The sequence below is a fragment of the Amaranthus tricolor genome, chromosome 9 (genome assembly GCF_026212465.1).
Source record: "Amaranthus tricolor cultivar Red isolate AtriRed21 chromosome 9, ASM2621246v1, whole genome shotgun sequence".
Classification (NCBI taxonomy): domain Eukaryota; kingdom Viridiplantae; phylum Streptophyta; class Magnoliopsida; order Caryophyllales; family Amaranthaceae; genus Amaranthus; species Amaranthus tricolor.
The window spans coordinates 9,353,956-9,425,770 of record NC_080055.1 but is presented as its reverse complement, the minus strand read 5'-3'; the positions used below and the strand labels follow the sequence as shown (position 1 = coordinate 9,425,770).

Below are 71,815 nucleotides of genomic sequence, written 5' to 3'. Positions count from 1 at the left end.
ACAAGTTTACCTTTGAGCAAGCTAGAGTATCCCAGACTAATTTTGAAGTGCCAAATTGAATGAGGAAAGCAAGAATTGATAGATTGAATCTATGATTTTAGAGGGAGAATGTCAAGTATGAAGGTTGGTTTTTGAGAATTGGGGAAAATGGGAAAAAAAGAAGCTGATCTGTGTATTTGTGCAGCATAGCTGTTCGCAATTAGTAACTGCGAAGAGCTCCAAACTTCTGGTTTGGGATTTTCACGCTTACTTTTGGAATAATTATGAAAGTGGTATTATTTTGTTCATTTTTTTGATTTTTTGACTTAATGATTTCAATTTTTCATTTTTTGTGACCTAATGGGTTTGGGTCCAAATTTGAGTTCAAAAAAGTTTTGGGTCTTAATATATGATCCTTAGACCCAAACCTGACCCAGACCTCACTGAGTGGGCCTGTTTACAACCCAGACCCTACCTAGACCTACTAGACCTATTAAAGACTCATTCTTGACCCACCAAATATGTTCTAAATACGACTTGTTGCACAACAAATAATTAATTTTAAACTCATTACAAAATCTATTTTATATATTCATTTTGACTTAATTTAGATTTATATACAACTTATAGACTTATTCAAGTACTAATAAAACCATTTTAAATGTTAAAAACGTTAATTATGAATAATTATATTAGGAATCAATTTCGTCTCAACATCAACATCTTAGACAACTATTTTTTTTAATTGAGGGGAGAATGAGAGAATTAATATAGTTTGTATAAGAATTGAACTTCAAGTTAAAAGAGTGAAAGAAAAAAATTCCTTACCATCAAACAAATTGTATATTTTTCTATTACACTGTATACTGAAAGTAGGATAGTGTTAGGTGAGGATTGAACCTAAGACTTTTCCGAAAATTTAATAGACTGGATTCTCATGATTTGTATATCTCTAATGATAAATACTCCTAGCAATTATTGAATGCATTCCTTAAGACCCTTTTAGTGTTGTCTTGTTGGTGGTATCCTACTTTAGCTAATAAAACTCCTTGACAAGACTATGGTGATGTTTGTTCTATTTTAATTCAATTTTTCACAAAATTCATTATAATCAACTGAAAAATAATGCAGAAAAACACATATTTAAGATTGAAAGTTTCCTTACCATGAGAATAATATATTGTCAAAATTTAAACTAAAACTTAATTTTATTATAAGTACAATTTAATACCAATAATTAAATGCGTTTGTTAACACAATAATCTAAATGCAAAATATGTCTAAAATTTCCAAGAAGATTAGGCTTGTATTGATTAGTAATCAATGTCTTATAGAAGTACTTTACAAGCCAATTCAATAACCAACTTTCCTAAAAAGACAAGAAATATAGTGACCTTTTGATCATAGATTCATTCACCATCTAGTGTACCCCATGTGCTTTTGCCTTCATATATTACAAATCATCCAAAATCAATGGGGTCTTATTCCTCGGATAAACAATTATATCTTTAATTACATTTAATGGTGCTTAAAACGGCTAATAAATTGGAATCAAAAGTGGGCAATAATTCATAGGTGTCTCGTATCTCATGCACAACCCATTAAACATTAATATCCACTTACTGTATTTTTAATATGTACTTATATTATCTTAATGCCTACTTACAATATACTTAATGCCACCGAAAAAGTATTTAAAATGCTTACTTACAATATTATGAATGTCTATCGAGAAACTTAGCCTACTAGCCCACTTACCATATCCGTAATGCCTACTTACAATATCTCTAATGCCTACTTATAATATACTTAATGCCCACTGAATAAGTACTGAAGTACTTGCAATATTCTAAATGCCTATTTACAATATTCTTAATACCTACCGAGAAACTTACTATATATTGTCCTTTTTAGGCCAGCCCAATTTGAAACGGTCTCTCAAAGAGATCGTCTCTTATAAGAATTTGCCTAATTCATATAGGTACTAAATAGATATAGGATTTGTGTTGGTTTAGTCCAACACTAAAGTTATATTAGACCAAAAATTTCAATTTGAAAATTTTTCAGACCTGATCAGGCGATTTAAACAGTCAAAATAGACCATTCTACAATGGTCTTATCTTTGATTTTTAGCTTTTAATTTTTTGCTAAATTAATATATTTGTTTACGCAAAAATATTTCACATCTATGATCATAATATATAATTTGTAATTAGTTTATTGGCCTAAATTATGATTTTGCCGCAAGAAGTATGACTATCATTAGATTCCCTCTCTCAACAAGGCCCTCTTCTCCTTGTGCCAAATCATCATTCATAGTTAATTGTTTCTCAATTAACTCCCTTTGTACCAAAATACACTCACCTCTTTAAGAGTATTGACCTCTTTACCAAACAACAAATCCTTTGGCAAAGACACAAAAATTTAATACCAAGATCCTCATTATCCAAACTAACATCAAGACTAGTTAATCCATACTAATATATAAAATCAAATTTATCAAAGTGAGATTAGGAGAATTACCTTTTTCAAGTCGTAGATCATAGAGTTTGCTCTTTAACAACAATCGATTTGTATCGCTCTTATCATGTACAAGAACTTTAACTTCAACCATAATTTCTCTGATGTCTCCTCTTTGGCCACTTCATTCAGCTTTTCATTGGCTAAACTAAGTTGTATCAAGGTAATAGTCTTTTTTCCATGGACAAGAATAAAGGTTTTTTAAACTTTTCCAACATGGTCTCAATTAACTCAATTTGCAGCAAGATTACTCTCATCTTGAGTTTTCATGACCCAAAATGCACATTCATTATCAAACTTCTTTATTTTAAACATAGTAAAACTCATTGCTATTAAGAACCAATCCAAGAATCCTAAAAAATTTCCTATTCAATGGAGCCATAACTTTCCTAATGATTTTCAACCCAAGCTCTTGATACCAAGTTGTTAGAGCAATTGCACAATTATAAAGAATCTATATAAAAGATGAATATAGAATTTTCAAAACAAATGTACAAGTTGGAAGGTAAGAATAATTATAATACCAATGTAATATTTTATTTGATTCGTCTTGACGTGTATTATTAATATAATTATAGTTAGTCTTGACGTGAATTATTAATATAATTACAGCTATTCTTGTGAGAGATCGTTTTTCAAAGAGACGATTTAAAAAGAGGCAATCTTAAAACAGGAAACCCACATTCTTATTTTCTATTTAATTTATATTAATTAGACTATTTATCCTCATAAATCTAATACACTTTTCGAAAAGACCGTCTCTCAGCAGAATATATGATATACCTATTTTGTAACTTTTCCCCTTCTCCCATCCTTTTTCTGTCATATCTGCCATCTCTATTCTTCATTTTCTCTCCTCTATTTTATCTTAAAAACTAAACGAAAGATTTCATCACTCTCATACACTAATGGAATGGAAGTAATGGATCTTCACAATCAACTTCATCTTCTTCAATGTAACAAAAATTAGATTTTTTTTTCATTTCTTCTCCTTTCTCAGATCTTGAAAAAATTTGAAAATATTTTGCTTATAAAATTACTAAACCCCATTGATTTTTACTCCCATTACTAAACCCAGAATTAGTGTTTGGATTCCAGGTGGACCCTAAAGAGTAAAAAACAGAAACTGAGTCTGCTAGCTATATCTGGGCTAATAGTACATTTTTTCCCCTTAATTTGTCTGTTAAGACACAAATTTTCCATTCATGGAAGCAAAGGGTACAGTTGTTTGACTGAAGAATAGAGCTATTTCAATGGAGTATTGAGAGATTGAAAACTTTCATTGAAAATGGAGTATGAAAGGATTGAAAGACCTCAGGTTAATTCCTTTTTTTTCTTTTTTTTTTTTTGAATTTTTAATGTAAAGTTGGAATCTTTTTTATGTTTTCTTTGTGGGTTTCAAGTTTAATTTATGATTTTAATTTTTGGGGTGTAGAAAAATGGAGGGTTGTCACCTGCAAAGTTGAGGAGTATGTTAATGGGAGTGGAGAAGAAAAGGAGGGAGCTTCTTGGAAAAGAGGATTCATCTTGTTCTTTAAGATCTCAACATTCTGGTATAGATGATCCAGGTAACTGTGTTTCTTTGTTTTGTGAGTTTGTTCAAATTTCATGCTTTATTTAAGGGATTTGTTTTGTTATCTATGTATTTGGATTAAATGGTTTGACTGTAAGCTAAAATTTACAAGTTTAAGTTTATTTGTTCAATTGAAACCCTACAATGTTTTACAAATTCTCAAATGACACAGTTTTATGGTGAAACATATCTATTGGGCTAACCCAATGCACTTTTACAACCTTATAATGATCACTTCTAACTTTAAAGTGACCAATTATAACCTTAAAGTAGTCGGTTAAAGCGATCATTTTAAAAAGTGGAAGGGAACTCTTAAGGAGGGGTAACGGAAATGATAAGGCTTATTGTTATTAGTTGTTTGGTATAATTATGTAATGGAAACGCTTTTTTACATAAAGTGTTACCGGAGCTTTGAGAGTGAAAATGAATTGGAGGAATCAATTACCAAAAGAAAATGAAAATGGTTACCTAATTATCTTAACAAACGCAAAGTAATGGATTTGCTTATCCGTTTCCCTTAATTGATCCAAAAAAATGCATGCCAAACACACCCATAATTAGAGATCGCTAATAACTTTAAAGTGGTCACTTGTAATAATCGACCAATCATAACTTTAAACCTTAAAGTGATTGTTTACAATTTTGAAGTAACTTAAAGTGATCACATATAACCTTAGTGATCACTTACAATCTTAAAGGGATCAATTATAATCTTCAAAAGTGGTGATTGTTTACTCATAATTTTAAAGTGACCAATCATAACCTTAAAGTGATCATTTATTAGAAAATGAGCTAATGAGCTGATTGTATGGGTCCGTCTCACTATGAGACGGTCTCATATAAGACTTGTTGTTAATGTTTAAATTGTGTAACCTATAAGACATAGAAGAATGACGATTTAGTTGGTTCAACACACTTAGAGACGAGTGTTCGGCCACCTTGTACTAATATCCTAAATTCGCCACTGGTTGTGCCATTGACAATGGAATAGTGCATGTGCAATCACGACAATACTTTGGTTGTTCTCAACATGTAATTATTTTTTCAAAGAAACTACAAGAAATTCATGTAGTTGATTTAAAGGAGGCTGTTTTTTGTACTAGTATCTAGTTTGGTGTTTGGATTAGGAGTATTAGTGTAATATTCATGAGTAGTTGCTATGATGGCATTACCTACATTTCATGACTTAACCTATTCATCAGTAAGAAATTTAACTCTTGAAGGTAATTTTTAAAAGTTTTCAATATTCTTATTTTGCTTAAGGGTGAGGTTTAGACTATGAAATCAACAGACCCGATGACCCGATATTTACCTGACCTTGTAACTCAATTCGATTTGACCCGAGTTCAAAAATGAATTTACAATTATGTAAAAACCAACATGGACACAAGACCCGATTTAAAACCAACCTGAAACACCTAACTCGAAATCGACTCGATCGCCTCAATGAACACTCTAGTTATTGTTAATGCAAAGGTGCATCTTGTCACTTAATATATTTATATTATAGATTATAGACACTTTTTCGATGTGAATCAATTACTTTGTGCATAAGAAGCTCTCAAAATCGTATGCTATAAATGTGAAAATTCATGCTTAGGTTGCGATTACTCCGAAAGCTGCAAAGATGTGGATGTCATGCGTGAATTTGTTGAATGCTCAACTTCAACAACTGCAGATTCAAACTTGATAACAGATCGCAAGTCAAAAGATCAAACCCTAGTCAAGTTAAATGAAGAATTTGAGGATGACTATGAAAATGGACATGGCAATGTGGGTTTATCATCATCATCAGCCTTTGAGTTCCAGAAGACCGAGTGTGGATCAGCAAGGGTGCCAGCTGTACCGTTCTCCAAGCCAGCACCATCAAAATGGGATGATGCACAAAAGTGGATAGCGAGCCCCACTTCAAACAGACCAAAGGCTGGACAGTCACATGGTTCTCATGGGGCAAGGAAATCAAACATTTTCGGCCATGGAAGTAGGAAGCCTGCAACAAAAGTAGTTGTTGAAGTTCCAGAAGAAAAGGTAGTTGCATTTGAAGAGCCTGAAATGAAGAGGATGGATACTAGGCTTGCTAAGAAAGCAAATGGCACACAGAAAATGTTGAATTGGGAGTCAGATCCTTATAATCCACATGGAAAATCAGTGCATACGACTGAAAATTTTGTTGGTGAATCTACAAGTAAGTGTTTCAAGTTTCAACTATTTTTCTCCTTGTTATGATCCTTGCTTCTTTTGATACGAATTACGGAATTCCTGTCTTATTCCCTCTGTACCATGGACTTTGCAACAAGTACAATTGGAGTGTTTTTAAGGGTTAGCTTTGCCCCTCTGAGTTTGGCTAGATTTTACAACTTTTTTAAGGAATTGTTGCTTTTTTCGTCAATAAAATCAAGCCTAGGGTATACTAGTATGGAGTCGTTGAGTGGGCTTGCTATAAATTTAATTTTTATCAGTACTATTGCATTCTTAATCTAATTTGATAGTTACCAATTTAACAACTGAATAAATTCATGATTGGTAGTTTTGATAATGTTTTTCTTCATAAACAAACGTTACTATTTAAGACAGTCTCATCGTGAGACAATCCTAAATTGGACCACATAGTCCAACTTAATTAATTAAATTATCCACTTCGATACTCAAAATATCCACTCTAATTATTTAATGTTTAACATGTCATTTTGGATGTTAAAATTGACACTGTGGATATTAAAATACTCATGTTTTGAATTTGGGCTTCTTGTATGGATCCGTCTCGCTGTGAGATTGTCTCATACAAAAATTGACTGATACAAATATTCTAATCTATAAACTTGTTTCAGTTGATGGCTTGATACTATTAGTGTCTTCATTTTCAAGTTGAATTTGATTTCAAGTATAAACTTATGTATATGCATTATGATTTTTTTTTTTATTTATTGATTAAATATTTGTATGAATAAAAGAATATTAGTAAATTTTGCCCCTTTCAAAATTTTAGCCAAGTTTTGCCACCCGAAAAAAGATATACTTTATTGGTAGTTGGGAGAAATGCGTGGTTAAGATGAAACGATAAGTTAAATGTGGATGAAAATTAAAAAGAAAATGTGAGCTATAACCAAAAATAACATTGCGGCAAATTCCATGGGATGGACTAAAAAAGAAAATTGTAGCCAATTCCATGAGACGGACCAAAAATGAAATTGTAGCAAATTTCATTGGACAAAGGAAATATTACCTTAACCATTATCAAGTTCAGGTGTACCAAATTTATGACCACTTTTTCTTAGGATATTATGTTAATTATTTGCAACAAATGTATTATTGAACACATTAACTTTTGTAGTTCATCTCAGTCAACACGATTCATCTATATCAGTCCAAACGTCGACAACTTTGATTCCTCCTACAGTATTTGCGAGGTCTGTATCCATGAGGGATATGGGAACGGAGATGACTCCTATAGCAAGCCAGGAACCCTCACGGACTGGGACTCCTGTCAAGGTGAAATCACCAATGCACAGTCCGAATTCCTCAAGGTCATCTACTCCTAAAAGAGCCCACCTATCAGCATCTCAGACAAACATGATCAGCGACAGCTTAAACCCGCAAAGGAATCATCTGTCCGAAAAGGAGATGCAAATGAAAACAAGAAAGGAAATCGTGGAACTTGGGATGCAGCTCGGCAAAGTGAACATAGCTGCATGGGCTAGTAAAGATGATGACGAGAGGGCAACCTCATCTTCGGTGAACAACATGGATGGAGAGCGGGTGTCTAAGAGTGTTGTTGAGACACGAGCGGAAGCTTGGGAGGACGCTGAGAAAGCAAAGTATAAGGCTAGGTACTGTTTTTCTGAGATTTCAACTATTTTTCTCTGTTCTTTGTGGCATGTAGATTAGTAGTAACTCAATTAGAGATTGTTCAGGTTTGAGCGGGAAGAAATGAAGATTCAAGCATGGGAAAATCATCAAAAAGCCCAAAGTGAGGCCGAGATGAGAAAGATTGAGGTACACAAACGTGTTATGATGTTCTACAATTTATTTATTGTTACTGAATTGATTTTTTCTTTATTCATGGCATTGCTTGAAAAAATTTTCCCAGAGTTAAATGGCTTTAATTTGAGCTTTCTAACATCAAATTAACATCGAGAAGCATAAATTTTCTCGTGAAAAGTGTATGAGGGAATAGAAGAATTCATAGTTACTACTGTCTCTGTTGCTTCACTAAAAATGCCCAAGGATGGAAAAGCATCAACAAATTCACAGTTATTGCCCGAGCAGTTGAATAGGGGTGTTCAAGGGGCCGGGTCCCCATTTCATCTCATATCCGGCCCATTTTTAGGAGGGTTATGGGAGGGTTGGGTCGATATAGAGTTACATGATGACTAGGCCTTTTATGTCTCTTTTTCTTTTGGTCTTTGGCGTGGCCACGTGGGGGATTTGAGTCTTTCGAGCAGAGTAGGAAATGATGCTCTTAATGCAGGAAATGTGGGATTAAACTCTAAAAATTTATCCGATGGCAGTAGTAAGTCATGTTTCATACGTCTTTCGGTTACAGTCCGTTGCTATGTATGCATAGTAGTCACTACTCATCAAACGATCTTGTCTTATTACATATTGTTCCTTATGTATAAAAGAAAAAGTTGAGTGAGATCGTGTTTGATTTGTTTCATAAAGAGTATAAATTGTAATTTACAGTTATACACAGCTAAAGAGATTAGGAGTCAGAATAAAAAGGCCAAAATAATGCATTGGATAGCGTGAAAACAAGAAGTGTAACGGCTATTAAAAACCATGTGAATTACTTCATAAGGCTTCTGCTATTGATGTACACCAACTTTAATCATTAATGTTTTTGCGGTAGAAAAAATACTTCTAGGATGCTATATGTGGTAGACTTGAAGAGAATAAAGTTTACTCTTTGTAAGCGGTGATCTCTCATGTTTTAGTTGGCTCGTATGGCCGACCCATATAGTTGTGGTTACGGCTTCAACATTGTTGCGTGTGTGTTGTTGTATATCCAGAAAGTGAAAGATAGCCTTGTCATTGATTCTGAATCGGAGTTTATTGTCGAAACTTAATACTTTCGCTGGTTTTTTAGTTGCTACACTTCTGATTTTCATGTTATTCAATGCCCAATTTTGGCCTTTCATATCTTTGATTACGTATAACCAAAAATTCTAAAAAGTTGATATAATGAAAATATTGTATTAAAACGAATTAAACAAGATTTCACTGGACTATATTTTACACTGTACATAAAGGAGTATATGCAAAACAAGATCCATTGATACAGTGGTTGCTACAGTAACTGTAGCAACTAAAAAATTCCAGAGGTAGTATATATGTTTATTATTGGAGCATGATTGTTCAGGTTAAGGTGGAAAGAATGAGGGCAAAAGCACAGGATAAGTTCATGAGCAAGTTAGCTGCTACGAAACACAAAGCCGAAGAGAAGCGCGCAGCAGCTGAAGTGAAGATGAATAAGCAAGCAGCAAAGACCGAGCAGCAGGCTGAGTACATCCGAAAAACTGGCCAAATACCGTCCAAGTTTTCGGGCCGGAGCTGCTGCTGCTAATGCTATGTGTTTCCCATCATTTCCTTTATGATTCCTTGTGATTATTTATTTTGTAACTAGTATATCCTCAATCCTTATAGGGTTTTCTCCTTCTCTAGGAATTTATAAGTGTTGTAACCTTTCTTGGAAGTCAAAGGTTGTAATCACTTTCCTCTGTTATACAAGAACATAGACGTAGTACATTTCAAGAAAATTAAGTCCTTTTTTATTTTGACGTAATGATAATTCGTAAAAGTGAGAATTGATCATTTTGTAAGTGATTAGTATTAAACTTGATCACAAGTTTAAAAGAAGAGTCTTAAACCGCTGAATCAACTCATAATGACTTTAATGAAGAGGTTTACATGAAAATGCTTGAAGGGCAACCTAATCCTCACAATATTGTGCGTTTGTTAATAACAATTCTTATATGGATTAAACTTAGCTTTAAGGCAATGACATGCTAAGCTTGTCACATAGTTAAAGAATCTAGCGTAACTATTCTTTGTTATGGTAACTAAGTATGTTTACTTGATAGAGATTTTTTCACAGCAAGAGCACGATGTACGTGTAGCTGATAAGTCTATCACTGGTAGGCTAGTTTGATTATTTTGCTTAGTTCTTATAATCATGCAATAGGGTATACAATATATAAGGAATTTATATCTTAACACTATCAAAATTATTGAAATGAACTACTAAAAGTGCTATTGAAATAAACTGAACAAAAAATTTCGATTCTAAATAATAATAGGAGTATGAAAATCAATTATTTTCTAACTTATATAAAAATAGAATTTTCATATGACTAAAAGCGATTTTATTAATATCAAACTTCCGTTGTATTGATTGACATCTTTTCAGAGCCATATTAGTTTAATTCTCAAAATTCTATTCTATTGGCTAAACTAATAGGAATTTAACCTAAATATACCTTAAACTTGAGTTTCTCCAAACTTCAATCTTTTGTTTTATTAACTAAGTTTACAAAGATATTTAATTCAAGCTTCATTTAGGCTAGATTTCATATAAATTTATTTTCATATAATTTATCCAACAATATTATTTCATATCAAAATTAGAATCAATCCCTCCAGCCTAGATTATAAAATAACTCATTATGCATCTTAATTGATAAGAAAGATGAAATAAATAAATACATAATGAATCTCGACATCACGAACAAATTAAATAACATAATATAAAGAAATATAAAGCTAGAATAAAAAAATACATTAAAATTACTTAAGATTTAATGATAAAAACCGAATCAAAATAAACAGAACGAAGAGTAAAGAATGCGAAAAGAAAGGAAATTGAATTTGACTGAGAATCACACTTGTAAATTCAAGATTAAGGCTAAGAATAAGATTAGATATCTGAGGTATTAAAATTACATAAAAACTAAAAATTGAGAATAAAATCAAAAAAAAAAAAAACTAATCTAAAAATTATCATTTTTATAAGAGTTTTCTAGGGAAAAAATTTTCCCAAAATCTTTTTTTTTAAATATTAACTTAGAAACTAAACAAAAATAAATGAAATAAATGACAAAATTCAACCGCCAAGACGTGGAAAAAGACGTGCGGGAACATTTAGAACAAAAGCAGTGAATTGTCACCTGAAAAGCGGCAACTTGTCGCTTTCTCGCTGACTCAAAGTACACCTTTTAGAGGCCAGGTTAGAATCGTAGAATTTGATCTACTGTTGAAGAACTTTAAATGACTATCATTTCTTGGTTAGGTGTTGGAATTGGGTATACAATATATCGTTATAAAGCTCTTAACGCCTATTTTGCAACGTATAATCTTGCAATACGATCTTCCTATCAAAAGTTATGGTCAAAAGAGTGAATATGTATCAAATTTCAACTCAAAATTATTATGAACACTTTTCAACTCTTTTATTTCTGTTTTTTGTCAAACTTTTTCAATGAATGCAAAATTTCCTTTGTAAACTCCATCATCATTAAAACCATAAGAATTATGTTTAAAACGATCAAAATCACTCACAATATAACCAATCTTAGTAAAGTAACACATATCTTCCAAAATAAGCACAAAATTACTAACAACAATCATCATAAAAGAGTATAAATCATATAAATAACTTCAAAATTTTGTAATTATCACTATTTCAGCATCAATTATGTCTCAACATATCAACAACATATCAGTTCCAACTTATTCTGTTACAAGTTGTTACAAGTTGCTATGATTACATTTAGTTAGTTAGAAATTGTTAGGTGTTTTCCCTCTATTTTAGGCTAAGACTAGTCTTCTCAATTGTATATATTTTCCTATATATGAAAAATTGATATTAATAATCTAATATTTTATGTATTTTCGGTAAATAATCTCATTTTTGAATTGTTTTTTAATAATCTAACTTTTACCCTTAGTTTGCTATTATTATAATCTTTTATTTTATAATAATAAAACATTTGTCCTTAGTTTGCTATCATCATACGCTATTAGTATGTTGACAACAAACTAAGGATAAATGTTGGTTTATTAAAAAATAATCCAAAGTTTAAATTCTTTATAATAAATAAGTAAAATGTTAAATTATTAATATTAAATTTTCCTTATATTCTCTCCTTATAATTAACTTTTTCCTATTAAAGGGAATACATTCTTTAGCTACAATTTTCTTAGTTTTACCCAAAAAATTAAGTTAGGTAAGTAAGTTGACAACATATTGACCTTACTCCATATGACCAAATGTCCAAATCTATCCAATTTTGGTCAATTTGTTTTGCACTATAATTAATGGTAATGATTAGTGACAAACTCATAATTGAAGGATATATATTTGTGTAGCTTGAATTATGTTTCATGCTTCTTTTATAGGAAAGTAAGCAACTTTCATTCATGTAAGATGATGACATCAAGTCCTCAAAAGAGCATTTATAAAAATTAAATAATTATTTTTATAGCGTATAAATTCTAGGGAAATTTGCAAAGAAACACCTTTTAAAACCCTTTTTTTTTTGTAAAGAAACACCTTTTATAATTTTTTTTGTAAAAAAACACCTTTTAATAGACTTTTTATTAAAAAAAACACCTTAAATCAGTTTCCGGTATGTCAACTTTCCGGCGTTGACTATGCCATTTGTCAACGCCGGAAAGTTGACAAAAGTCACCGGAAACTGATTTAAGGTGTTTTTTAAAAAAAAGTCTCAAGGTGTTTTTTTACAAAAAAAATTATAAAAGGTGTTTCTTTACAAAAGAGGAGTTTTAAAAGGTGTTTTTTTTACAAATTTCCCTAAATTTTATTAACCTAAATAATTTAAAATATGTTGTTACTTTTATCCTTTAATAACATATACTAAATGTAATAATTCATCAGTATCTAAACTTCTATATACAAAATATTACAATTTTATTTTCTTAATTACTCCTATGGCTATTTGGATATTCAATATACTTATTATTTAATTATTAAATTAGATTTTATTTTTCAACCAAATAGCCAAACTTGACTTCAAACACACCACAAGTACATAACCTTTTCTCCTTTTCAGATATATCCAAACTAAAGTTAGTCATAATAAAGAAAAAGAAAAGAAAACACGAAACATGACAAATATTATTATATGCTTATTTGGCACCTTATCTAACTCCAGCTCTTTGCCACCAGGAAAATATATGAAGTATTAAAATTAAATATATTAACCACATAAAACTATGTACTCTTTTATACCACTCATATTTAAATGAACAAACACAAATTATTATGAGAGATGATTTTTAGGGAGATATATGGACTAAATAGTTCAATTAATATAAATTAAAGAGAAAAAAAAAATGTAAGCCTTTTTTTTTAGATCGTCTCTTTGAAAGTCGGTCTCTCACAAGATTAGCTGATAAACAATCTCTCACATTGTAATTTAAAATGATATAAATGAATGAAACAAAAAAAATACATGATTTATGATACTAATAAATAGTAATAAAAAATAATAGGGTTGTGTGGTAAATGACTTATATGTTATTTTTTTGGTTGATTTTCGACTTTCAGCTTTTTATTTAGTTAAAAAATCAAAAAAATATTTGATAAATGATTTTCTAACTGGCTGAAAGCCTTTTTTTTTTTTAGGCATATGAAAAAAGAAGTTTTATTAGCTTTATTTCAATGACTTTTTCTTTATTAAACGGTCAATAATCAACATCTAAATTAACCAAACATATTCCTAAACAAGCGAGTTTCTCACAATTTTAAAAGACAACAAAAACAAATAACATTTGGTCAAATAAGCCAACTACCTAAATAACTCGTCTTGTATAAGATTGTCTTACCATCAGACGAGTCCATGTAATTAACTTATTTCTCTAATTAATTATCCCGATCCTTAAATTTCGCCACCCTTTTCATTTTATCGCCACCCCCTCCAAATGAAATTACGAATTTGCCCCTGATTTTTAAAAAATTACAATTTTGCCACTCATTTCAAATTTCTTATTTATAATAATAATAATAATAATAATAATAATAATAATTAACTTTTTATATTCTTAAAAAAAATATAAATAAAATTAATAATAATAACAGTAGAAGTAGTAATAATAATAATAATAATAATAATAATAATAATAATAATAATAATAATAATAATAATAATAATAATAATAATAATAAAATTAAAATTAATAATTATTATTATTATTTTCCAAAAAGCAAAAAAAAAAAAAAAAAAAATTGAGTCCCCCAAAATTGGGCGCCTGAACCGGGGTCCAGTTGCCCGGTTCTGGGCGGCTGAACCATGGTTCAGGTGCCCAATTCTGGGCGACTCAATTTTTTTTTTTAATTATTAATTTTAATTTTATTATTATTGTTATTATTTTTATTATTATTATTATTATTATTATTATTATTATTATTACTGTTATTATTATTAATTTTATTTATATTTTTTTTAAGAATATAAAAAGTTAATAATTATTATTATTATTATAAATAAGAAATTTGTAAGGAGTGGCAATTTTGTAATTTTTTAAACTTCAGGGGCAAATACGTAATTTAGTGGGAAGGGGTGTGGCGATAAAATGAAAAGGGTGGCGAAATTTAGTAACTCCCATTAATTATTTTAAAATTGTAAGTAATCGCTTTAACCTACTAAATATACATGTCATGATTTTGTGCTAAAAAAACGCCAATAGTCTCTCAAACAATCCTATGGGGTATTTGGCAAACAACTGATATCTAATAGCTGATTACAGTGGCTAATTTGACTAGCTGACTTTATTAACGAGTTTGACCAGCTAATTCAAATTATGAGCAACTTATTTGAAAACAACTTATTCATATCCATAAATTATTTCAACCAACTAATTTATCAAAAATTCCAATTAATTTATCAAATGCCTATTACTCCGTAATGAAACGGAAGCCAAACTAAACGGTGTTCCTTCTCTCTTTCACGAAATTTCCTTTTTTTTTTGTCCTTAAATTAATAACAACATAAATCATGCTCCATATGTTAGATCAAAATCACATTATTCTTTTGCCCACATTAATAATTATTATTTTTTTATCTGGGAAAAAAATTAAGTTTTTAGGGTCAAAAATCTAAAAGGGGAGTTTCAAGTTTCAATTTGTAGCTGAAAGTTTGAAGCTTCCAATAATGGCGGAAACACTAGACCCTTCATTGGCTGTAACAGCTTTTCTTTTAAAGGATGCTTCCAGTTGGTGGAATGATATCAATGATTCTCATCTTTATCAAGATCGAATTTTTCATATCCTTGCAATTTTATATGGAATTGTTTCTGCTGTGGCCTTGGTAATACTTTTATTCCCTTAAATTTATGGGTTTGTTTTAATAATATTGTTTGCTTTGATATATTTTTTTCATTTAGAATGATTGATAGCATTTCAAAACAAAAATAATTAGAAAGATTGATAGGTTTAATTGGGTTTTTGGGTAATTTTAGTTGCTTTTGATCTTTCAATTGGTATTTGATGATTGGACTATGATCTGATTTGGTACTCTTTATGTATGGAAAATTGAAAGTACTAAAGGAAACAAAAAGGGTTTTTTTAATCTTTTTAGGTATTAGGGTAGGTATAGAGGAGGGGAGGGGCTAACTTTTGTTCCTGGGAAAGCCATACATGCTCCAACAGATACAAAACCCGATTCTCCTTATCTTTGGTTAGATATTGTGTTAAAAGTTGTGTTCTTGGAGGCATTTAAATACACGGGTCATCTAATTGGCAAGATGAAAACAACAAAAAACAATAAGGAAAGATGAACACAAGATATATGAGGTATCTTGATACCTCCCCTCAACAAATGTTTATTTATATTTGGATTTAACAATACCAATATAAATAACCCTCTATAATTTCGAACAATTTCTCAAGATCACAAATACTAACATAAAAGGAACAAATTCTTTTGGTAAACACCTTAAATCCTCACCTGTGTATTAGCCCTCACTACAATATTGTGTGTTGTGTGTTTTTATGAATGTGTATGCCCTTTATAGAGGTTATACTACATTCTAGAACCACACAATAACTCTACATCAATGCATGACAATAAACTCAGAAATAAAGCCCCCTTCAATGCCCCAAATGTATGAAAACTAACCGTTGGAAGCATCCTAGGCTGCTGCTCGAACGAGGCACCCAAGTGCTCGAACGACCTGCAGGTTTTCTCACCTTCTGTCTGCTGCCTGTACTTCTGCGTGGACGAGCATAGGCCAGCTCGAACAAGCGGCTTCTTCTAACAGCTTCTGGTTTGTCTTTTCGTGTTGCCTTGTTCGAGCGGCCCACATACCCATGCCTTGCCTCGTTCAAGGCATGGTCTAACCTCCTTAGTGAAGCCTTATACGCCCCACGTTGATCACCTCATGTATCGTTCCAAACCTTAAAACATCACAACTTGACACATCTCCGTCTTCCTTTTCCAAAGTACGTGATAAAGCATGTTCAATTATATGTTCAGAGTCATCGTCATTTTTAGGAGTTTTGGCACTTGCATTAGCAATATGAGTTTTTGATATTGTAGAGTTTTTGATGTGGGTTTGATGGGATTGGTGATGTAGGTACAATTAATAAGAATACAATCGAGAGTTCCAGAGTACGGATGGACCACGCAGAAAGTCTTTCATTTTCTGAATTTCTTTGTTAATGGAGGTATGATAACTGATGCTTGACACCATTGGTTGAAATACTGTTTATGGATTTGAACTTTGATGACATTCTTTCATGGGTAGTTTATAATTATAGTTAACTAAATCTGAATGTTTGTGCAGTTAGATGTCTAGTGTTCTTGTTCCGTCGGGATGTTCAACTATTGCAGCCGGAGGTTTGGCATCATTTTGATTTACATGGGTTCCTTTGTGTTTTTTGGTTATTTATGTTGGTCTGAGATTGTAGCTTATGGTACGTTTTACGTGTAAACTTTAGATTGTGCAACACATCATGCTTGATTTGCCAAGTCTTGCATTCTTCACTACCTATGCACTTTTGGTCTTGTTCTGGGCAGAGATATACTATCAGGTTTGACGATTATATGATGCTTCCATTTGCCTTTCAATTTTGTGTTTGAATGCCGAGTTTCGTAATGTTTTTCTTGTCTCTAATTGATGTTTGTGCAGGCGCGTGCGGTATCTACTGATGGACTCAGACCTAGTTTTTTCACTATTAATGCTGTGGTGTATGCCATCCAGGTGATTTTCTTTTGGATATGAATCCATTATTAGCATCAACTTTTCGAAATGATGTTAATTTCTTTTAATCTCCATAATTCGACTCATTTCTCATGATAGTCCTTCCCTTTATATCTTTTTGGGAGAGGGAGGGGTGGGATGGCGGATGAGTGATTTGCTTGATTGATTTGTCCTAGTCAAAGATATTTTCAAGAAAATGGCATGGACCACTGACATGGTGGATTGATTTGGTGATAAAGTCTATTATATTCGAGCTTTGCTTAAATGATCAAGAAATCTTTCAACTATGATGTTGTAATAGGTGTAAGCAAACTTTGATGTTAGTATTATATACATTTAACTGCTATCTTAAGTATCTTTTAGTCTAACCTCTTTTGGCTTCAACAATATGTAAAGAATAATACTACTATCTCAAGATACTCAATCGATGAAGTATCTCAATCAATGATTTTATTCTATCTATATTAGTATAGAATATTGTATTGTATATTCTCATAAAATGTAATCATGTATGTTAGAATATAATTTTCTACTTGAAATATTCTTATTATGTATATAAAAGTTTAAAAGAGAGATGAAAAGTAGATGAATTGTGTATTTACCATTAAGCATTATACTAATATATATATATATATATATATATATATATATATATATATATATATATATATATATATATATATATATATATATAGATAGATAGATAGATAGATAGATAGATAGATAGATAGGGAGGGAGGGAGGGAGGGAGATAGAGAGAGTGGTAAATACACAATTCTTCTACTTTTCATCTCTGTTTTAAGCTTTTATATGGTATCAGAGCATTTTGATCCTACTACTCCATGCTTTCCTTTGGCCCACCACTCTTCCATGGCTTCCAACACCGTACCCAATGAACTTGAACCTTCTCGACCTCTCATCATTGTTTCTCTCCTTAATATCACGAAGCTTACCTCCAAAAATTACCTATCTTGGAAGTTACATCTTTACCACTTATGCTAAGCCTTCACGCTGACATAAAAAATAGGTGAAAGCAAAATTGCGTGTCATTGTTAAAGGACCTCTATTAATCTCTTAATATATGAACGCTATTAACGCGTGCACCGATGAACTAGCCTTACTAGGGGATCCTATGATACCAGAGGATATCACTAATAAAGTCCTTGATAGCCTTAGCAATGTTTCTTATCAATGTTGATTCAAGATCGAGTGTTCATAAGCCCGTTGCTTTAATTCTTGAGAAACTCGGGTTTAATTCTTTTTTTTCGCAAACCAGAATTTGTCACATGCTTAGTATGGGATAACAAATAAATGGTACAAAAGAGCAAGGGTGGCATCAATATGCAATGTTGGTCCAGAATATTAATTTTTATTTTTACTTATGAATTTTTGGGGCTGATTTTCTTTACTATAAAGGGGGATGAATTTAGTCTTTATTATAAAGGGGGATGAATTTAGTCTTTATTAAGGGGGATGAATTTAGTTTCTAGAAATTAACAAGTTCATTGTATTTAGAAGAATTTTTGGTACATGAACTCTAATTAATTCATGAATGTGTTGACCAACAAAGGGAGATGTATTGACCGAAATAGGGGATGTATTTGAAAGCTTCTAGAATCTTGTATTCACCCTATATAAAGGAATTTTTGTAATAAAAAAAAATTCAGATTTTGTTTCATAATATAAACCTTGTGTTTTATGCATTGCTTTTCTTCTTGTGTTTGTCCAAAGAAATAGTAATTTCAATTATCACTTTGAGTTTGTCTTGAGTGTTAATTCTTAGGGGAGATTGAGTGTGTCTTGTCTCTAGCCTAAAACCCCAAATCATTGAGTTTGTTCTTGTGATTTGGCTCTTATCAATATTCTTCTACTATTCTTTCTTATCTACTTCTATTCTTTTAAATCAGAAACTTTTAAATCTTTCCTAATCACACTTACATCAAATGTGTTATAGATGGAATAAACGTTCGTGATGATCCTATATCATTTGAAGAATTACATGAAAAATTGATAATAGTGATTATCCGATAGTTGAAAAATGTAAAAGAACAAAAAGAACATATATAATAGTAATATGTTTTTATAATCTAACAGTAACTTAAAAATTATTAAATAATTTAACTGTTTTCAAAATAAATTAATTTATTATTTTTTGATTTAAAAATTGAATAATAACCTGGTTATATATATGATTAGTAAGTAGTATTAAGTAACATTTATAAATCGTGCGTGGCGCGAGAATCCATCTAGTTTGGAACTAAGGAAGTATATTCAAAAGTGAAGTATGTAAGATTTTTCGATTTTGTGGATGGAGAAAGCCGAAGTTCTTTTTCAAGATATGTGTAATATTAAGTGATATTCTATTGTGACTTTGTTAGGTATTACCTTCTTTGGTCGTTGATCCTTCATGGATCTCTTTTAGTTTATTGTTTGCGTCTTACATAGATTTATACAAGGAGACTCACGTGAAGCAACTTTGGACCGAACGTTTTGCGCTTTAATTATTATTATCTTAGTTCTTTAGTTAAATGTTAACAACCATTATTGTTTTTGTTCTCTTTTGTGCGCATATATGGCTCCAAGGAGTTGCATTACTCATTGATGGAAGTAAAGAATGGAGAAAAAACCTAATTTGATGTCCTTGAATTATAAATTTTTTTTAAATTAGTTGAATTGAATGGCATACACATAATTTGAGTCTGTATGCTGGATTTTGTAGAATGTACCGAGATTAATTACAATATAACAATCCTGAACGACTTTCCCTTTGGTTTCTTTAGTTTAGTTCCTCCTTTTGATCTCACATTCAAATTTATATCTTCTATTTTTGTTTCTAGGTGGGTCAGTGGGTGTGTAAGGAAATTTAGGTAGTACCATGTGGAAATCCAGGCTCTAGAGTTTTTCGAACCTACACCAATACAAGAAACAATGAAATTATGCTCCAAAATAAGAGAACAGCCACAAGAGGTCTCTCTTATAAAGATGAACGAAAGAAAGAGAGAGAAAATCTATATTAGTATTACCAGCTTCCAAATCAACCATCCAAATTAGTTGCGTTGCTTTGGACCTTTACGTGGTGCTAATGTTGCTGTTTAATTGCTAAACCCAATGGAACCATCGGATTAAAACAAAGTAATAGGTTTGAGATTGCTATGTGACAAAAACAAATTTAGACGGTTTGAGGTTAGGATATTGGTGCATCCGATCTTAAGTTTAAGAGTAGTCCTCACTCCTCAGTATGTCTAATGATTGGAGTGTCCGACAATTCAATTGTCAAATCTGCACTCCAATCACTTGCAAAAACACTTTAAGAGAGAAAAGTACAAATACGGAAAATAAACCGTCATGTCTTATGTGCTCACTAATGGGTGTTATGTAGAAATTTGATAACTAGCAAACTGGTTAAGCTGAAATGTGTAGCAACTATTTGCATTTGAAGATCTCATAACAAGTCTTTTAGTCAGGAATCTGTTTTGTGTATTCCGTCCATGCCATTCACCTGTGTCCAATTTTAAGATAAATATTTCCATGTCTAAAGTTTTGAGCTTGGACATGTCTAACACTTGGGTATGTACCCATACCCGACACTTGCACCGTTGTCCGAGTAACATAGATTGTACACAATGGACCTATAAAATTAATTAAAGAAATAAGTTACTAATAGTTATCCAACTAAAAGACTTTTAGGCAATTTGAGTACATTGTTGGGATTTAGGCTTTGTAATTGTTGAGTACAATGGTTTGTCTGATCCATTGATTTTTAGAGAGTCCTATCTCTTGAGGATGTCAATTTGTTTGGTTCATGGTCGTTTGCAGCAAAGCCTCTTTTCTTTATTTGCTAGTGAAGTTCTCATGTTTACTTTCGATAGATTTGAGGTACATTTTATTTTGTATCATTTAAATGTGTCCTTTGTCTAACTACTCGCTTTGCTCATTTTTTATTAGAGGGCATCACTTTGCTGCATACTGCCCCTCTATCAGCTTACTTTACTTGCAGTGAGATTTTTTTGATGGATGACTGACAGTAATAATTCTGCTAAATGTATCTTTTGTTATTTCAGTTCACTTTGTGGTTGATCTTGTGGTGGAAACCAACCCCTGCTCTGGTAATTTTGTCTAAGATGTTTTTTGCAGGTTTGTTTTTGACTTATAGTTGGTTAGTTCAAAGTTGAGTATTTTAATTACCTACAAGTCAATTTGACCTCTTATTTATGTATATGCAGGGGTGTCGTTGTTTGCAGCTCTTGGCTTTCTTCTTTATGGAGGAAGGTAACTAGCTACCTCTAAACTTGGTTTTCATCTGTCATTGCTTTCTGTCAATGGAGATTGTAAGGGATTATATTGGTTTTCTCATTGACCTTTATTATGCCTTTATATCTTCACTATAAGCTGTTGGGGTATGTGGGTGTGATCTGTGTCAACTTTTAAGCCCGTACCACGTTATGACCTCAATCAGAATTCATAACTAGAATTTGCATTCCATGTCTAATCTCTTGTTTGGTATGACTTCATTGCTTACTTCAACCATGGGCGAAGCTACATGGGGGCCAGGGGAGGCCCGTCCTTTCTTGCTGAAAATGCGATCCTTTGTATTTTTGGCTTTGGCCTCTCTTGGAGATTTACTAGGCATATATATGGAGTAATAAACGCTTAGTTTTTTTCAAAAGGGATAATTATAGGGAGGCTTAAACTCCATTTGCCAAATATAATTTTTGTTATGATTCAAATTCATTTCATAGTTTTTACTAGCTTTTATATAGTACTCCCTCCAATTCAGTACTAACATCCCATTTGCTTTTTGGACACTATTCATCTCTTACTCTTAATTTGTATTTTATTATTAATCTATAAGTTAAAACATAGTCAAGTGGGATTTTGTTTGAGTCTTCTCAATACAAGGATTATTCATATCAACTTTTCATAATTTTTTATTATGCACAATTAGAGATATTAATGATTGAATAAGTGCATTGGATAGAGTGCATAAAACAAATGGGACATTAATAGTGAATTGGAGGGAGTAAATAATTTGCTAGTATATCAACAATTTGGCCTCCCTTAATTCAAAATCCTGGCTTCGCCCCTGACTTCAACTGGTCTTTGATAGAAATGCTGGCTGAGTTTAGTTGGACATTGAATGATTGAGCCTAGTTCAGAATTTTCTAGACGTCAATTTGCCAAAATTGAGCTCAATCTTGATCTTTGTGGGTGATAGAGGTAAGAGGAATCTCTTAAGTTTAGGAAATCTGCCGAAATTTTTATCTTGATCTTTGAGGATGACTCCTGGATTGATAAAGCTGGATTGTTTCTTGGTATTACAAAGTGGAATTGATACAAGCTGTTTTGGTAGGTTTTGGTTTATTTTTGGCTCATTTTGGGTGAGGTGTGAATTCAGAGAACAAAATAAATTATGAATTAGGTAACACTGTTAGAATAGGAGTTTTATGAACCTGGCTCCGAGAGAATGTTTCGGCTGTGATTAGATCATGATATTGTCCTTGCTGGTCCTTTTCATCCAAAAGAGGGCTCTATAGTCTATGGCCTCTGCCCATTTGCCCATAGCTATCCACGACTAGTACTGTGTCTTGTGAGCATGTGAGTGTTAGATAGCTTAAGTTGAGATATTTCCCAAATGAAAAATTCCCACGCCTGTGTTGAGCTCTATGATAAACTCCCGTGCTAGGGATGAGCTCCATGACGTTGTAGTGTCTCTCCTGACATACAACGTTCATTAGGAGTGCTCTATTATGTGGAACTTTGATTACTTTTCAAGGGCAATAGTTTATGTAGCAAAATACTTGTTTTGACATTCTTCTTTTCTTTTCTGGGCAGACTTTTCTTGATGTTACAGCGCTTCCCAGTAGAATCAAAAGGGAGACGTAAGAAGCTTCAGGAGGTGCATTACTCTGTTCTCTCCCCCACCTTCCAATTCCATGCTCCGTGCCAAAGCTTCTTAGCGTGATTTATATAGAAGTATAGTTTTTTACCATTGTGTGTGTTTGCAGGTTGGCTATGTGACCACGATATGTTTCTCATGCTTCCTTGTAAGATGTATCATGGTAAGTCCAGTTGCATCTTTGCTACACCTTGGTTTGATTTTCACAGATAACATATGTGTTATTACTTATATTGAGGATTCTGGCTCGGAAAGCTTAAATGCTCTTGGGATTCAAATATGAAAAGAAGAAAAGAGAACTTACGGCCCGTTTGGTTTTCGGTACAAATTGGTGGTAATGAGAATGATTTGTAGTGTTAATTTTCATGATATGTATTATGTCATGTCATTCACATGATAATGAAGTTTGATCATAAAAAAGTTTTGTTCATAATTTTCCATTACCACCTAATATTAGATTTTTCTAATGATAATGTACTGGAATGAATGTTGTGAAGAAAATGAGATTGTTGAAGGAGAATAAGCATGACCACTAAATTTGTCAAGAGATATTCCTACCAAAATTACACTAATTTTTCATTGTCATTCCTCCATTTAGTACTAATTACCAAACGGGCCGTTAGTGCTTAGTTTCTTCGAGCCTCGAAGATTAGCGTTTCTTGGGTATTATTTGTCTTATTTACTCCATAGATGCAACATTCGACTTTGTGTTTTCTTGATTCAAGTATATGCTCCTGCAACGTATTAATAGGATCTGCTGAATTTAAAAACTTATGAGGGCCAATAATATTTTCTGAGTTTAAACAAAAGACACTTGAATACTCTCCTCAAAATTGTTTCGAAGTTATTTTCTTGTGACTTAGAAAGGAGAAACCGAGAACAAAGTTCCTTTCTTTCATTCAAAACCTTTTGAAGTAACAAGACTTGGATGTTTGTATTTGATAAGATCGGTCTAATGTATTCTTTTCTCTCGCTTTCGTTTTTGGCCTAATGCTAATGCAGATGTGCTTCAATGCTTTTGATAAAGCCGCTAACCTTGACGTTCTATATCATCCCGTTCTCAATTTCATTTACTATGTGGTAAGTTTAATCCCTTTTTAATTTTCTTGTAACAAGTTTCTTTTTACTCAACACATTTGCAAATCGACACGATAATGAAAAAATTGAAGCAATTACCTGAAATACATTCTAAATTTGCTGGTTTCTCGTTTTCTCAGTTGGTAGAAATATTACCGTCTTCACTGGTCTTGTTTATATTGAGGAAGCTCCCTCCAAAGCGCGGCACCACTCCATATCATCCAATTCGATGAAGGAAAATCAATTATACAAAGTAATCCTCGAGTATTTGAAGGGATCACCAATCTTATGCTTAAATCGGAAGAGCAAAATGGCAGAAGTTAACTGCCCACGATGAGTCTGTCCTCTTGTATGCTTGTAGATTGTTAAGCGAATCACCTGATATTATAATGTTCATTCCTTTGCCTCTCTATATCATAATTTGTTTTCTCTGTCAAAATTATTTATCCTTCTGACTCCTGCTGAATCTGGAGTCGAAGAAATTGCATATGATTTAACAAAGATGAAAACGGAGGAGAAAACATATATTTGGTTTTCGTCCTCCACCTTTGGAAGTCTTCTGTACTTGATTATGTCGAAAGAGATTGATCAATCTGTTTTGAATGGAAAATTTGGATTTGGATTTGATAGCGTTTCCGCTTGTTTTAGTACAAAATTAGATTTGTAACACAAAGAAAATTGTTGTCGTTGTTAGCGATTTGTACTCGATAAAGAATCATTCGATAAAAAATCGTTAACAACATTAGCAGTTTTCTTTGTTTCAGGATGATAAACTAAAATTTACTAACTAGTTAAAACCATTGACATCAATAGTCTTAGGGTCAAATGAAATTAGTAAGAAAAGCACCCACATACCATATCCTATGTGGATGGTACTTTGAGAATTATGACAAATGTTGTCCTCTAGAGTGGAAATGGTAGTTACTAAAAGTAGAGGTGTCCAAAACAGACTTAACAATTCAATGTTTTTTCAACCTTATAGTCGAATCCAACTTGACCCGACTTCAATCAAATAAATTTAAAATCATATAAAAAGCAACGTGACACAAGACGCGATTTAAAACCGATTCAAAACACGTGACAAAAAATTAACCTGAGGACTCAAATGATAAAAGCATTGATTTGGGCAAATTTTCATAAATAATCTAATTGTAAAAAGTTGTGTAAAAAAGCTTACACTCTGTATATCCATCCCTATCAAATAAACTAACTTCCATTTTGATAAAATGTGAGAATTTCACTTGATGTTGAACATAATACATGAAAATCCACCACAAACCAACCTTTAACATAAAAAATAATCCATAAAAAAAATATATACATCCAAGAAATACAGGGCCAGACTTATTCTTCAGAGGAAGCTATAACTTTGAACCCATAAATTTCTTTAATCTTTTGATCGCGTTAACGGTAAAAAAAACATCCGTGTAATTCGCTTGTACAATGATTTTTTGCTTCACCCTGATCTGTACGTCATCTAGCATAGTCGACACACCAGGAAAGTAGAGATTTTCCATCGGTATGACTATTTGCTTCAGCCTGATCTGTACAGTTGCTGGAGTAACGAGTGCGATGTTGTCCTTCTTCAATCGTGCTTTACTGTTAGTGTTTTGATCATTCCTTTCGTAATCTTCGTAAACCACATCATATTCAAGCATCCAAGAATGCACGGACCAATCAAAATCAGGAAATAGCCCAAATCCGGAAGCTGTTTTATCTGAAAGACAAGGAAATTAAAGCAGATAAGGACTACTGAAGGAAAGTTGCATTACACGACTTCAACGCCATTTAATGGGTCCCACCTAGGCGGGGTTTGAGGGTCGGATATACGCAATCTTATCATGATAAAACCAGGGATTATACAACACGTTCAACACTTTACCTGGCCGTAATGAGAATAGATGTGGTAAAACACATACATAAATAGAAGAATCCGTGCAACCTAGAAGAGAACAAGCACGAATCGAAAGAAGCAATCAAGACATGCTTTACCAAGAGAAAAACGTAAACTGATTGAATTTTGCAAAAGGGTTATTAAATATTACTCACCAGCCAAGTTAAGAATATAGCCACTCCGTTAACCAAATAGGATTTTGATTTTTTCATCCCAACTGCGTCGAGATACCTTCAAAACCGAAGCTTTATGTCATACTAGGTAAAACGAAAAAGTAACGCTAGTGTTTAAGACCAAAACCTTTTCTGACTTCGGAAGGATTTGATAAATTTAAGGGAAAAGAAACTGATCCTTATAAATCCATCAAATCTCGACTCTAAATTCATAAAATAAAGAAATATGGATGTATAAAATCAGTGCTGAAGTTACCATCTCAAATTGATCCCGGGCGTCGTTGTCTCGGAAAGAAGAACCATATAGGCATAGAATTGCCCGAGCCCAGTTAACATAGAATATCCAAGTCCTCCCATCGATAGAAAATGATGAAGTACCTGCGGAATCACCCATTGTCCATTCAACATCAATTAACTAGCATGATGCCTAAAAGAAAAAAAAAGAACACGAAATGAAGAAATAACTTACATATTCCAATCCACCTAAAGCAGGATAAAACCAAAAAATCATGGCAAGATCTGAAAGGAAGTATCCAACTGAAACCTGTTAATTTAGAAGAGTCAAAAGATGATTTACAAAATCAAAATGGTTTGATGACAGATAAGCATCTGACGTTTAGCTATTGGGTTTTACGGATCTTTCTATGTTACCACTACAAGCTAAGGAAGAGCATCGATTCAAAGGCTATAGCTTATCCATTCCATTACCCCAACGACATAAAATGGCTACCGTGTAAGTGGGGTTTGGAGGGTTCGGATGTACGCAACTTTAACTTTGTTAGTGATGACAAAAAGGTTGTTTCCAGTAGACCATTGGTAGCAAATATTATTAGAAACTTCCCATAATTAAGAAGTGTACATAATTTAATGAATCATTTTTATATAATCTGTTATGATAGAATAGCTAAGGGAAGTGACTGCAAAGGACTTCAACTACCAAAAAACTCACAAAGATATTCAAAGATGTAAACTCCGTAATATAATGTTCTCCTTCATTTCTAACAGAACCCAAGTTGCTCAAACCCATACAGCTTAGCAAAGCCAAGCAAGACAACCAAATTTCTGGAAAAACTCCCACAATCAGGCTTAGTTTTAAAAAGCGTGATTACGTGCACCTTGGGTGGGCGATGGATTTGGCGCCTTGATATTGCTCGGAAAGGTGAGCACCGTATGGCGCCTTAAAGAGCCTGATGGCCTTAGCCTCTGAAGAAGCTCATTTGATGCATGCGCCCACCACTTATGTCTTCTCTTCTATTTTTCTCCTTTCTCTTCTTCCTGGTTTCTTCAGGATTTTGGGGGGTCTTAAATGTCACACCATCTATTCTTGGCTTCAAGAGCCTTAGGTGTCTTACTCCCTTTAAGCTACTTATGTGCAAACTTTTGGAACTGGATAGGTATTCTCATTCAACCAAGAATAACAATCAAGGTCAATCGTCCAATTGCCTGTCTTGGAAGGAATTCTTAGCTCTTGTGCAGTTTTTCTCAATCTCAGCAACAACATTCCATTACCTCAAATAAGAAGTGATGACACCAATAAAGAGGTTGTTTCCGATTAACCATCGGAAGAAAACATGTAAGGTTTCACATAAATAAGAAGTGTGCATGATTATAAATCTTTGTCCCCGTTGAAATAAGGGACATGGGCGTAAACATATTTTAGATTTCCAAATAATGGAACAAAAAAAACCACAATGGAACTCCAAACAAGTAACAAGGAAAACTTCATGGTTCACAGAGGAAAAGTCACAAAGAATCTAACCATAAGCCATAGCAAGAAACCAATAACTCATCCTTTTACAAATCATTGCGTTACTTACTCCTTGATGGCTCAATTTCTGCTCTAAAATGGATTTCTAGATGTATGGTTCATGAGATAGTCTCCTTTCCTATCTACTACCAAGTATCACAAGTCTGGCGGGAAGTAAAAGCAAAGAATATTAGAGGTTACACTCAAGAAAGTAGCAAGGTCTTTTTTTTTTAACAAAACTTAGACTTGTGTTAAGATTAATGTATTACCATTCATACTACACAAACATAAAAAAAAACGGCTTGCAGGAAGTAAGTGTACAGACCATTGCTATAAAAATCGTGAAGCTGATCTACGAACCTAGGATTTTAAGATCCAAAGTCAAGCGAGCGATTCAGATCATTCACAGAACCGTCAAAATCGTAATGTAGGTAATAATGATGAAGTACTATATAATGAGTAAAATTCTTTATCAATATGGAGTTTTAAACTAATTTTAGAAAGTATTTTAATTTCATTCTAAAAAATGAAATCAAATAAACCTCATATCACAAATTTAAACTTATATAATGATAATTATGATTAGGCACTATATATTTTAGCATATTTAAGTTTATTTGTAGGATCGTACGTCCTACAATTGGATCATACCAGTCTAAACGATTTAAAGTAGAACTCGATCCTTACAACTTAGATACAGACTAATCTCCAGCTCAACCATTTTTTAAATGTCATCAATTAACACATGATCCTCATCAAACACAGAATTATTCAATGCAAGAGTAAACCAATTTTCTCCAAGTGTGATTCTCCCCCTAAATCTGTAACAAATTCTAGAAAGAGTGCAGCCAAAACCCAAAACAAACTAAAACTCCTTTTGGCAGCAATATAAGTGACCAAAAGATCAATCACTCCTCAGCTCAGGCCAATTCATTCTGAATACCTTAAAATTTTACCTTCATATTAAGTTTCTAAGATGAAGTTTAAGTAATCAAGCCATGATAAATGTAGCATAATGGTTGAAATCACACAACACCACAGAGAATTCAATGAACACAGAACAAAGATTGCAAAAAAGTAAATAAAGTAGCAAACTTTACCCCTAATACAAATGTCGACAGATTTGAACTTCGATACAAGACAGGCCCACGTTGTAAGTCATCCGAATAGAGATCAGACCAGAATGCCAAATAGATAGACAACGCCGTGCTAAAGATTGCATGTAGAGTTGATATAGCCCTACAAATAGCCAAAATCAAGTAAGAACAAAGAAGAGCTCAAACGGAAGGTTAATCAACATAGAGGCAATTGAAAAGTCACCTGTTATTCCACTCAATTTGTTTCAACTTAGGAAAGTTGGAATAGTGTTTGAAGCAAGTAGCACTAATCAAATGAGATGAATCATATACCTAAACAAAAGTGATCAATTCAACACATAGCAAGGAACAAAACCACCCACAAATAGTGATTTAAACATGCAATTTTTTTGGCCATTTCAACCTAATTTCATAAAATTTGTGGTTACACTGCAAGAAAAAGTATTAATTGAATGCGGAGGATAGAGGTGTTCGAAACAGACCCGACAACACGATATTTACTCAACTTTGTACCCGAACCGGATTTGATCTGATTTAAAAATGGATTTACAATTATATAAAAACCAATATGGGCACAAAATCCGATTTTGAACCAAACCGAAACACATGACCCGAAATTAACCCGATAACCGGAATGAACACCTCTAGCAAATGACTACTAGAACTGATCTACTGGCTCATGTAGCCAATCTCAATCTTTTAGAATTAAGGTTTTGGCATTGTGGGTGTTGTTATTGCAAGGAAAAAAATTTTAAGGGTAATGAGAGCATACCAATTTGCAGGTGACAATACCAAATAGTATAGAAGTACATGGAATCCATTGATATTCATATTCATACCCTTTAAACAGTTGAGAGATCATCATAGTAATATGGAACTTTCAAGAACCTTGTCAAAGAAAACCAAACACAATCATATATTAGTGTTTACCAAATTAAATAGTCACACAAACACCCTTTTCAAAAATCTAAATTCACTCACATATTCTTTTCACCCACAGAAAAAAAGATTGTAACTTGCAAAAGTTATCAATAATTCTTGATAAAGAATGAATCTTGAACAAGTTTACCAACTCTACCCATCACAATCTTCCTTGAAAACTACCCATTCATAATTTTCATCATTCAAGAAAGATTCTTGAACATTGAAAACAACCCATTTCTTTATTCATTGTTCATTTGTACAATCAACAATTTAATGATGAAAATAACAACAAAATCACGAAAAACATGGGAAAAATATGAAAAAAAAATACCCAGAAAAAAAGTAGGCTTCTTGTATGCAAGAAAGTTGTAATTAAAAATTTACAGGAAGAAAAGAACAGAAAAGATGATTACCAAAGGTGGAAGAATTCGGGAAACTGCTTATAGATTCTAGAATGTTGTGTTTGTTTATAAATAGTAAATAAAGTGAAGGAAGGAAATAAAGATTTAGAAGAAAAGAAAGAATCAAGAAAGGAAGGTTAATTGATAAAAGATGATGATCATCAAAGAAAAAAAGGCATTAATTTTAAAAGTTGAATGATTATTTTAATGATTTTAATGATTGTAAATTTGTAATTAATTTTTGAAGTTATCGGTATTGCTTGGGTAGGGACAGGGTTATCAGAAGTCAGAATACTCACCAGAAGACTTCTCATAGGTCACCAATTTATTCCATCTGTAATGAAAAAGGAGAGAACAATGGTTCACAAAATTTTCTAACATTTTTTACCATGGATATTGCTACATAAGAGTTTTTTTTTATTTTTTATAAATTTAATTCATGTAAAATCGTTCAAGTATAAGAAAAAATATATATAAATAAAATTTTATTTGAATCGTCTAATAATATATTTTTATAATATTAAATTTTGGAAAATTTCATGTAATTACTCTGAATTTTCAGCTTTTTCACATAGTAGTCAAATATTTGTTTCAATCCACGTGGTGACCTCGACTTTCAATTTTTTCACATGGTAGACATACTAGACAAAAGAGATGTGTTTTTAATTTTACGGTATTTTTACCCAACGTAATGAAAATTTTTCAAAAACAAACATCGTGATTATCCTAATTGACCATATATTTCGAAATTTAGAAGAAATAAGTACTTAATTTAACCAAAATTAAAATATTTTGCCTATTATTTTAATCTTTAATTTTTTAAAATGCTTGTTGAATTGTTATATGATACTCTTTAATTTTTTAAAGTTGGTGGTAGTAGAGATGTATTATTGACCCTATCCGTACGCAAAATTTTATGTAGTCCTTTCCATTTTGGACTTTTTCGTTGTGGAAGAACTAACGTATTGTGATCAATTCTAAATAAGGAATCATCTACTGATTATGCTGCTAAATACAAGTGTTTATAAGCTCTATTAAAAAGATATAATTTCTTGTAATAGTTTAAGATAAAATCAATAGCAACCATTACTACCTATTGAAAATACAAGCATGTGTATGTACTTGGACTTTCGGTGCCACGACTATTCGTAGTAAATATAAATAGGAACTATCATTAAATAAGAAATTATAAACAAATGTAAATATAAATGTTCTAGTTAACTTTGACATTAAAGTCAAATATAGCTGATGATTGAGTGGATCGTCCACTTGATCGTCCTCTAGATGACGAACAAGATCCACGTCCTCACCCTCTCGACGAGGATCTTGTATACTCATAGGAACTAGGCTAACTTCTGATATATGCTAATAGTAAGTCTCACACTACGTGGTGGACTACCTTGTGCCCCTGATATATCGGTATAATATTCGTGAAGATGGTCTTCAAGTAACCAAGACATATATCACACTACATCATGATATGATTTTCGGTCATGTCTACCTATGACTGAAAATATGTCGAATCCTATGCATTTGAACTAAGCACATCCTCATTGGTATCAGTATCACCCCTTCATTATATCTCAAAGTTTTTCAAAATGGATGTATGTCATCCAAATATACAACACCATGTTCGGTATCACATGTATGAACCACACATGCTCAAGGCAACCCATGAGTATTTCGAATACAACTGTATCTCTTTCGAGAACATAATCTTTGAGTTCTAAATTACGCTGAAGTATTGACAAATCATGATGTGATACGTTATGAAATAGTTGTATTATTCCTTGTATCTGTAACAATCGTGAAATTCTGCTCATAAAGTCCTCTAGTGCTTGTCTTATCTTGACTTGTTGATTTGTTAACTATGCATGCACTCTCTCAAATAGGGTATCAAAAGACGAATATTGGCTCTTGACTCTTCTAATAGTTTATCACCTATATGTGCATAGTCATTAGTTCATACACACACAGATTTTTCCTTATGCTTAATCTAGGTTTGCTTAACATATTGGATGACCTTTTTCTTTTGCCCGGCGATGTTCATAATCAACAACTGTGAAGCAATTAACCAAAGAATTCCCTTGAGTTCGCCAAAAAGTTTTTTCTTGATGGTTCTGTTTACTACCGGACTATCGATCATATTCTCCACATCATTTACTATGTGCCATATACGTAAGAAATGTCAAGTATCTATACTTTTAGAATAAAGGCATTAGTTCAATACAAAAGATGAAGTAACAAAATATTAAGAGGATATTGACAAATACGTAGAAAAAATAATACGAATAGTTAGGGAGAATCCCTCATCATGATTAATCATAATTACATTTGAATTTTTATAAGCAAATCTCCAAATCTCTCCAAGACCTAAGTATAAGAGGCTGCATCCCATCTCACATCAAGTAAAAAGCTACTAAGATTCTGAGAAGTTGTGATTTATTGGCGTCATACCAACAATCTCACATAGCGGCCACTTCTTCTTGTAGGTCGTCCTGTTGGTGGTATCGATTCGAACAACATGAGGCCATGTATGCAAAAACTAAATGGATGTATAAGTTGCCCTTAGTAACCTAGTTGCTGTCTATCAACATCTAATCTCTTCAAGTCTAATAGCTTGCCCCGGATTGTATATGTTATTCATGTTGGCATAAACTCCAAGATAATTCTGCTTGTGGTCACGATGAAGGCAAGTTGTATTCTAGTCGTACTAAGTTGTCTGATATTATCATGAATATCTTTTTGAAGTTTAATTATTTTAGCACGATCGTCTTTATAAACTGTAAAAGGGTGGTTGTGTCCTGATCTGATTATCACAAACACACACTCTTAACTTCTAGTACTGTACACTACGTAAACCCAATAATCATAAACGAATAACCACCTGTCTATGTCTTGATCCAGAACGACTTGCATTATTTAAGTCATGCAGTTGTCCTTTGAACCTACATTATCAATGACAATGTAAATAAATACTAACTATAAAATGACCTTGCTTTTGCTTTTCAGAATTGCGAGTGAAATAAAATCCAATGAGATTAGCTATCTCGTCAGCTCAAACATGAAATTCATCTACTAATTTAAAGTGTATATCTATAATAAACCGTGAAAAATAATCTACTTCGTTAGCACCAAATTCTTTCAAAATATCCTGCATAAATTTTTTTAAATTATATTAATTATTTATAAAAAATGACCAAGCCACGCAAATGTGCAATTTGACCCAGGTAAAGTCACACATTTTGTGTGATTTTATCATTCTTATAAAGATATTCAAAATTTTAATAAAATTACAAAAATATTAAAAATAATTAGCTACCTCAAGACATTCGAGATTAAATTCACCCTTCTATATTGCTTTGATATTGAGACTGAGTTAAGAGAGTTTAATTTTAAAAAAAGTTAAGAGAGATTATCACCAAAGAAGTAAAATAGAGTGACAACGCAATGAAAAAGATCGCGACACGCTGACATATAGTTAGGGCTGAACAGGGTTTGGTCTAAACCGTAAACCAAATCGGACCAAACCGTAATTTAAGTATTTGGTCTGGTCTACGGTCTGAATGGTCTGGTCTGGTTTTTTTTTTTTTTAAACGGTTTACGGTCCGGTCCCGGTTTTTAAATTTGTAGACCAAACCGGACCAATAAACCGGACTAATATTAGGATTTAGGGATTAGGATTATCCTGATTCCTGTATCCTCATTTCACATTTGCATTTCCTAATCCTGCTGCCGTCAATCACAGTTGCTTCCTTCTCCCATTCTCCTCTCTTCCTCGCCTCCTCCCCAGCCAGCCCAGGTCTGAGTACAGTCGCCTCGCCTCGCTTCCTTCAACTCTTCAAGCTTCAACCCATCGACAGTCGACCTCCTTCAAACGACCTCCTTCAAAGACGCCTCTGCTTCTGTGGTTCTTCGAGGCTTCGACGCTCCTCCTCCAATCTTCATTCTCCAATCTCACCATTCACCACGGAATCAAGTGTAGAATCTCGTAATGTAAGTATATTGGTTGATTTTTTTGATTTTTAGGATTTTTTTATCAGTTTTTGATTTTTAGGGTTTTTGTTTCATCCACCATTTCTTCTTCGACATAACTAATTTTTTTATTGTTAATTATAAATTGCTTTGAATCTTCTATTCTTCGACATAACTTCAGTTTTTGCATTGCTTTGAAGTGGTTTATGAATTACTAGATATCTTCTATTCTTCTGTTTTGATGATTACTGGATATGGGCTGTTTTGATGATTACTGTGACTCTGTGAGACCCATGTGTAGATTTCCTTGCTCTCCTAGCTCTTTCTAATCTTCCATCTGCAAGCATGTGCGCTGGCCTACATTCCATTTTACTGCTGAAGGAATCACTAATACACAGAAACTTATTTGGAACTGTATCATATATACTTCCTATAGAGGTATATCTGTAAATTGAGATTGAAATGGAAGTGAGTTAGAAAAATTTGAGTTAGTTAGATTCTTAAAGCGTATAATATGTTGAATGTTAAACTTGTTGGTATTACTCGTTTGGTATGTTGAAATGTTAATATGTTGGTATTACTCGTTTGTAGACTAAATAGATTGTTGATGATCAATTGTAGTTTGCAATGTCGATGATCAATTGTAGACTAAAGCGTTTGATATGTTGAATGTTAATATGTAGTTTGCAATAGAGGTATATCTGTAGTTTGCAATGTTGGTATTTGATGATGATGTATTTTGGATTTGATGATGTATTTTGTTTACAGATTATCGTTTATCTTAGATTCTCATTCAATCAAAAAAATTTCAAAAAAAAAAAAAAAACCGTAGACCAGACCAGACCAGACCGTTCTAGAACGGTGTCTGGTCTGGTCCGGTCTGGTCTTTTGACTGGTCTGGTCTGGTCTGAAAAATTTCCAGACCGGAATTTCTGGTCTGGTCTGATTTTTCTGTCAAACCAGACCAGACCGGACCGTGTGCAGCCCTACATATAGTAATGTCCATGCAGAAGAATTATTAAATCACATCGACAAGTACATAAAATTACTTTATCTTTTTGTTGTTTGGTTTTAGATAGAATACGACAAAATATTAAATATGAATAGATGATATGAAATATATGTTAATACTACGTCTCTTTAAGTTCGGCCCCATTGACCATTTTTATGAGAATTTTATTCTTCAAATGGGGTTAATTCTAAAAGATGGAAGGGAATATATATGTGTAGGTGATATGAAGAGAGATTGTGGCATCATAATTAAAATAAAAAATGTAACTTATTTCATAAGATGGGCAAAAATAGAGTATGTAGCAAATTTTATGGAAAATAAAAATAAATAGTAATTTGGCTAATAAAAACGAGAATTTGGAGAATTGGGGTAAGACTTGATTGGAAAATGGATGACAAAATGAATTTACGATTGCAAATTTTCTCTAATTATTCCAGCACCAACCACCTATTCATTAAGTCACAGCCCATACCAGGAGAAATTTTTTTTGTCGCGTATGTCCATTTGGATATGTATTCAAACATATATTTATCTAGTGCCCATGATGATAAATTAGGTATACCTAGCACGACTATACTCATCTTATACACGACTTATATTCACTCAAAATTCGTGTTATATACTCCACATACCATTATCAATCATTCTTTTGAAAATTTATTAGTACTTCTAATTTTTTTTTATCTTAAAAATAAAATGTTAGTTAGACAATCAAAGTTTATGGTGAATAATTCACTAATCATTTATTTGTTAAGTAATTTTTAAACTTTATATTTTACAAGATATTTATCACCAATTAGAGAAACATGTTAGCTTATTATAGTTTGATTTATTTTAATTAATTTGTTTATTTATCTTATATAATTTCTTATATAAGATATATATATATTAATAAAATAGTGTATTGTATAGTAATAGAAAATTTTATTCTCTAAACATGTTTTTTCAATTTTTCTAAAATACATTTTTTAACCGATTGATCAAACAAACCAATCAAATTAGCTTACAACCTAACGATCAGGGTCGGCCCTTAAGGGGGTGTAGTTGGGCCTATGCCTATGGTCAACTTACAAGAAAATTTATACATGTCCCTTTTTCTTGTCCCTTTTTCCAACTTTTACTCCCTTCACTCCATTTAATTTGCACATCTAATAGAATTGTAAATAATAATTTGTATTTGGTAAATAAGACATACGACAAATAGCTCAGTAAATGACTGGATGAGATTATTTGAGAGAATCAATTTTTGGGTGAGAGTTGTCAAGACTATTTTCGTTTTAGTTTGTCTCATTAAAATTTATTTCATTTTTAGTTTTGAATATAATAACACGACTTTTTAGCTTGTTATTCACCCTCGTATTTCAAAATACCTACTGGCAACTACTTTAACCTATTTTAAACAATTTCTTAATCTTAATGCCAAAATCCAATAAAGCTAGATAAGTGACACAACCAGAAATAAACAAAAATAAGCTTTTTAAACAAAAAATCCCCAAAATAAGCTTTGAAAAATTTTAATTCCCAAAATAAGCGTCTTCGTGTTCGAGCCAAAGATAAGGGTTTGTTTGTTGTACAGCGAACAAGAGAAAAAAATTACTTTGTTTTCTTTAATAATAGCGAACAAAGAGGGACAATGCCATAACGTTTGTAGGGAAAAAAAAATTAAAAAAGTTTGTTAGGCTGTTAACAAACTATTTACTATTATTTTTGTCCTTTAAACAAAATGACATTATCCCTCATTGTTCGCCGCTAATAACAGCGAACTAAGTAATTTTTGTTTCTCTTATTCGTTGTTAGTAACAACGAACAAACTCTGATCTTAGGCTGGAACACGAAAACGGTTATTATGAAAATTAAAATTGTTCGAAGCTTATTTGGGATTATTTTGTTTAAAAAGCTTATTTTTTAGCTTAACTTGACTCTGGCCCACAGTTGATGAAGGGATCTAAAATTCTAAACTAAATATACTGGTTTTCTAAGCATATTACTACTAGCAGTGACCAAATTTATCATGATAAGACTTTTTTATGCTCCCTTCAAAACAATACTAGCCACAGAAATTAAGGAGGTAGGCAACTTGTGAAACAAAAAGCATGGAAGGTATAGTTGTTCCAGTACTAACCATTGTAGCTGCGGCTGCTGTCACATTTTATGCTGTCAGTTTTAATGAAATTCGTGAGGTATTTCATTCTCCCTTTTTTTTTTAGAGTTTATGTTGGATCGTGTGCACATTTTATAGGTCATTAGAGTTTTTTTCTATTGTCATATGCTTTTAGGATGATATTTATTTAGATTATGAGATGTATATACCTCGTGTTTCTTGGTATAAATGCTGACATTGATAATTTTAACTTTACTTAATATGATATCAGAGCCAAATTCGATTAAAAGTTAGTGGTAGATTCGAAAAGAATGATGCTCCTATTCTTGTTGATTACTCTCACGAGCGTAGTTGACGTGGGTTCACCTGAAAAGAATGTTAGGATGGTTTGTCCCACATTGATGGATTATAAATAATGTGCAGATTTAGTATGCCATTAAAGGCTTTCCTTCCATTGTTATATGAGTTTGGGATGATATATCTTTGACTTATGAAGTATTTACAGAGTGTGTTTCCAATTATATGCTGAACTCTACTTGACAGTTTACAAAACATATCATCTAATTAAAAAAAAAAATAATGCTACTATGTTCTATTCATTTTGCATCATTAGAAATCGTTCAGAGCATTGGATGATAAAGAAGATAATGGCAAAGCTGGGTTTCAATCGTCTATGAGCTCTAGAGAACGTCGCGCCAACAGAAAAGCTAACAAGAAATCAAATAATTCTAGTTGATCATTACTCAATCAAAGCCATATTTCTAAGTTTAGTTTGATATGTAAAATGTAATGGATTATGGTGTAAAATAGTCTCATGAATGATGTTTTTATTGATGATTGACTTGTTTATTTAAGTTTAGTTTAGTTTGCATATATAAAAGAGAATGTGAAACAGAATTATTTAAGATGATTTCGGTATTAGTGAACTAGTAAGGAATATAGAAAATTTAAACTTTAGGGACTTTAAAAGAGGGTGGGGAAGGCTGAAGATAAGAGTAGGAGTGAAAAAAAAATATATAAAGAATTTAGACTTATAAGATGAGATGATGAAAAATCGAAATGAATGATAGAAGCTAACAACAAATACAATACTTCTCTTTTTCAATACAAAATATCTACTTGGATGAATCATGATATATTTAATTATTGTTGAATAATATACCAATACTGAAGGTTTAAGTTTTTACTTGAGTTGGTTCCGTAATAAAGTATCAGAAGTCAATATGCTGAAAAATCATGAATTTGAATCCCATTCACCTTTCATGTCAAGTGAAGTATTGACAACAGATATGAAAAGAGAATAGTGCATCCACACTTCTAGCTCAAAAACTTTCATGTAAGAAGGCATAATAGAGTAATGCTACGACTATCGACTACTAGTTTAAGTTTTTGGTATAATTGATTCCTTGACGTACAACTTCATCGCTTCATCATCTTTTTGTCTTTTTTCCCATTTAAACTAAACAAAAGAAAACTATAAAAATATCAAAATAAAAATATAGCAAAATCTCTAAAACAGAAAAGTAGTTCAATACCAATCTATAATAATGAATACTTCTTAATATCAATACTAGCTTTATTTTTCTACTTGGGAAATATTTAACATAAAACACAGCCATCATTTTTCCTAAGCCCAAATTAGTTGCAACATTATTTCAATCCTGATAAATAATGGTTATGTAATGATTTATTTATTTATTTGAAATACATAAAAACCCTTATGATGGTTATCATCTTTAACTTATTTCCTTATCAATGGAAGGAAAAGGTTGGAAGTTATTTTTTTCGCCATTATCAACCAGACGAGGACGATACTTCACTACTTCGTAGCCTTTAACTCCTTCACTCGTTCTTCGGTAGCCTTTAATGCTTTCCCATATTTGCTGATTAACTGATGCATGATCACACAAAGCATGAGAACCCGAAAACTATTAACACTTTTATTTTTTTGTAACTAGTTAGTAAGTTACAACATACGAAAACATGAACCTCTCAACTAAACGGGAAGTCTCACCTCATCCATTTCTTCCTCCGAGATTACAAGGGGAGGACATATCATGATGTTATCACCGGCCACACGAACTAGCATTCCATTCTTCTGACATTGTGCCCCGAAGTATGCACCTATGCCTGTCATTTTAGTGGTTTCACTCGCTTATTAGGTCGCGTTGATGGGTCTAAACTCTAAATGGTAGAGAAGCATATTTAGACCAGATGAAAATGGTGGGAAAACTAAATAGAGACGCATGGATTGAAAGTTAACGGATTGGAAATTATAGCTAATCTCAATCCATGGATTGCAAAAGTCAAATGAAACCAACAGATATAGAAGCTAGCTTACCCCATTCGGAAGGAAATGGATTGTTTGGCGACTTGTTATCTGTGAATTCAGTTCCGATAATTAAGCCAGTTCCCCTTATCTGTAGGACAAATCGCAAATAACGTTAATAGCAGCACTCGACAAGCATGATAGAGCGAGGGGAGATGGTGTATCGAGTAGAATACAAAGATACCTCCCCAATGATCGGACTGTCAGAATAACTTTTCAATCCATCTTGAAATTTTGGTGTAAGTTTTCTAACTCGCTCAACAATATTTCTTTCTCTGTAATAAAATTGACATTAACTATCATCAACAGTTCACGTTCAATCAAAAGTTTAGGTATCAAAAGCGCAAGATTCTGACACATGAATGCAATAGTCACGATGTCAAAATAGTCTTCATGAGTTTGCCAACATTTCTATTTTGGTTACGTCCCTTTTACTTTGCAATATTTCTATTTTAAGTAATGTCCCCACTTCCAACCACTTTCTTTAATTTTTATCCACACATTTTAACTGACACCAAAGACCGAGGAAAAACAATGTTATACACGACTGAGGAGGACCTGCACAAGATACAGTCCACACAAAGAAACTTACACGGGAGCCATGCACACATATCCTTGTCATGACAATTAAAATTTGTCTCCTGTTTCCATTGGGCCAAAGATTACTAATTCTTTGGTTTCAGATTATACTGGATTAAATAAAAATGGTTTCATAAAATCATGTGCTTTTTTTATTTATGTGAAATTGCAGATGATATTTACTACCAAAGGTCAATCAGAAATAAACTTTTGCTAACACTAACAAGGATAAGGATGTGTATATCTAATCCCCAAAGACCCCCGTCTAGGTGGGAGCCTCTTAGAAGCACTCGAGTAATGGAATGTCGTAGAATATCATTGTAAAACAGATTGCTCTACTCATGAAATTGTTAGCATTGAATAAAACAGAAAGGTGCGTATTTATTTGTTAATCCTTCCGAACTGGCTTGGTTACTGCCCAGCACCCCCAATAAAAATTCTTCGTGCACACAACAAAGAAGAAAGTTCGAGTGCCCCTAATGGTCCACCCTTCCGCATTGTTTCCAAAAGTAAAATAGGGGCAAAGTAAGAAAAATAAGGTTATGCAAAAATCAAGAATTATGGGTGAGTGAGGATTTAGGAGTATCATACTTGTACACTTTCAGTGATTCGAGAGCAACAGCACATGAAACCGGATGCCCAGAATATGTAAATCCATGAGAAAAGGAACCTAAATTAAAAAATAAAAATAAATAAATAAATAAATAAATAATTGAAAAAAAAACACCCCTCAATAACTTGTGATAATATGGTATACCAAAATATTTTCCACAGATTTGCAATATTGTACTGTAATAGATCATACCAAGTTTATTGCTTTGAGAATATATAACATCTGAGATTTCAGGGCTCACAAGAACGGCTCCGATGGGCATGTAAGCAGAAGATAGAGCCTGTAAAAACATAAAATAAGATAAATAATTGCGTAAATACAACACAAAAGCAGGGACAGGTGGACGGTCCTACAAGGGGGCAAGAGGGGCTTGCGTCCCGGGCCCATCCAAAAAATTACAAAAACAACGCTTTAATTTTTAATAATTAGGGTCCTATAATAGTATATTTAGTAATTAGGGGCTCATTATTAATGTTTTGCCTTGGGCATCTCAAATCTCAGGGCCGAACCTGTACAAAAGGGCTCAGAGTTTAAAGTAAAAAATTTCCGAACCTTGGCAAGAGAGACAAGATCTGGTTTGAGATTGTATTTATCCGAACCAAACATTTCTCCAAGTCTTCCGAAAGCACAGATAACCTGTAGGAAAAATGGAACTTCACATGAATAGATAGTATAACAGCAAAAAAGTGAACAGAAAGTTACAATTCTAAACTTGTCTTAAAGTAAAATGAAAATGGAGTTTCGGTTAAATATTTGATAGAACATATACGTCGACATACCTCATCTGCTATAAAAAGAATGTCATATTTCTTCACTATTGCTTGAACCTGTATTTACCAAGTACAATGACTTAATAAATTAACATTTGATGGCCATAGGAAAGAAAGTGAGAAAAATAGAAACACAGACCACATTAGTATAACAATTAAGAAACTGGAGAGACAAATAGCCAAGTCCATAAGAATGCATATTAAAAATCATCTGTGCATCTCGCTAAGTACATTCTTACTCATCCATCGCAATTTCCACATACATGGCATGCCACTGGCCACAGGAGATGTAAAGAGAAAAAAAAAAATAAAAACTAATGTGCACCAAAATATTAGCGCTTAAGGGGGTATATTGGATCAATCTAGAGCCGGGGAACTCTTTGGCCGCATTCTCCTTTATGGGTATGGGTTGCCGCTATCCTTCTTTCCCCAGACCCTGATCATAGTTTTCTATGGGTGGGATACACTAGGTACGATGATGATGATAAATTGATAATGATGGGGTATATTGCGAAAAAACTAGCAGAGACCGACTTTTCTAACACCATATTATGATATAATTGATTATCGCATGCATGCATCAATAGGAATGTTCAAACTTCACGCACAATTGGCTAGTTTAACCCCTCAATTGAACATATATTCAGGAGTATATACTTTTTTTCAATTTTAAACAGATTATCGCTTTTTCTCCTAGTAAAAGTGTACCCCTTGCTTCGAAAGAAATAGCCAACAAAGAATGTCACTCATGGGGCATCCACGGTTACAAGCTTCATCATATACTTCCTCCGTTCTGAAATACTTGTTGCATTACGGTTATTGGCAATATTCATCGATCGTTCAAGCTTATTTTATATATTACAGCTAACGTGAGAGAATAATATAGTCAAGTTGGATCTTGTTTGAATCATCTAATCACATATTTTCAGGATATTAAGCTAATCAGCAAAAATTCTTAATACTACGAAATCATTGCCAAACACACCCACCTTGTCAAAGTATGTTGCCGGAGGAGGTATCACACCTCCAGCTCCCATGACAGGCTCAGCAATAAAGGCAGCAATCTGAAAGAGAGAACACTATAAGCTACAAGAATTTATCAGATTAGTGACATAAAACTAAGAGGCTACTAATCATGAAATCTCAATACCGTCTCTGGCCCCTCTTTGAGAATAAGGTTCTCTAGATTATTTGCCAATCTCGTAGCAAACTCCTCCTCCGTTTCACCTATTACAAGATGTGAAATTAGGCATCAAATACAAGTTCGAGCAACGACAAGGGCAAAGCGAAGACAACTCACAAAATCACAACCTGGAAGATGATAACGCCAATAGTGAGGACAATCCGTGTGCAAAACAAAAGGAGCCGGCAAATCAAATTGTTGATGCAGGGCAGGAAGCCTGTTCAGAGTGCCATGTAAGTTGGTTAAGCAGTTAGCAGCACTGTATTCATGGAGCTTAAGTAAAAATATGCAACCTAGATCTTACCCTGATAAGCTAGCGGCAATGAGAGTAGAACCATGGTATCTGTCAAGTATAAGAAAAGGGTAAAAGTCAAATCCTTCAAACAGAAGTAAGATAAACAATTGATAGGATATAAACTTACGATTTCGAACGGGCTATAAATTTTTTCTTATTTGGTCTTCCAAGGGCATTGTTGTAATACCAAACAAGCTTCACCTGCTCAAAAGAATATTTCCAAACCCCAAATCAAGAGAAGCCTCATCAACAAAAATATATGTCCCTCAGAGATAGTATAGCTTCAATACTTAGCAAAAACAAAAGAATGTTGTGTCTCTTTTTAAAATATTCTCTTCTATCTATAATGTCCTCTCCAAGCTATATTATATACTAAAGTCGGTAATCTCAATGGCAGGTGTCGCAAACATATTTATTTTTATACTGCCAAAAATCCTAACAACACTAAAACATATATATTCAATAAATCAACAAATATTAGTTTCCATTAATATAAAAATATTTTTCGTGAGAAATATAATAATATTCTCTATCATAGATATATATTCAAGTACAATATCAATCTGGTTTTTATTATAATAAGCTAAAAAGTAATGATTGAATTAAGATATTATTTTGTGCATTTAATACACGGAGTTAAAGGTAACTTTTTGATTTTTATTTCCATCAGTCTGATGCACAAAGCCAAACCCGTTTATGTCTAACATTTCAACCATGCTATGAGCCTATGACAATACTTCCAAGCTCTGTACAAAAAGGAGCAAAACCCAATTATCGGCTGGGCCGTTCATTTAATTGATTGGTTTGGTTGTTTGGTCTAAATGTCTTGGCCATGAGTTCTTTCAACCCGTAAATCAAACATTTCTCACTGCAAATAACTAAAATCAACTCACAAGTCAAGGATAATATACCTGAGTATCATTGGCTTCCGATCCACTATTAACAAAGAAGGCTTTCGCCATTTTTCTTGCTGTAAAAGTCCCTATAAGCTCCTCAGCAAGATCCTGTGGAATTGAATAAAAACAGTACTATAAATATTCCAATCTGCATATGTACTCGGTACATAGAGGTGCCCAACTACCAGAAACAGTGATCAAGGAAGTTGGATGAAAATTTGAGGAACATGCAACATATATTGTGACTGCTTCTTCGACTTGTATAACCCAATGTGACGAACCAAAAGCTGATACACTAAAGAAAAGGCCTCCAAATCTACAATATTTGATTTAACACGAACTAGGACTTTTGATAGTGAATGTGAACCAAATAGACTAAATACTTATGCACTAACAGAAACTCTTTCAACCCAAGAAAAACAGTCGTGCTTCAAAGAATGAGAGCCCACATAAGGGAAGCCACCAAAAGGAGAAAAAGATTAAACTAGAGTTGTATATCATTTGTGAATAGATACGACTCTTATCAAAAAGCTGATAGGTTTCATTCTCTTTCAGAGTTGCATTTAGGGATAATTTTAGCTCCATCAAGATAGAGTAGGCTCTATTTAACTTGACATTGGGATGGAATTATATAAGCTCACATTACAAAATCGACAAAGTATAAGTTTAGAAGACTTGATAATGTTGCAAACTTTTCTTGGTCAGGCGTTGAGAGGTCAATCCTAGCCAGAGCTTGGAGAAACTATATGTGAATCAAGATAGAAAAAAATACATAAGAAACTAAATTCGACGTTTATGCCCCATTCTAACTGAAAAGCCACCAAACTTTCTTGGCCCTTCAGTTTACAAACAAAACCTTTAACTTCAATCTAGCTATTAAGTATTTACATAATACCAATCACCTCATAAGTTCCCAGTAGTAGAATGTATGTGCATCATGTCAATCTGCCTAGAGTAGTCAAATTCAAATTTACAAATAATTAGATACACCCCGCAGCTCAGAACTTACACAACTAATTTCTTAATGGAGGAATATGATGGATTTTCGTAATGTACAAATCTGATGGATTTCGGTAGTAAAACAAACATTTACCTCATAAATTCGGATTGGCTTCCATTTCCAATACACTCAATTATACCGTCAGTAAACTTATGCTAGTCACTTGATCTATTAAGTAATGACAACTAAAGAAAAAATATGCCATTTGCTCAAGCCTCAACTTCAAAGCAAGCAGTGCCAAAAGTAAAACCACAGAGAAAATCTGAGTGTACTGAATGTGTTAAGCTCACAAATACTAAATAGCACTCACCAAAGACACTCTGGTAGTCCTATTCCAGAAAGAATGGTAAAACGGCAATTTATTCAACTGTGCATTTGCAGCAGCAATAAGTCGAGGCTCATTTCCTCCTGCATGTTTCAGATCAAGCAATGAGCACAGTCCTAGCTTACAAATTTTCAAACAAACAAATATAAAAACCAGAGGCATTAAAAAGGCAATACTATCGAGTTCTAGTTGCATTTTTCCAAAACACTTGATAGGGCTCACACTAAAAGATTAATGCAGAAAGGTCTACAAACAAAGCGAAACTACAATTGTTAATCTTGTTGTGGGGTGAACTTATAAATTAAGATAACAAACAAACATACAAGTACTATTCTCGATATAAACCAAATCAACAATTGACAGAAAACATGAATAGCACAAGATTAAAGGGTTGCAGAATGGGACAGAACAAAGGGAATAGAAAAAAAAAAGTTCAAGTAAACAACCCCAACTCTAGGTTGTTTCCGCCAAGATCAGTACCTAAAGATGTGCACCACAGGCCGGCAAGAGAATCAAGATACTTATTGCCATTGATATCGTACACGTAGCAACCCTGGAAAGTAATTACATAGCTAGTCGTAAATTAAAAATCTCAGATGAGCTTGTTCCTGATACAACATACAGAATTAATATTTACCTCAGATTTTTCTATCACCAGTGGACTTGTCTCAGTTGATTGCCATCCAGCCGTAAAAGGTGCCAGCATATCATGTCCTTTGAAACTTAAACAAATAAAGAAATCCACATAAATGCCTATATATGCAAAAGACAACAGGAACAGATAAAGTTGGCATTGAGATATAAAGGAATCAGGATAACAATGGAATTAAAAAGAACATGTTCGTATAATTTGGAGAAGCAAGTCAAAGGCATGATGTGAGAGATGAGAATAATGGAAGAAATACTTTTTCATAGTGATCGAAGGAGTAAAAGGAAAGCGAGATGAAATTTGAGCCAGAGCTTAATTAATACCCTGTCGGCCTAGCAGCCTTGGCATGGCCGACTTGATGTGGTTGGTTAAAAATAAATTGCATTAAATCATTCGCTCAGTCACTCGAAAATATTGGGATTCCTATTTTATATGCATTATCAAAATCAAAAGTGGACATACAGACCATTTTCTGCTTTCTGAAGTTGAATCCACTGATGCATCAACACTAAGACATCTGACCAGGTGAGAGGACAGGTTAACGGAAGTGAAAGAATGCTTCACATTTGAACACAACTGTAGATCCATCAAACAAGCATATAAACGTCATCAGTATTTCAAATAAGAAAATGAACAGAAGGTAGACTTATGTCACTAATCACTTCCATAGTTCATGAAAAATAATATAAACGGACTAAACTTATTTAACCTCTCCGCAAAATAGCTTAAAAACATTTGGCACAACTAAAAACTTAGAAGGTACTTTAACGGTGCACAATCTAACATCAATGGTCATATGTATGTAAAAGAAGTAATGACAAGGCAACCCAAATGTATAATTCTGTTAAGACCCACAATATATAGATCCGAAAATTTAAAGTAAAAAACTGTAACAGTAAAAGATGAAATATCTTCACATACAACTTTGTTTTTTACAACCACAACAAATAAACTCAATAGTACATTAACTTTTATGAAAAGTTTTGATTTTCATTCACAATAAACCAGAGACAGATTCCCTGGCCACTTTATACACTCTTGAACAATAAACTAAAAAAACTTTTGTCCTTTCTTGAACAGTGAAAAATTAAGTGGACGAACTTCATGATTCAAGTCAAGATGATATTCCTATATAGTTCTACATTGTTCATTTCTAATACATAAGATCCCACAATTCATACTATAAAGTATAAATCAATGACATTCATCGTTTAGAAAAGCTGCCAGATATCTGATAGGACTTGAATATTAGACGGTCGAGACTTGAGCTTATACACTTCTTCACTTAAATGACCTACATATTCATGCACCCACACATTTCAAAGACCCATATACAAATTGCAAAAAACTCACCTATGAACAAAGGATTTCACAAATTTTGAAAATCATGGCTTGACCTAGTGGTTGAAAGCTTTCCCTTTGATCCTAGTGAAAGGGGTTCATTTTTCACAACCTACACGAAGATTAATCCCCCTTTCCCCTCGTTCCTTTTTCCTAACAAATTATCCTGACCCCAAAATCAAAACAAGAATTTCACAATTTCAAAAGCCAACATACAAGGGACATCAGAAACTCCATTGTAATGAATTGTTGTGGAGGGATAATATAGGACTTACTTAGTATATAGTAACAAGTAGTTAGTTTAAGTAATAAAAAAGTACTCCTTATAAATAGAGGGTATTTGTAGATAACATTCATTCAATCATTTGTAATAGAATTGGGATGAGTTTCTTAGACGCATTTTGGGAAATCTCAAGCTTCTCGAATCACTTGAACTATCACATTGTATTGTAATCATTTTAAGTAACAACCAAGTTAGGATTTTATTAGAAATATAATACAAATACAAATACAAATTACAAAGAACAAATTTGTATTCCCCTTGTGTGGATGACAATGAAACTCTTTACTTTGTCGATCACCAAAATAGACAAAACTTGAAGATTAGTTTGCAACGATGAAAGTCACTCAGAAACTTGATATATGTAGAAGGCGGGTAATCACTTTCATTTTGTGATATTTCTCCTACAATGATACTTTGGATTGAATTTTATAGTTCACAAAGAGATACAATCTACAACACCACACTCTTAGCACTAGAAAATGGAAAGAAACAACAATGTATTGTAGATGGACAATTAACTTAGAATAATGTACAAAGAGTTTATAACTCTCTTTATACACAACATGCAACAAAGAAAAGAACAAGAATGTATATTCTTAGAGGAAATTAGAAAAATGACCCAAGGATATGCATTTTCCTTACATGCAACTCTATTTATAATAGCGTACATAAACCATATATCCAATCATAGAATAACTAATATCTAATTAGTTTTCAATCATCAATTGGTGGTTACCAATCATTAAAAATGATTGAAATACCGAACTTAACCTCCCAAAACCGGCCAAAGGGACCAAAACTGCAAAAAGGCAAAACATGAGCCATGCAGCGAGTCGCTGCTCCCTGGCGACGACTCGACACTTCTAAAAAAGACGAGTTGTCTTTTTCTTCTGTTTTGCAAATTGTGTTTTTCCTTTTTGCGAATTCTTTGGACTTTTATATTATTATTATATATTATGTCCCACTACTATAGTAGTTCATGGTATGTATATATCACTTAGGACCTATATATTCTAAATGTTCAATAGATTTACCTACATTCCATACACATTCATTCAACTATATAAAAATCAACTATTTCCACACACATTTCATTACATTTCTTGCTACATATTACTGCAGTCTTGATGTCAATCATCTCTAGCTATGTCAATCCATAACATGAGCAAAAAACTTCAGCAATTTTCAAAACCCACAACATGGGGAATCAAAACTGCACCTTGGCTCCAAAAACAAGAAACATCTCAAATCAAAGTAACTTTAAAAACCCCCCAACTTCCTTGCTCTAATAGTGTACACTCTCCATAGAGCCAAATAATTATTTGGTTACAGATTATAATGAACCAAAGTAAAATGCCCTGCGCAATCCTTAAGTATCCAAAGTTGTAAATGATGTTTTCTATATGAAATTACTATTGCACACATCCAAACCTCAAATTCCAATAGGTGAAAATTATTTAATTACATTGAGGCAATAAAGTGTTGTTCTTTGTTCTAATAATGGTGAAAACTAAAAAACAAATTCAAATAAATATGTCATTTTCTATTCACAAGAATAATTCATTACCAAAATCATATAACTACAATAAAACCCCAACAAACTTTAAGCAAATGGGATTATAGAACAAAAAATCAAATTGCCATCAAACCCATAAAAATGATTAAAAACACAGAAATTAGGATCATAAAACGCAAGAAATAATTTAAAAAAAAAAAGTTAATCAAAAAACAAAAGGTAAAGGAGAAAAGTTAAGACCTTGATTGCTTTGGAAGTGGATTGAATCAAATATCTCATTGTTCAAAGTTGAATTTTCTTCCAAAAGAGAGAGAAAAGAGAGGGAGGATATTCAAGAAAATATATATTAAAAAAAAAGTTGGGATATAGAAAGAGAAAAAAATTTGAACAGTACAAGCGCTGCTGTATATAGCAAAAGTCCTAAATTATTGGGCATGTGATATTTCATTGGGACCAGATTTTACAGAATTAATTATGCTGATTACGGAATACTACAAATTTATGGAAAAACATTGTTTACAAATACAAGGTAGATTGTGGTTGTTTTGTTCCTTGTTTTTTTTGTTAGCTTTTGGCTTGTTGGCCTACTTTTTCTCTAATAAACAGTCAACAGTCAATACTCAAATTTACTAAACATCTTCACAAACATCTAGTTTTTTAGCTAACTTAAAAGCCAACAAAAACAGCCAATATTTCCAACTGGTCAAACAAGCCAACTAAAAAGCCAACCGCCAATTGCCAAACACTCCCTATCACTAATTTTCAAATGACATGGTCGTATGGTGAGATCGTTTTTATTGGGTTGATTTATGTATATTTAGTATATTAAAATAACAGTGACTCTTGTAAGAGACCGTCTCTTAAAGAGACAATCTCAAAACAAGAAGCCCACATTTTTATTTTAATTTGTATTAATTGAGTTATTTAGCCTATAAATCTAACACCGTCTCTCACAATAACTTGTGTTAAAATAATCACTAATAACTTTTAAATGATCAATTAAAGAAATAGACTAATTATTTTAGTCGCACAATAAAACGAACTCATACCCATGAATAAATGTAGGTAAGCTCCTACTTTATTTGGAGACATTGTTAATGTTGCCCAAAGTGTATTAAATATAGTTAATCACTTAATTGTAAACTTTTATGAGTTCATTCTGAACATGTAATTGGATATTTTTTTCATTAAAAAAAGTACTGCAACCTCAAAAAAGATGTGTGAAAATTGATGAAGTATATGATAAAAAAAATAGAAGTAAAATAAATATTTATATAATTATGTTTTTTTGTCAAATAATAATATAGCAAGTAAATTTAAAATGATTAAATAAAAAAATATACTGAGTATAATGGAATGAAGTAGTAATAGAATTGGTTATTGGTTGTTTGGTTCATTGATTGCTAATTGTTGGTCATTTAGTTGGTTTATTTGACCAATTAGTATTATTGATTTTTTATAACTTTTTTGTCTCTTAAAAATTATATTACACTATGCAAATTTAAAGTGACAACTTTATAGATGTAAGGGAGTATTTACCAACTATTAGGGAATTGTTTCTTAAAATTTGTTTTTGGTTGTACTATTTAATAGAGTGAAAATCGGTCAAAATACGCAAAGTTAATGAGAAAGCTATTTCGATTTAAATTTTGGCTTATAAGTCAGCTTTTTAATTGGTTTAAAACTTAAAAATCATTTATCAAACACAATTCTTAATTACTTGAGTAACCAACTAAATTTATGCAATAGGCTAAAAGCTCAAATTCAACCCTTAAATATGCAAGCTTTAAATAGAGCAAATCTTACAGTATAGTAATAAACTTAAATTATTAAGTAAGTTGATGATAAAAAAACTCTACTCGAAGAATTTAATCATTTAAACTCTATGTCTTATCAATTAAAGCATTTTGAGGTTGTTCACTTGACCATTGAGTAAAGTCCTACCGTTCCATTTCAAATGTCTCAGTTGTTTTTTGCACGTTTTCTAATGCACTAATTCAACACTTAATAGCGAGAACATCGTATAATTAAAACTTATAAAAACTAGATACTAATAAACCTTATGCTGAGATGAATCATGCAAGACCTTATTATGTTTTAATGCGTGGATTAAGAATAAAATACAAATTCATCATCATCATCAACCCAATATTTTGTTTGTAAACAGGGTCTGGGTGAGGAAAGAAGACAGACACTCCATACCCGTCCTCCCTTCAACAAGAGGACTAGAGGAATGTAGCCAATTTTACCCCAAAAAGGAAAGTGTCCTGCATAAAAAGGATTTGGAGTGACATTATTGCCTCAAGAGTAAAGCTACATGCACAAAACGCCATGTGTAGAAAATCAATTTTGAAACAAAATAATAAAACGGTGGGTAAGAAGACAAAATAAGCAGAAAAGCAACAACTAGACATTAGGCAAGAAAGACAACTGATGAAACTAATAATAATCTGAAAGTGACTCTGACGTCTCCACCTATTCCTATCCCTAGTAAGGTCCTTGGAGAGGTGCAACTCACTCAAGTCATTCTTGATTTGCTCCACCCACGTTTTCTTTGGTCTTCCTCAACTTCTCTTACCCTCCACTATTAAGCTTTCTATCCTTCTGACAGGAGATGCGACTGACTTCTTTTCACACGTTCAAACCATCTTAGCATATTTTTTAACCAAGGCTTCATTCACGTTTATTCATAGTATGTTTATTGGAATAAAATCTTATAATTTGTCCTTACAGCTCCTTATTTGTTGTAACACAGTAAAAACATTAAAACCATAATTCTAAAAGATTAAAATCGACGACATAAACCATTATATCAGTTCTAGTAGTCGTTCTCATCCATATGATATGACGGCTTTTTAATTGCTTGATGGAAAATTTTCATTGGAGCCAAATTTCTTCATATTTCTCATTAGTGCAACATCATTTCCACATTCAACAGAAAAAGCAAGTCATAGCTACTGCAGTCGTTTCTTCATCTAACATTTTCAAATATTAACATTGTTGGTGAGATCTTTACAAACGCTGGAGGCAGTTGGGAGGAAGATGAGATCTTTGCAAACGTGGGAGCCGTGAAACTGAAAAGCTGGAGAAATGTCGTTCATTGATGGAGCCAAATTTTCAAATATTAACATTAGGAGCAAGAGGGAGGGAGAGAGGATGGAACCACCGGATAAAAAGCGAGCCTTAACCATATCAGAGTGACCAATATTAAAGATGGCAAGGAAACTCAGACTCCGTTTTGATCATATCAAACAATCGACGCCAGCAATGTCAAACAATGAAAATATATGAGTTTGCAACTCGGCAGCCATGACAGAATATCCAGTTCCAATCTTGGGCATTTAGCGAGCTCAGTAAGGTTTCATTTAGTTGCGAATTCTGAATTCAACACTTAGCTGAGGTCCACACAAAAGTTGTGCCATCTATGCAGTTTAAGATGAACTATTACCTCACAACAAGAGAAGACTAAGCATTAGGGGCGAAACCTCCAGGAACAAAAACAGGCAGCTGGTTTGAAGCAGCGTCTCTTTTAAATCTTGATTCCCTTGATAAATTTGGGACCAGCCGCTCCTGACCGCGCCTAAATAATGAATTCTTATCAGATTTTGCACTATCTTTACCAGGGATACTCAAAAGTGGCCCACCGTAGAAAATGCTTTCACCAGTGTACGTCAGTTTATCTGATTGCTGCAGAGGAGCTCTTGAGGAAGACGTCTCCACTGGTTGAATAGCTGGCGCTGGCCTTCTACTGTAACTACTCGTATCTACATTAGCTTTCAATGATGCACTTTGCTGTGATGATCTATTCTTGGCATCTGCTGTGGCAGAGACCGAGACATATCTCCCAGCTTCTTGGTCCCAGACAACTGAAGTCCTTTTCACATCTCTAAGAAGTGCGGTTGATGCTGAGAACAGCAAAGGATCTGTACTACTATCTTTCTGACACTTTTTGTCATCGGGAATTGACGAAAAACCGGGCACTGGATTAACACTATGGTGGATACCTTCAGAAGTGGAAGGTTGTGCTGGGTTTAAACCAGGAATAGAGCCAACTGCGTTGAAATGGCTTGAGCCATGAGCTCGTGGGAGAGGACTTAGAGTTACAGATTCATGTACATGACTGGGGCTGCTAAAGCTACTCATACTTTGGGTTCCAGTTTCATATTCATCCCTGCTACCCTGGCTCGGAGGTACCGAATTTCTCATTGATGAGACCCTGAAGTCGCCTTTAAAATCTCTGTTTGCACCCATATCTGCACTGACACTACTTTGGATGCTTATGTTTTCACTGGAACTGTAATCAATGGTTTGCAGACGACGGTTTTCAACTGGTCGTAGCACAGATGATGAAGCCCTGGCTTTTGCTGCAGCCTTCATCACTTCATTAGGATCCAACTTTGCAAGCTTAAACGCACTACGCTTTACTGGCTTTCTAGGAGCCTTGAGTCGTCCTGCGGCATCTGGATCAGTGGTTGATGGGACCATTCCAGGTTCCAAATGGGGGATAACTTCTTCCTGAAATACCGCAGTTGTGTGAGCTGAGGGAGAGATAACAACCAACTGTTTAATAATCTAACAGAGACAATGCAAAAAAGAAAAGGCGAAGACCTTCCGTTATTGCAAATAAGAAATCTATCCTTAAGTTTGGCGCAAATTGCTGTTACTCGATTACTCTTACAATTAAAATAATATTTAATGAAACATGTCACCTAGTTTTGAAGTTATTTTTAAACTGATGGATATCAGGGACTAGTCAAAAGTGGAGGTCTACAAGAACCAACCTTTATCTGCAGGTCTGGACATTTTATACCAACCCAAATCTCATTATGATGGGAAGCGAGGCTATGTTCATCTAGATAACAGATACATATCATAGGGACATCAACAATATCAAACCCTTATTCAGATATCACAGGAACATGTCCAAAAAATATTTTAACAACAAAACCTAACTACCTAAAAGTTGCTGACAAAATCGCTTTTATTGCACCTAACAGACACAATTATACTGTTTACATTATCCTTGTTATTATCCCCATCCCTTCCATTCCAACCAAAGTAAGAGACATCATCATACTGTTTACGTTATCCTTGTTTTACCCCCAACCCCTATCATTCCAATAAAGCTAAGAAAAACACCACCCACAACTTCACAATGAAGATCGTCAAACTAGCAAGGTCAAAGCAACAAAGAACTAGGAAATGCATCATAGCTATTAGCTACTACACTTCAATGCAGCACTATAATTTTTAGGAAAAGAAGATCAAAATTAAATTAGACCTTTAGAATTTAAGAACTTAAGAATAGGATTTACCGATGAAAACTCCATCAACCACCAAAACCATATAGGATTATTCGTTTGATTTCTCCTTAATTTATAAAATGCAACTTTTTTTCGATAAAGTAGCTCTCCTTAGTATATAGAATGGAACTTGTGGTCAAGAAGTAAAAAATCCTTAACTATTCTAAACACATTTACAACAAATTTCAAAAACAACTTGCTGTCAAATCACTGCTTTATTTGACATGTCATTTGAGATTGTGCATTGCCTTATTGGACATGTGCAATAAATTTCAAGCTGGTACAAGCGACAGGGTGCCTTACAAAATAGCAAAACAAATTGTTCCACTAGTACATCATATCAAATCATTGTCATTTAATGCAAGATAATCACACTATATCATAAAAATACCTGGTAATCCACAAATACCCTAGGCGGCGTACAGGACCAAGCCCCCTTGTACTGAAGTCCTAAAGAACTGCCACCACTGAAACCAGTTGTTGCAGACCCACTTGGTGAATATATTTCATTAGGTATCTCATCATTATCATATTCTGCACCTGGTTCTGCCTCACGCATAGCCCTCATAGCCATAACATACTCATATGTAGTAAAACCCTAAAGCCATAAATGCCACATCATCAGAATATTAAACATATTAGAATTACGTTCTTTCTGTTTCATAAGGAAAGAAGATGATTTTTATCTACACGCTACCTGTTTCATCAGTATCATGTGGAAAAGGAACAGTTCACCCAAAGGTAGACAAGCTACTATGGAAACTACAGTGAAGACAGCCTGCATGTTAAGTAGGTTTTCAAATCTTTAGAAAAATTTAACATCTGCGAACTTTTTTTGTAACTTTAACAGAAAATGGAGGTCAACAAAGTTGGTCCAACATACCACCACAGTTGGATATGGGACAGGAGTGAAACCATTACCAAGTCTATCAATAATTGCAGTCTCCATACCCTTCCTATTTACAAAGTAACGCACAAACACAGCAATACCAACTCCTGCTTCAATAAAAAGCTTAACCAGCAAACAAGTGAAAAACATCAAAAAATTGTTCAAAGAATAGACCATCAAAAGAGAAATGTTTGCTTCAAAACATACCCAAATAAGACTTGAGGCCATAAGAGAGATAAAAGTTAAGTAATTTTTTCTCCCCACACAATTATTGAGCCACTGCCATGAATGAGCAATATGCAAGGCCAAGAAACAAATTAGCATCTAAAATCTAAATTGATGTAATGTCCTGAAGGTAAATTAAAATAAATACTGAAAGAAAGCACTGTGGCAGCGTCTGTAACCCAAGAATAATACCCGACAATGATGATCAAACCCATCAACACATTTATCACAGCTTCTACAATGCTTGCTAAATTTGCGCACCTGAAAGGAGACCAACATAAATAAGAACAAGTACACAGTTAAATTTTGCAGCCAGTTGTCACATAAGAAATTCAAGGATTCACATTAAGATTAACATAGCACATCAAAAGATACATATAATAGAGCTAAAAAACTTCAAACACAATATCTCCAAATCTCATAATTCACCTGAGTAAGATGATTCAATAATCATAAATTCCTTTCAAAAAATAGATTTTTTAAACCATCTTATAACTAGATTCCCGATGGCAACATGCTAGTATAATTTATTTATGTTGAAAAATCTCAAGCAAAATGAAGATAGGACCTGAATCTAGCAGTCAACATTAAGCTTCTTCCAAGACTTGCAGTAAAAAATAAAAATTTATGCCATTGTAGCAGGCCACTTAAGATAGAAGCTAAATTTTACAACCAAAACTGCTTGATACAAGGATAACAATCAACTCTATATGCTAAATTTTCAACACTCGTTTTCTCTCCCTAAAGAACTCAGCCATAGGGTGCACTATAGGAGCTTAGCTTTTATTGGAGGAGATGATGAATTGGGCTCTTGCCTCTTCATACCCAATATGGATACTTGAGAAGACATGTCCATTTTTCATGGAACCAAAGTTTAATTGTTATTTGTTCAGATTATAACGAACTATAATAAATGGCTAATTGAATTTTTTGTGTTTCTCATTTATGTAAGTTGCATATCATGTTTGCAATCAAGGGTCAATGGGACAACCTCTTTGTTATTACAAGGTTAAGGCTTCAAACATCCGAACCCAAACCTACCGCGAAAACGCCTTCGCATTGGGGAAACAACATCTTATGGTTCTAAAACTAAACCACATAGCCTTGTCCAATCACAGTAGTTGAGGCCTAGTAACTAGGAAGAATTGTCCAACTTTTATCTTGCAAATTCTTTCTCCAAACAACTCTTTCCTTCCAAATAATCAAGCAATGCTTTCACAAGAACTAAGAAAGACTTCTATAAAAAAAATAAATGACATCTTAAGATGAACCTAAGACTCACCCCACTCCTAGATCTATTAATTTATGCGTCTTTTCCATGATACCATAGAGTTATATTCAAAGCCAAAAACTTTGAAGTTCTTTTAATTTATAAACAAGATATATTCAAATCACTGTTGTGAACTCTTATTCCTCAACTCCAGAATTGATAGAGTTATGAACACTTACAGTGTGCTAAAACTTTTTAGGGAAAGAATAAAAATAAATGATGGCATCATGGACCAATAAGTGCCCAAAGTAGTAGCTATGGCATCCAAGAACAATTGGTTGGGTTCAGCCTTCAAGTTCAAAAAATTCAAATTCTATAATCTATACAGTATACACTGTATGTTGGAGTCAAGCATTAACCAGTGATCTCCACTAGAACATTCTCGCTTTTTTGAAATGCTCAAGGCTAGAACTTTCTCCTGTATTCGTAGATTGGTACCAACCCCCTCGCCTCTTGGTATCCTCTTAATATAATCCTTATCTATTTATCAGGGGAATGAATTACGATATTAATCAATGAATCCAAGATCTTCAAAATTTTACCTCAGAATTGCACAGCGTGCAAAATAAAGCATCTTCTTCGTTGCCTTGTTGGTGCTCCACATCCTCCTCTTTACGACAATCTTCATGGGCAAACAATAAACAGAAGATTCCACCAATGCCACTACATGATGACCCTTTATTTACGGGCTGTACAGGATCATCAAGCCTGGGTATTTCCCTTGCTGAACCAATTTTACTCAAGTTACTTGCCATTGTCGAGCTTCTAGACACTGAATACGGGGAGGAATGACCATCTGTACCATTCCCATCACGCCTACTAGATACATCCTTGGTTAATTCTCTATGCTTCCCATAACCGTTAACGGCTGGTTGATCATCAAATCTAGACAATATTCCTGGATCCGCAGGATTAATGGCAGTGCATCTCACGTACAGAATGAAAACAATGAGTGCCTACATATTGCGAAATTTATAAGGAAAAGGTTAGCAAGAGTTATCATAAAAATAACCATACAAGATTGAAGAATCATTATCAATTTGTAAGTTAAATGAGCAAAATGTACATAGACTTGCAAACAAGAATGTTATGTAAAACGTCAAGACTAGATACCAATAGCTAGAAGCAAAAGCCAAACAGTGACATAACCTCAAGGTTCTGAACTCCATTTCTAAGTAAAATGGCATGTTTGGTTTTCCCAAATAGTGAGGTACATAGGACTACCACAACCACAAAAATCTTGTAAAGCATAAACATCAAGAAAAATTTCTTCATGATTTTAGCTAATCCTGCAAACTCAACAAACCCATCAAACTGGTACTTCCACCTAAAAGCCTTGTGAGCTTTTACTTCATTAAGCATCATGATTGTTTCCCATCTTGCCAACTCAAAAACATTAAAGTCTTAAATAGTAATAAGGTACGGGCCGAGTCTCCCCTCTGACTGTGATATGTATACATCCCTTGGGTGATGTTATACATCAAGTAGGGATGAGTTGCTCCAACCAAAATGACAAATCCAGACAAAATAGAATATTACATTACAATGTTTTCAAAAAGCAAGCATCACAAGTTCAGAGTGCCAACCACATAAGTTATTGACCAACAAATAAGAGAGGAAAAGGAAAGAAAGTGCCATAACTGTAGATTAAAAAATGACAAGATAATACGGCAGCACAAGATTAGATTAGACTTACCACTGGAGAATATGTGGCAATCAAAGCATACTCCCATATTCTTCCTCCAAGGAAAGGTGCAAGGAAAGCATAGAATTCAACAACTAGCAAGCAGTATACAGTAATTGCAACAACCTTAAGAGCAAAAAGAAAGAAAACAAATTAATATAGCACTTATTGAGCAAGTATACCAGCATCAAAGAGAACATTTGACAATGAAATCTAAATAGATCTTGCAGGATACAGTTATTGCAACAACATAAACAGCAAAAAGAGATATGCAAATCTATATAACATGTTATTGAGCAAGTAAACCAGCACCAAACAAAACCTTCACAACGAAATCTTAATAGACATTTTGATGAAAAAAATTTCACGAAAAATCATTCATTTGCATTATATGAGCTCCGAAGTACCAAAAATGAAGGAAGAATAGTCAAGACCAAACAATAATTGTAGCTAGAATGATTCAGCCACAAAGGAAATTTGCAGATCTTTCCCTGACATTTGTTTGCAAATCAGGAAAGGGATCTAAATTTGTAATTTTTAAGTAGCCTTAAGCCCTCAGCTAGAGTTTTAAAGCTATTCACTTGTCACTTGGACTTTCTGATACGAAATTCAAGGTCCATCACACGCTAACATCTAACCATTTATGGAACACTGAGTCCATTAATCTGTATTCACAAAAACCTCCGCCACATTTTATAAAATTGACATTTCTCCACTTACGTTTCCTTTTCCATTAAATCACACAACCCAATAGAAACAATACCTCATTGTATTTCATTTACGCCTTTCACCCTTTTCCAGCTAGCATCTGCGTTCTTCAACCCACTAAAACAGCGAAAAACAGAGTATTTCTCACCATTACCATTTCTAAGTGTTTAAATAAGACCAAAAATTGCATGATCATCCATACATTCTTTTACAAATTCACTAAGACAGTAAATAACTAAATAATTCAAACTACCTAAAACAGCAAAAAAAAAAATCAGTATTCCCACCTTTGCCGTTTCAATCTTTAACCCACTAAAACAGGATAAACCGAGCATTTCTCACCATTAGCGTATCTTACTGTTTAAACTACATCCAAAATGGCATGATCATCCATAAATTCTTTTACAAATTCACTAAACATATAAATGACTGAACAAATCAAACTACCTAACCACAAACTTCATAACACACTAAAAATCAAACTAAGTAAACAAAACTCTATCGTAATTAAGCTTGTAATTGAAACTTCACTTAAAATTATGAGGAAGAACAACATTAGCAACAATTTACAAATTAACACAAAATAAAATTTAATTACAAAAATATCAAACAAGAAATGGACAAAAAAGAATAAGACAAGGACAAACCTGATAAGTATGAGCTGGTAACTGAAATCCATGTTTCCTTACCATAACTTATATACCTTGTAAAAACAAACACAGTGAAATTGCAGCTGAAATTTCAGGAAAACAAAGAATTGGAGTAAGAAAGAGAAAAATCATAGGATGGATAACCCTAGGAGAGAGAGAAAGGGAAAGGGAGAAGAAGTGATAGTAGTAGTAGCTGGCAAAATTAGTGCCTAAAAAAGGTATAATAGTGACAAAAGAATTCATTGATTAGTCGGAAAGCAATGAGTAGTCGATGAATAAAGTGGCACTCATTTTGCATATCTATTGTCATTTTTTTTTATTTTTGAATGATGACTCAGTATTTTATTTTAATTTCTTTTATATTATATTTTAAATATTTTTTAGTATTATTCACATTAATTTATTTTTTTTTTTATTTATTATCAATATTCATTTTTTTTTAAATAACAATTTTTCACTTTGGCCGGAGTCAATATTCCAAAAAAGTTGTTTAATACTTCTTATTTTGATCATTTATATATTAAATTATTTAAATCTAAAAATTATAAAAAAGTTATTTTGAAAGTACGTGATTAGACAAATCAAACAAGATCTCACTTGCTTTTAATTTTTTTACACATTAGCCGCAATATATAAAACAAGCTTAAACGATGAATAGTGCCTATAACTGTAATGTAACAAGTATTTCAGAATAGAAATATTAAATGTACATGAACTTAATACACATTAAAATAGAATCTACCAACCGTAAATCTAATGAGTGTAAGTTAGAGAAGAGCTTACATCTACCCACCAGGTAAATTATTTCCTACTAATAAATATCAAAAAGTAATAAGATCCAACTCAGCAATAACAGATAGAAGTATATTTTATTTGTCTACTAGTTGTGGGTAATTCACCCACCCATCAACTAAGTTTTTTAATTAGAGAATGTGATTAAGTAGAGCGCGGAGCGAGAAGTGTGTGAACTTATAGATGAAATGTTATAAAGGGGTGTATAATAAAAATAGCATGGACTAAGTCTATTTTAAACTATAGCTCAATGATACTACCTAGTACCTAACACCTATATAATAGTAATACTATCCTTCTATTTTATTGGGGGAGTTAATTGACAATTTATGTCATTGTTGGAAGGATGATGACTTTTGTGGACGGTTTGGACGATGTCCGTTGTTTTTAACTGTCCATGAGAATGAAGAAGTGTAGTCCACTTGTTTTTTATATTTAATAAATAAATGTTTGTCGTTCATTGTTGGTTTTTAGTTAATTTGTTTGATTAGTTGAAAGTGTTAATTTTCTAGTCGAATATTAAGCTAGTTAGATAAGCTAAAATATTCCATGAGATGTTTGGTAAACTAGGTAAAATTATTAGTTTTTTTACTTTAACAAAAAGTTTTTGGTTGACATTTTATTTTTATTTTGTATTTTTTGATTTTTTAATTGACCAAACATCGAGTGTGTGTGGTACTTTTTTTGCTGCTAAGTCTTTTGATTTTTGAATTTTTTGTTAAACAAATAGCTGAAAATAGTTTTTAGTGAATAACTTTTTAGTTAGTTGAAATGCTCACAAGGATTTTAAGCTAAAATAAAAAAAAAATACTATAAGTAGAATAGTTTTAATTGACTTTTTACTTTTTAATCTATTTTTTTCTCAAATAAATATTCAATAGTCAACAATTTGTACTAAGTATGTTCACAACGTTCATTTAAACAAAAAACTAAACAATTAACCAATACTTTTGATCAGTTAAGCTAATCAATTATTTCAACTAACAGCTTTAACTAACGGTTATTTTCCAAATTAACCCAAACAACTTTAGTTGACAAATACTTTCTTTGGCGCCATTTAAAGTGTTAGAAAAACTTACCCTTTGAACTCCATGTGATGCATGATGACCCAACTTCTAAATGACAAATGAAAAAAAAATTAAAAGTTAAGTAAATTATGGGTTGGACATGAGCCACTCTACTTTTCATGTTGATGGCCACAATTCGGATTGGACCGTTTGTATTTCGGTTCCAGACGATCCCAAACGGTTCTTTGGCGATTCAAAAGGCAGTTTCCGATTGTTCCTACTCCCAGATTGGGCAGGTTAGAGCATCAGTTTCATTCTTATTTTTGCTTTAAATATAATACAAAAATACTATAATAATGCGGACGCACCTTTGTTGATTACTTGATTTTTATCGAAATTCATTGCTTGTCAATCATTATTAAAATATATACTAAAAGAAAGAAAAAATAAATTAATCAAAAACGATAAAGATGATTAATAAAAAAGAGGAAGAAAATGGACTTAGAACTTAGAATCTCGAAGGAATACTAAGCTGCCTACATATTCCAAAAAAATCAAAGCCCACGTAGTTCTTGTCATACCTTTTATTTGTAGTTGTTGAATGTTGATTGATCGTTATCTGATATTCATGATCCTATTCGTCATCTTCAACATCATCTTGTTGGTTCGATACTTCTGCTGTCTCTCCTCCCGATGATGCAGATGTATCCATCATCATGCATGGGTTATATACTCAATTGATAGGTAAAACAAGATTTTCATATCGAAATGCAATTAAGGCCAAATTAATTGCTAGATAAAGAATTCTCAAATGATATATACTTCATGTATTTTGTAATCCTTAAAAACTAATCATGTAGAGACCAACAATCAATCTAAGTTAATGCACTATAGATCAATTCCTCATATTAAAACTACAATTGCATCATTCAATCATAGCCAGGGGCGGATCTAATTAAATCTCGCGCTTGCACGAACCTAAGACCTTTTGCAATAACGCCTTTATCAAGACGCTAATGACCAATTAGCTAGGCTACACACTTTCTATATGTAACTCTTGATATTCTTATTCCTTAATCTTCCATAAATTACAATTTGAAAAATTAATCTCATAATATAAAAACTCGTTGAAATAGATTAAAAAATATTATTTTCTAGGGTTGAGTTGAAAACTTAATTTTTAACCAATATATTTATGTTTTTTTTATATATTTTTATTGAATTGTTTTTTCATGATGATGCAATCATCAAGTTTAAGTGTTAGAAGTTGAATGTGCCACTAATCATAACCTAATATGCATTTGCAAACATGTAATAAATAGAACAATGGTTGCAAACCATATTTAAATCTAATATTCTAGGTAACATAGATTAAATTTAGCCTAATATGAATGTAAGCATAGATATGGATTTAATGAAGCTAGACATAATTAGAAGAATCAAACATGAAAATAAATAAACTAAACTTTATTTTATTGAAGAATTTCAGTTCGGTTTAAAATCCAGAAAATACAAAATATATAGCAATTCAACCAGATATCAGACTATGTAAAGTTCTTGCCTAGATGCATACATACTCGATTGGGTATTCGTCCGCGTAAAAGTATCGTTTTTGAGACTTCAAGAACCCTGCAAACACACCTGACTGGGCAAATCCGATTGTATTTTGAAGCGTCAAGTCTGCACACATGCACATATGCGTGATTTTAAGTTTCTTGATTTTTCATTTAGACTAAGAATAGAAATGTATAAAGCTAAATTTGGGTTATTATTTTAAAGAAAGCCTTTCTTAAGTATTAAAACTAGTATTTACATTTTTTAAAAAAATTATTTTTTTCCTTAAATATTCTTTAAAAGATATGTTATAAAAGATTTTATGAATTATTTTAGTAATTAATAAAAGCTTACACTAAGTAACAATTCAAAAGTACTGAATTTGTAATAATAGCTTTTTATAATAATAATAATAATAATAATAATAATAATAATAATAATAATAATAATAATAATAATTATTATTATTATTATTATTATTATTATTATTATTATTATTATTATTATTATAATTATTATTATTATTATTTTTTAAAACTGAGATTTTCATTTCAACAAAAAAAACAAAGACAATATAAGAACAAGAAAAGGGAAATCAACTCTCACCATATAAAATGCATAATATGAAAAGGACACTCACCTTTCCTCATTGATCATGTGCAGAGGAGGGAGAGAAAGCCCAAAACAAAGCAAAAAAATACAAGCTATTATTCTAATTCTCTAAACCATCGATGAGCAACACAAAAAAAAAAAAAAAAAAAAAAAAAAAAAAAAAAAAAAAACCACACAATTCCAACCACTCAAAACAGTCGAAAATCAGTCGGTATAGGTATAGAGGATAGTCGGTTCAAAATGGTCGGAATTTCATTTTAGTAGGAAAACAGTCGGAATTTCCGACTACTAATAAATAGTCGAAAATTAGTCGGAAAACACTATTTCAGAATTTATCCCTAAATGACAAGAAAAAGGTTTTTAAAACATTTCCGACCACTTTTCCAACCAGATTTCGACTATCTGATTGGTCGGAAAAAAAATTGGATGAAAGAATATGCCACGTCATACCCGTGGCAACCACGTCATGCCCACATGGCGCCCGCGTAGCGCCCAACACCTTAACAATCAGCTTTACAAACAAATGCCTTGGGGAAGGTTGGAACTAGTAGACCATCTGTTGATTAGTGATAACTTAAGCTATGTTATTGAACTTATAACATAACACTCCTACCACTTAGTGTATTATTATTATTATTATTATTATTATTATTATTATTACTCATATTACTCATCTAATTTATTATTATTATTATTATTATTATTATTGTTAGTTGTATTAGTGCATTATTAGTCGTATTAGTGTATCATTAGTATAATATTAGTTGTATCAGTGTATTATTAGTCGTATCAGTGTATTATTACTCGTATTAGTTTATTAATAGTTGTATAAGTATATTACTACTGGTATTAGTGCATTATTAGGACTTTATTAGTTATTTAGTTGTATTAGTCATATTAGTTACTAACTTACTATTAGTCGTATTAGTTAAAGTTATTAGGATCGGGATTCTACATAGGATTGTTGAGGGGGTAGGATCGAAATAGTAAAATCGGATCGTAGGATCGTGTGATCCTACAAATATGCATTAGCGTGCTTTGGATTACTGATTATGAAATATATCTATTCTCTTTTTAAATTTTAAAGTGTAAATATAAACTTATTTGACTTCATTTATTAAGTTTTTTGGAAAAAAGAATATTTTTAATAATCATTTTTAAACTGCAAATCAAGAAAAACTTGAATTTTATAAGGTATTGATATAATTATATTAAATACATATTTATACGTATGTGAAATCTGTATTTTATGAAAATATTTTACGATTGAAACTACCTATGTACGATCGGATTGTTGGATCGTAGAATCGTGTTATGATCCTTCCACCTAAATTTTTGAGCTAAGTAGGATCGCATGATTCTACCACATTAAGATCCTAGCTACGATTCAGATGGGTCGCCTATATTTTAATCGTAAGATCGTAGAATCGTAGTTCAGAATCGGGATTCTGATAACTATGGTATTAGTGTATTATTAGTCGTATAAGTGTATTGTTAATATTATTACTCGTATTATTATTATTATTATTATTATTATTATTATTATTATCGTATTGGTGCACTATTAGTCGTATTAGTATATCATTAGTATAATATTAGTTGTATTAGTATATAATTAGTCGAATTAGTGTACTATTAGTATATAATTAGTCGTATTAGTGTATTGTTACTAGTATTAGTATGATTAGTCGTCTTAGTGTAGTATTAATATGTAATTAGTCGTATTAGTGTATTATTAGTAGTAATAGTATTTCGTATTAGTGTAGTATTAGTATTATTATTATTAGTTGTATTAGTATATAATTAGTTGTATTAATATATTATAACTCGTATTAGTTGTATTAGTGTATTATTATTATATTATTAGTTGTATAAGTATATTACTACTCGTATTAGTGCATTATTAGTCATATTAGTTAGTGTTAAAAATCCGTGCATTGCACGGGATTTAATACTAGAATTCCTAAATGCAACAAAATTAGATGAACAAAATTACTTGTATTAGTACATTATTAGTATATTATTAATTATTACTCGTATTAGTACATTATTAGTATATTATTAATTATTACTCGTATTAGTGCATTATCACTTGTAATAGTGCATTTTTAGTATATTACTATATTATTAGTCGTATATTACTATATTATTAGTCATTTTAGTATATTATTAGTTATGATCTTTTGATAACCTTTAAAATTTTAGCCATTTATTATTTCAATTTTATATTTGTATTTGATAAACTAATACTAAGCATATTTTAAAAAAGCCTAATGATAAATTATAGAGTATAAAAAGTAATAATACTAAGCCGCCGCCTAATACTGCCAAAGCAATTCTAAGCATATTCTTATGACTACTTGCATAGAAGATAAATTATTAGCCGCCTAATACTGCCAAACCAGTTCTGATAAATGGGGGAAATTTCCGACTGACATTCGGTCGGAAAAGGGTCGATTTCCTTCCATTTTTCTAATTTTAAATTCTTTTTAAATTCCGACTAATACAATATTAGTCGGAAAATTGCCGACTACTTGCAAACAGTAGGAGATCAGTCGAAATGTCCAATTAACAATTTTTTAAGTAGTAGTTCAGTCGGAAATTCCGACTAACAATGTTTAGTCGGAAATTTCCGACTGTTTGTGGTTAGTCGGTGGGTTTTAGTCGGTAAGTTGTCTTTTTTTTGTACCGGAGAATGAGCCTCCTGAGAGTAGAGAGCAGTGATTCTTTGCTTGATATCATGCTTGACATAGTGCATCACTTGTTGAACAGGTCTAACATAGTGATGCCAAACAACTTCATGATGATAGCTTAGACTACAGATTCAAGAAATTATAGCTTTACTCTTGAAATGGGTTTCCTTCCACCTTCTCTTTGCAACAGTATTCAGAGAGTGCTTCTGAATATGGATGCCCAATCAAGAACTCAAATTGTGAATACATTTAGAGCTAAAAGTTCACTGAAAAAAATGTGCTCTACAGCTGCAATTGCATCTCCACAAATAGGGCATATATTTTTATCAACAACCCTTGTTGGAAGTTTGTGCTTAGTCTTGAGTTTATTCTGCATAGCAAGCCATAAAACAAAATGAGCTTTAGGGATTTAAGCCCTCTTCCAAACAAAAGTACTCAAAGGAGCTTTAGGAGCCAGATCAAAAAACTCTTTATAAACCTATTTCAAGTTATAGCTGTTTTTTTTGACCCATTGAGCTCTTACTGCTAGCACTAAAAATCTTCCTTAAAACCCAACTTACAGTAGGAAAGGGGTTATAAATAGATAATTTGCGTCTTTGATGTCGACTCCATGAACCCAACGCACCGACAATGATCAGACATGTGATAAGTGTCTCAGACTAGTTTTTTCACTGCCATTAAGTTCTAGACTTCAATGTTCAAGCCACCCTCTTTTTCGGACAACAAATGTGTTTCCAAACTATGTTGTCTGGGGGAAGCGTTGTTCTCATTTGCTCTAAATGAGTAAATAAATAAAGCTTAAATAAAAGAAATGGAAGCTCTTAAGCTAGAACCTGGCTAATACTGTGTAGAATTCCTTAATTATATTACCTATTTGCTAAACTTCATTCTTCACTCTCCAATTCAATAAGTAAAGTCTATAGTTGGTGCACAATATTTTTATTCTTGTATTTGATTTGTAGAACAATTAATTGTGAACTTAAGTCTTTGATTAATGTTTGATCAATGAACCCAAGTGCTGGTAGAGGTCTTGTTCTTAATGCTTTGCCAAGTTGTGCTGAATGATCTCTCAAGAAGATGATGATTCCTACAAAAAGCAACAAGGGGTTAGCAGGGCCCGGAATTTTTGGGGGACCTACTCCGACGCCCAAGTCAGTAATAGTATAAGACAAGTTTGCCTAATAGGTCCTTCCAAGAGTACTGTGGCTGCAAGATGGATTACTACTTAAGACTTATTTAGACGTGAGGTTGTTTTTTAATATCTGATAAATGTTCTTTCAAAGATTGATAAGAACAATTGTAATTACTCTTTTATTTGTAATTAAGCTATTAATGTACTTCTGAAAATCAAAGTGGGTCTTTGAAATTCAGTTGTAATAACTCCTTAGCAATAAGTTACTTTGAATTCTTTTTACGCTTCTCTCTTTTGTCGTAAAAAATTAATTCCCCCTTTTATATGTTCCTTCCTCCGTATTTATAGCCCATCATTGTGCTTGTAAAACATTCCTCTAATTCTTTACTAATCCCCATAACTTTTTGCATGTTCTTATTTTTGACGTGTCAATCCTCTATCGACTTTTCCTTTATATTCTTTGCTTCTTCTTTGGACATGTGTCCCACCACCTTATAAGGCCTATCTATGGTTGACACGTGTCTCTTAACCACATGTGAGCCTCTCATGCCTTAATATTACTACATACATACAATGTCCTTTTTGACCTTCCCGGATAAATGCTGTCAGAAGACCATCTAATCTAAATAGTTCCTCTCAGATTGGTATTAATTTAGCCTCTCTAGATAATCTTTTACACACACAATGTGCCCCCCAGACCTATAAATTCTATCTCAGGAAATTATGAGTCTGTCTTTTTAAGTTGAACTCGGATTCAAAAACTTTCATTTTCCAGAATTTATGTGTTTAAATTTTGAAATTGTATATTATCTAGATTGGTATGAAAGTAATTTTTATTATAGAAATTTTTTGAGAGTAAGGATTTTAAAATGTTGTGATAGTGATATTGTAATTCATTATTTATTTCATTTTTTGTAACTAAAATTTTATTTATTACCAAAAACGGGGTACAACTCATAGGGAAAATCGCAAACATACCAACATAAAGTATATGGGCTTTTATATTGGTTTTTTGGTTGACTTTTGGTTTTGGCTTGTTGGTTGGTTAAACAACGAAAAAAAAATTTGGTAAATGACTTTTAAGCTAATTGAAAAGTAGGCTTTTAAGTCAAAAAAAGTTACTCTAGCTAATTTTTAAACTTTTTTTGTTAGCTTTTGGCTTATTGACCCTCTTTTTCTCTAATAAATAGGCAACAGTCAATACCTAAATTTACCAAATATCTTCATAAATAATTGGCTTTTTCAGCTAGCTTAAAAGCCAATAAAAAAGCCAATATTTCCAACTGATCAAACATACCAACTAAAAAGCCAGCAGGCAAACAACAACTAATAGCCAATTGCCAAACGCCCGTTAATCAAAAGCTATAAATCTTCAAATTGTTACCTAGTCTTAAGTTACGTCGATATGTATAAATAGTTAGGGGTGAAAGTTAAATCTACAGTTTGATGTTTACTAAAACTTCATACCAAAATTATTTGAGTTTATAATACTTAAGTCCAAAAACAAACCTTATATTTATAGACCACATCAAACTAAACCACTTTTTATTTGTGGAAATCGAACATCAAACGGAAAGTGAAATTGTACAAATGCTAAAAAACTGGCAATATCTTTCATAGTTTTTATATTATGAAAATAGAGAGTAATTTGATGAAATCTATATATCTATTTATGTCTAATATCAAAACTGACACTATCTTATCACAAGTGTCAAACTCTTAGAAATTTTTTTCCCACCCAAATACTACTTTTAAAGTGCATCTTCTTTTGGAAATAATTCTTTCCTTTATTAATTACTACTCTAACGTATATTTTTTGGAAACAAATTTGACCAAAAAAGTGGAATTTGCAAAGATATTATAATTAGTCCTATCATTAGTGGTATTCTATTGTCATTAATAACCCTTTTAATTAATGCTCGAAGAAATAATTATGTGCTATACAATCTTTTTATTCTTAATTATAATCAACTGTTGAATATTTTTGTATCAATTATCCTAAATTACATATCGTACAATACAATATAATCAATTATTGCATATTTTTGTTACTATACGTATTAACATTATTCTAAATTCTATATATCATAAAGTAATTTCCATAATTCAAGATACTTTTAATATAACAAATTCTTATTCTTGTCTTAATATAAAAAGGGATGAGACACTTTATAATAATTGCAATAGAATAATAATGGGTTATTGGCAATAGAATAATATTAATTATATTTGGTTTTAAATTATTTGCAACATTTGCTTTTTCACGTATGCACTATTTAATCTTTAATATCTCTAATTATACATAATAAAAAATTATAAAAATTTGATATTAATAATCTTTGCATTGAGACAAATCAAACAAAATCCCACTTAAATATGTTTTAACTTATAGAATAAAAATTAATTACAAATTAAGGGTGATGAATGAATAATGCAAATATTGCTAATGTTGCAAGTGATTTAAAACAGAGAAAGTATATATCATTTACAAATTTCGTTGTTTTCTTCACATTTTCTCTTTTCACCCTTTTTGCTTTCATTTATCAAATCACTTACTTACTCTTTCTATCTTATTAATCTAAGTCTCACATGTTTGCAGCTTGTGGAGGAAAATTACTTCTATCTTTTTCTCATAAAAAATTCTTATTTTTTTCTATTCCCATATCTAAAAATTGGGTTTTTCGTTTTTAATTATCTCTCTATAGATTTTTTGGGTTAGTTGATTTAAACTAAAAAGAGAAGTAAGGCATGTAACCAATCGCGATGAATGGACCATATCTCCTGCATTAGTTATAAAAAGGAAATAAGTTTTTGTGGTTTTAGTATAAGTTTTGTGAAAGTAAATAAATGAAACTACTACTCCTATTATTTTTTTTTTGAAAGAAGGCTACTATTATATTTGAATAGACTAAAATGCTAAGTGATGCAATTACTATGATATAAATTGAGTTCCGTTGTTTATCATGATTATCTATATTTAAATCGAGTTTCTTTGTTTATCACAATTTTCTTATCTTTGGGAATTTGATTGCTAGTTTATTACCATTATTTTATTGAATTTATACAGACATTATATGATAAATATATTTTTATCTTATTTGCATTGATTAATAATATATGCTGTGTAAGAAATATAAAGTATACCATAAGTTACATTCTTTGTAAATATTAAATTTGTATCACTTCTAATAAAAATCTAAAATTTAAACATTTTCTTAAAAAGTAAATTTTTTTCAAATACAAGTTAGATAACAATAAAGTAAGGATATTTTAGACACTAAATTTTAAGTAACAATACTAAATATATTAAATTGATATTTTTGTTTAAGTTTTATATTAAGTTTGAAATTTATTAATTGTTAATTAGATCATTAAATTTAGATTTGGATAATTATTTGGATTCAAATTATTGGAGTATTGATTGATGTACATATTTTTTTACTGATGGTTTATTTAGTTGGTTTATTTGTTTGGTTGTTACAAATTGACTTTCAATTCAAATTTAGGCGATGTAAACAGCGTTTAGAGATAAACAATATTTATAAAGGAGTAATAAAACTTGAGAAGAATTGACAATAACAATCATGATATTGTTTCCTAATACTAAAATTTAAAATTTTAATTTCCTTTATTTAGTTTGATCAACAACTAAAGATTTGATATTATGAATGTCCCGATAAGAAAATAAAGAACAAGATATAAAATTAAAATTCAATCATTTGATTATCACCTAACACAAATTTTAAAATCTTACTAGTACATATTAAGGCATGATCAATCATATGTAGTGGTTTTATGGGTTAAAATTAGACAAATACTAAAGATTCTAATATGTGATGATGATAATAATATTTATACTTCAACAAACAATGTTGTATACAAATTAAAAAGGTGGTTAAATATTTGTAGTTGATATAGTTTGATATAAAT

At 32.3% G+C, this 71,815-nt stretch overlaps 6 protein-coding genes across 11 annotated transcripts; 3 read left to right on the top strand and 3 right to left on the bottom strand.

The window, feature by feature from the left end:
- The first annotated feature begins 3,309 nt into the window (after positions 1–3,309).
- On the top strand, positions 3,310–9,991 carry LOC130824056 (uncharacterized). The gene is made up of 6 exons (XM_057688934.1): positions 3,310–3,817; positions 3,935–4,067; positions 5,673–6,257; positions 7,404–7,899; positions 7,984–8,065; positions 9,432–9,991. The coding sequence occupies exons 1-6, from the start codon at positions 3,788–3,790 to the stop codon at positions 9,633–9,635; spliced, it is 1,530 nt and encodes a 509-aa protein (XP_057544917.1). The 5' UTR covers positions 3,310–3,787; the 3' UTR covers positions 9,636–9,991.
- Positions 9,992–15,096: 5,105 nt separating this feature from the next.
- Positions 15,097–24,890, top strand: LOC130823606 (tobamovirus multiplication protein 3-like). The gene is made up of 11 exons (XM_057688284.1): positions 15,097–15,396; positions 16,664–16,754; positions 16,874–16,926; positions 17,028–17,120; positions 17,219–17,290; positions 21,352–21,424; positions 21,514–21,559; positions 23,123–23,186; positions 23,296–23,349; positions 24,189–24,266; positions 24,404–24,890. Exons 1-11 carry the CDS (start codon positions 15,241–15,243, stop codon positions 24,494–24,496), a joined length of 873 nt encoding a protein of 290 aa, XP_057544267.1. The 5' UTR covers positions 15,097–15,240; the 3' UTR covers positions 24,497–24,890.
- Positions 24,891–25,458: 568 nt separating this feature from the next.
- On the bottom strand, positions 25,459–30,788 carry LOC130823608 (uncharacterized). Of its 2 annotated transcripts, none has more exons than XM_057688286.1 (9): positions 30,156–30,788; positions 29,947–30,062; positions 29,398–29,486; positions 29,178–29,316; positions 26,800–26,874; positions 26,587–26,708; positions 26,313–26,388; positions 26,146–26,205; positions 25,459–25,980 (listed from the first exon to the last, which is right to left on the bottom strand). In XM_057688286.1, the coding sequence occupies exons 2-9, from the start codon at positions 30,037–30,039 to the stop codon at positions 25,849–25,851; spliced, it is 786 nt and encodes a 261-aa protein (XP_057544269.1). In that variant the 5' UTR covers positions 30,040–30,062; positions 30,156–30,788; the 3' UTR covers positions 25,459–25,848. The 2 variants fall into 2 exon arrangements, with proteins under 2 accessions (XP_057544269.1, XP_057544268.1); XM_057688285.1 differs by having other exon boundaries at positions 30,512–30,787.
- Positions 30,789–37,333: 6,545 nt separating this feature from the next.
- LOC130823754 (uncharacterized) lies at positions 37,334–38,497 on the top strand. Its single transcript, XM_057688494.1, has 2 exons — positions 37,334–37,666; positions 38,201–38,497. Exons 1-2 carry the CDS (start codon positions 37,580–37,582, stop codon positions 38,321–38,323), a joined length of 210 nt encoding a protein of 69 aa, XP_057544477.1. The 5' UTR covers positions 37,334–37,579; the 3' UTR covers positions 38,324–38,497.
- A 603-nt stretch (positions 38,498–39,100) lies between these two features.
- Positions 39,101–49,828, bottom strand: LOC130823753 (gamma aminobutyrate transaminase 3, chloroplastic). Its single transcript, XM_057688493.1, has 19 exons — positions 49,607–49,828; positions 46,693–46,802; positions 46,215–46,299; positions 46,058–46,130; positions 45,563–45,660; positions 44,268–44,360; positions 43,484–43,557; positions 43,366–43,404; positions 43,190–43,278; positions 43,029–43,105; positions 42,868–42,942; positions 41,888–41,935; positions 41,661–41,744; positions 41,301–41,388; positions 41,087–41,165; positions 40,101–40,191; positions 39,929–40,007; positions 39,602–39,717; positions 39,101–39,478 (listed from the first exon to the last, which is right to left on the bottom strand). The coding sequence occupies exons 1-19, from the start codon at positions 49,643–49,645 to the stop codon at positions 39,407–39,409; spliced, it is 1,509 nt and encodes a 502-aa protein (XP_057544476.1). The 5' UTR covers positions 49,646–49,828; the 3' UTR covers positions 39,101–39,406.
- A 2,214-nt stretch (positions 49,829–52,042) lies between these two features.
- On the bottom strand, positions 52,043–60,415 carry LOC130823772 (probable protein S-acyltransferase 19). 5 transcript variants are annotated; one of them, XM_057688532.1, is made up of 10 exons: positions 60,093–60,297; positions 59,501–59,562; positions 58,750–58,863; positions 57,596–58,009; positions 55,976–56,044; positions 55,766–55,837; positions 55,553–55,681; positions 55,367–55,447; positions 55,061–55,267; positions 52,043–53,881 (listed from the first exon to the last, which is right to left on the bottom strand). In XM_057688532.1, the coding sequence occupies exons 2-10, from the start codon at positions 59,513–59,515 to the stop codon at positions 52,832–52,834; spliced, it is 2,151 nt and encodes a 716-aa protein (XP_057544515.1). In that variant the 5' UTR covers positions 59,516–59,562; positions 60,093–60,297; the 3' UTR covers positions 52,043–52,831. The 5 variants fall into 5 exon arrangements, with proteins under 5 accessions (XP_057544515.1, XP_057544514.1, XP_057544512.1 ...); XM_057688531.1 differs by lacking the exon at positions 59,501–59,562 and having other exon boundaries at positions 60,093–60,415; XM_057688529.1 differs by having other exon boundaries at positions 55,553–55,837; positions 60,093–60,310.
- Positions 60,416–71,815: the final 11,400 nt, after the last annotated feature.

Bases quoted from the DNA above. Each gene is read 5' to 3' on its own strand.
- LOC130823608 (XM_057688286.1), bottom strand. From the start codon at position 30,039: ATGATGATCTCTCAACTGTTTAAAGGGTATGAATATGAATATCAATGG. The intron at 29,317-29,397 runs GTGACTTTTCAA...GGCTATTTGTAG, and splicing joins CAAATTGAGTGGAATAACAG to GGCTATATCAACTCTACATG. The intron at 25,981-26,145 runs GTAAAGTGTTGA...CTTGTCTTTCAG, and splicing joins TCTATTCTCATTACGGCCAG to ATAAAACAGCTTCCGGATTT.
- LOC130823753 (XM_057688493.1), bottom strand. From the start codon at position 49,645: ATGAGATATTTGATTCAATCCACTTCCAAAGCAATCAAG. The intron at 45,661-46,057 runs GTACTGATCTTG...TGAAACATGCAG, and splicing joins CCTGTGGTGCACATCTTTAG to GAGGAAATGAGCCTCGACTT. The intron at 39,718-39,928 runs GTAAGCTAGCTT...CTAAAATGACAG, and splicing joins TCCATTTCCTTCCGAATGGG to GCATAGGTGCATACTTCGGG.
- LOC130823606 (XM_057688284.1), top strand. From the start codon at position 15,241: ATGGCGGAAACACTAGACCCTTCATTGGCTGTAACAGCTTTTCTTTTA. The intron at 16,755-16,873 runs GTATGATAACTG...ATGTTTGTGCAG, and splicing joins GAATTTCTTTGTTAATGGAG to TTAGATGTCTAGTGTTCTTG. The intron at 17,291-21,351 runs GTGATTTTCTTT...TTGTTATTTCAG, and splicing joins CTGTGGTGTATGCCATCCAG to TTCACTTTGTGGTTGATCTT.
- LOC130824056 (XM_057688934.1), top strand. From the start codon at position 3,788: ATGGAGTATGAAAGGATTGAAAGACCTCAG. The intron at 3,818-3,934 runs GTTAATTCCTTT...TTTGGGGTGTAG, and splicing joins AAAGGATTGAAAGACCTCAG to AAAAATGGAGGGTTGTCACC. The intron at 6,258-7,403 runs GTAAGTGTTTCA...TAACTTTTGTAG, and splicing joins TTTTGTTGGTGAATCTACAA to TTCATCTCAGTCAACACGAT.
- LOC130823772 (XM_057688527.1), bottom strand. From the start codon at position 60,137: ATGGTAAGGAAACATGGATTTCAGTTACCAGCTCATACTTATCAG. The intron at 58,864-60,092 runs GTTTGTCCTTGT...TTTGCTCTTAAG, and splicing joins TACCAGCTCATACTTATCAG to GTTGTTGCAATTACTGTATA. The intron at 53,882-55,060 runs GTATTTTTATGA...GCGGTATTTCAG, and splicing joins GGGTATTTGTGGATTACCAG to GAAGAAGTTATCCCCCATTT.
- LOC130823754 (XM_057688494.1), top strand. From the start codon at position 37,580: ATGGAAGGTATAGTTGTTCCAGTACTAACCATTGTAGCTGCGGCTGCT. The intron at 37,667-38,200 runs GTATTTCATTCT...TTGCATCATTAG, and splicing joins GTTTTAATGAAATTCGTGAG to AAATCGTTCAGAGCATTGGA.